General features: G+C 46.6%; 1 protein-coding gene and 1 long non-coding RNA gene across 2 annotated transcripts; both read left to right on the forward strand.

Moving 5' to 3' along the window:
• The first annotated feature begins 13191 nt into the window (after positions 1–13191).
• LOC117195327 lies at positions 13192–28963 on the forward strand. The gene is made up of 3 exons (XR_004475047.1): positions 13192–13260; positions 28847–28868; positions 28926–28963. It is a non-coding gene; the product is annotated as an uncharacterized LOC117195327 (long non-coding RNA).
• Positions 28964–63285: 34322 nt separating this feature from the next.
• On the forward strand, positions 63286–63705 carry LOC117195324 (inner centromere protein-like). The gene is made up of 2 exons (XM_033399914.1): positions 63286–63396; positions 63460–63705. The coding sequence occupies exons 1-2, from the start codon at positions 63318–63320 to the stop codon at positions 63651–63653; spliced, it is 273 nt and encodes a 90-aa protein (XP_033255805.1). The 5' UTR covers positions 63286–63317; the 3' UTR covers positions 63654–63705.
• The last annotated feature ends 8384 nt before the right edge of the window (positions 63706–72089 follow it).

A 72089-nucleotide genomic window follows, 5' to 3' on the forward strand; every position in this document is an offset into this window, starting at 1 on the left:
AATCCTAAGTGCTTCCTGTGATTTTATGTAAATTTGTACACGGGGAACAGAGGACTCCAAAGAGACCTCTCGAGCAGCAATTCAATGTACAAATGACAGGTTGGCTGTGACACAAAACAGCTTAAGGAAGATGTAAAGCCAAGCAAAAATATACCCCCCCCCTTCCCCACTCTCCTTAACCCTTAACCCTTAACCCTTAACTCCTTAATCCCAGAATGGTAGCCAACATTTCGGCCACACCAAGGAGTATGGTGGCATGGTATTTATCGCAAGTCCTATCCCAAACCAACAAAGCCGATCAACTATTGCAAGTCGCAGCTCTGCCCAGGGAAAGTACGTCACCTGACCTGTGATTCGAAACACAACATCGAAGTGGGCCCTGAACTATCACTTGGAGCCGTTCAGAACTGGCTCTGGAAATCATTCAGTACGAATATCTGGAGAGAGCGGCACAACACAGAGAACGGCAGCAAATATCGAAAAGCACAGGGAACATAAAGTAAATAAAAATACAAATACAAAACAAAGCCCATGAACGAATATTTCCTCACAGGTGCTGGAATAAGATGAATCCAACTATTAACAATCCACGTTCCCCATTCACCCGCTCGCGGGTATTTTCGGATCCATGGGATCCTTCGTCTTTACCGACCAGCAGCAGCAGCAGCCGGGGCTGCAGGTCCCCCCGAAGGTTCCGCCGACAAGAATGGACTCAATGCGATGCCCTTCCTAGGCCAAATCCACACCAGTCCTCTGCTGTCCCGCCCAATGGGTCCAATAGGTCACGCTCACCCCCCACCTTCCCTCGATGGGGGATTCAGATGGGTGAGCGGCAGCAGCCCAGACTCCCCTTCCCCCCAGGACATAACTTACCCCGGCTCCCCTGCAGATTCAATGCTGTGCCACAGATGGCTTCGATGGGACCACCGCCCGTGTTGAGCTCCCTCTGGACAGGCGGCGCTTCTCCAGACAGCCGCGGAGACTACTACGACGACCCCACGAAGAGTACTCCGACTGCCGCTACGAGGGCGACTACGAGGGCGACTACTCGATGCCCACCGAGGAGGACCAAGAGGAGGAGTCGTGCTCCTGTCAGAGCCAGACCTGTCAGAGCCAGAGCGAGTTCAGCTCGATAGAGCGCACCGAGTCGGACTCGGAGTGGGAGGAGCTCTCCGACGGCCCTTCCCCAGGGTCTCCCCGCTGGAGTCCCTCGGCGCAGTCGTGCTCTCCACAATGCAGCCGGAGCACCGTCAGCGCATGTTGGCCTTGTACCACCTCGTCTTGGAGACCGCTGTGGTCAAGGTCGTGCTGCTGGTGCTGCAACTGCTGTGCTGCGCGGTGTTCTGGCTGGTCGAGAAGACCGTGGGCTTCAACGAAACCGTCGGCTCGAAGCGCCACCGATTGTGGAACAGCAAGTTCAAGCTGCGCACCATCCAGCGCCAGTTGCTGTGGCGCATGGCCAATGCCGGCGACGAGACGCTCGTCTCTTGCCGTGCTCATGACCACGCCCTGGCTGTTCTCCTCAGCCTCCTGGGATTCATCCTGTCCCTGGCGGCGCTCCTGAAGAAGACCGTCGAGCAGCTGGTGTTCCAGATACGCCTGCACCTCGTGCTCTAGGGGCAGCCATCGAGCAGAAAGCAGCAAGCAGTATCCAATCACACACTGACAGAAGACACACGGCCACACGCCCGACACTCCACCCCTCCCTTCAGAGATGTTTGCACTTCCATTTGGGCATCTATTTTCGTTGATGCTGGCATCGCAATACACGGAATCGTCTCTCCGTTTTTGGCCGCAATGAAAATAGATACCGAAATATTCGAAATTCAAAGTCCATTCTCACGAGAGAGCGAGACAGGCCTTCTTCTTTTGGTTTACGGCCTTTCTTTCTTCTGCCTTTGGCATCGCCCACTCCACTCTCTTTATTTTTCTTGCATTAAATTGGCAATAATATGAACTCGCCTTCTCTTTCTGCTTAGTAGTATACCCCTGTCGCCGATAGCCCGCATCCTCTGCGTTCCAGAATCTGCGGAAGTTTCCAGCGGGGGCTACTGGCGTGCATCAGCCGTCGAGTAGATTGAATGGGAACGCTGCCAGCATATATGTACTATGTGTGTGTGTGCCCAACTAACGCAGACAACTGCGTTCTAGAATGAAATATTAATTCATTGGATACGCACACACAGATCCCCTTCATCGCTCTCTGTTTCCCTCGGAGGGTGGCAGGGTACTGGGTGTCTACGCTGCTCGGCGCTGGCCTGTATCTAATCGCGCCTGCCTTGCTGTGTACCCACTGTAGATGCATATGTACATACAGTTGTTAATCAATGTCCGTTGATTGTCGCATCGTTGCTTGGAAGCGGAATCCCCCTTATATTAAAGCTGGGATCCTATGCCAGAGCAGAACGCAATACTTTTCATATCCCACCTTGGGTTTCCTTAACCAATCCCATAACTTTCGACATTGACAATGAGGCTTCATCAGCATTCGTTCGCTCACAGTCATTATCATAATGATGATGATAATGATAATTACGTGCATGTGTGTGGTGTGTGACTCTCGTTTAGGACCTGAGCTCAAAAGTGCAATGCACGGCAGAAAAATCACCACGAGCTGATTCAAGGGGTAAAGATATGTATCTTTGGCACACCGAAGTGCCGACACTCTTTCAATTAAAGCTTGTTCACAGCCCAGCGATTCGCAAATGCGGCCAATGAGTATGTGTTGTGAGTATATAACAGCCCATCCGATCCGATCAGGCGATTCATCAGTGAAGATTTTCTCTCCTTTCGCTTTTCTGCCTAGTGGGGTCCCAAGTGTGGGAAAAGCCGCGAGGGCGTGAAACTCAAGAAAAGCATGAAGAAAATTACGATTGAGCCGGTTACTAGCTCATGGTCTTTCTCGAGCGAACCGACTGCCTTTGTTCAACTGGGACGATGAGGTCTGAGCGTGTCCATCTCGGCCAGTGAGAACTTGCTCGTAGCGGGTCAGCAGATTGGTTCGGACAATGGCGCCGTTCAGTTCCGCCTGGGCCTTGATGGCCTGTGGGAAAAGAGAGGGAGAAAACAGTTGGATAAAGCCGAGGAAGAAAAGGAAATATAAACCCACCTGAGTATCGCTGACAGCCAGACCATTCAGGAGATTGAACAGCACAATGGTCATGAAGAACACAAAGAGCAGGAAGATCAGGTAAGTGTAGACGCTGTCAAACTTTATGTCACCGGCATCAAATTCTCCCGTGAGCATCACAATCGTCTTGATGAGCGCCTCGATGGGCACGGAGAATGTGTTGAAGTGACTCTCATCTTCTCCCTCCTTTGCTGGCTCTGGCGTGCTGTTCTTCGGAGAGGAGGAATCCACCTGGGGCTTGCCAAACAGTATGTAGAAGCACAGACTAAACGTAAGCACAAAGATCGAGTAGAGAGCAAAGCTCTTGATGAAGCTGCTGGAGACGGCGCGCAGCATGAGCATGTGCGTCGAAATTGAGAGTACTGGCAGGGAGCCAACCAGCAGGCAGAACTCCACGGACACCAGCAGAATGGTGAAGACGGCCAGTATGCGCTGCGTCTCCTTGTCGTAGCTGGCTTCCATGCAGGTTAGGATCGACAAGACAATGAGAGCCACCTCCATCAGGTTCGTGATGGACCTGAAGTACAGCAGCGGCGACATGGCAAGCTGTACGACCTCTCGGATCATGAGATACACAATCCCTATCCAAGAGAACAGGCCGAAGAGGGCAGTCAGGCCCGTGTGGTCGCTTTCGTGGAACTTAAGGAGCGTATGCGTGATAATGGAGGCAGTGAAGAGAGAGTAAAGTAGAAAGTTCAGATAGAAGATCACCGAGAGGCGGTGCCACTTAAGGAACAGGAAACTCGGATTAGCGGGTGCTGCAGCAGGTAACGCAGCTCCTTGGAATCGGCGATGTATGCGATTGGAGTCATCTCGTCCTCCAATTGGTGAGGATGGCCAATGCTCCGCTTGTCCGACCGCCCGGGCTCTCGCTGGCGTCTCATCAGATTCTTGTAGTTTATGATGATCTCGAAACTCTGGTCACCGGGCTTCTCCCCGTTGGTGGTGATGCAGGAATCGAAGTGCTCCTCCAGCACTTTCGGGTCCATCTTCTGTATGGGAAGATCTCCGAACGCGCTTCTCGCCCCGATGTACGCTCCCTGCCGTAGAAGCTCCTGTGCCACCTTTGTGTTGCGATACTTGACCGCATAGGAGAGTGGCACAGGCCAGCCTTGTCCGCCTCATTGATGTCCACACGATCGCTCTCGAGCAGCAGCTGGAAGCAGCGCTGGTGGTCACAGAAGTCGTCCAGCGGCTGCTCACCCAGGCGACTGATAACCGCGTTCAGCAGCTTGGAATGCGATGTCAGCCTCAGCTGCGGATGCTTCAACAGCTTCTCTAGCGCCCTGTGGTTGCCCAGATTACGGCCAACTCCACGGGGCTGATGTCGCTCAATTTTGAAGGATTAATGTTGATGCCCGTCTCGAGGATGGCCTCAAAGGCTCGCTGCTTGCCCCGCTTGATACTCTCCGCCAGCAGGGACTGATACTCTCCTGGTTGGCATTGCATTGGTTGTCTGCGTTTCCGCTGACGTTCTGGTGGTACTCCGCGAACTGTTTGCTCGAACTGGTTTCGTCTCCGTCCCGCAGCGTGCGGAGGAGTCGCTCGCCGTCGATCTCTGCTCCGGCCTCGCGCGCATCTGGCGTACCTGCCCGTTCCGATAGCTGTCAATGTCCAACTGTGGTTGTTTCAGGAAAAAGTCGGATCAGCTCCAGCTTAGTGCCTGCCTCAATCTTTCTATTCTTCAGAACATGGTGGAGGGCGTGAACTCGCACTGATCCACCAAATTCGGAGAGGCTCCGTACTCGAGCAGCAGCTGAATGCAGGAGCCCACTTGAGAGGCACTCGATCGTCCTGGGCGATTGGCCTGGGAACCGCTGTCCAGGGCAGTGTGGAATTCCCGTATGTCCCGATTAGCGAGGCTGCGCTCAACTGGCCCTGCGGATCGATGAAACCGCAGTTGTTAGAGCTCATTCAGCTGTCTGCAAAGAGTCAAGTGAGAATGGGGGAGGATGAGCTATGTCTATGTGGGCTTTCGTTAATCTTATCCAACCCACGCTGCGTATGAGTAACTTCTAATGCCGTTTCTGAGAAAATTATGCCAGAACCCGCATTGTTAGAGCTCTGCTCTGGTCAATGGAGGGAGGTCTGACCCAACAGACGGTTTCTGTACAGACCTTTGAAATGGCCGAAACAAAAGCATGAGAGTGACCGACCCCGCAACAAACCGGTATTTGACAACGCTTCCTGCTACGATGATTTTCATACAAATGACTGTCTGTCCATGGAGCTGGCAGCAGCTGGAGGCAGAGCCACAGTCAGAGCCACAGTCACAGCCTAATCCGCAGCCGAAATCTACCCACAGGTTTCTCGAAAAATAAAAACCAAATCTTCGTTTTGGGGGCAATTAAAGAAAGCGTCTTTAAGTGGTTTTTGTGGTACCCGAACTACAGACTTAATTGCCCTCCCGTGTAGTTATTAAATTATAACAATCCAACTGAGACAAGGTAAGACAAGGCCTGAGAAGTACTCAGGGAGTGGCTTGATTGTTCAAAAAGATCTACAAATTTGAATCAAGTTTGGTGTTCGATCTCGCTCGCCTTTTGGTATATCAAAATTTAACGATCATAAGGAATAATCATAAAATAATCGACACATCAATATCAATTAGCAATCAATTGGTTAGGCTGTTCCGAATGGAGCTTTAGATAAAGCCCTGGGCAGTGCTGAAATCTTGCGATTTATAAGCGGCTCTTTTCGTAAATTTCAAGGCGGCTTCTTCTGTGGGATCTGATCCCTCAAGCCGTCAGCTCAACGTCTTCTCCGCTCTGTTGTGTTTTGTTCTGTTCTGTTCCGTTCTGTCTGCTGTCTGCTTTGATGCTTGAAATGTGTGAGAAATCGGCTAATCACACATGAGACCTGGCTAATTTGAATATTCCCCAACTGATTGTTTATCAATAGCCCACGAATTGGAATCAGGAAACATCGTCTTCTCTTTTGTAGGTAGCTCTTCGGCTAATGTTGCTTTAGTATGCAAACAAATTGAGGATTGTAAATGACGCCCCTGGGATCAAAATTTGTCGTTGATAAGATAACAGAATCGCACAATCACCTTCCTTAATTGGCCCTTTATTTGATATTTTCTTGTATCCGTCTTAACCTCTTCCCCATTCTGGTATTTGTTTTTCCACCTGAGTACGAGTATTTGCCCAAGCAATTGACACACAACTTCATTGTTTGTCCAAGCTGAAGCTCGACCCAAAGTCTTACTAAGACAGACAACTTAACAGCAAATGATTTCAAAAGTGAGCAACTCCTCTCTCAGTCGCATCTGACCCTAGCAATTAAGAGCACTACTTTCAGAAATATTGATGTAGTCAAGGTAATCTATACTTATTGCGAAAAGCTTCGGAAAATACAAATTGCCCTTAAACTCTTAAACATTTGCTTCATCTACGAAAACCAGTCGAAATCACAGAGTATACGGAGTCTGGAGTGGAATTTTATTCCCCTTCTCGTATCACTCTGGAATTTGAGAATAAAGTGTGTCACAAAGGAAAGGAAGTCCAACGACATTATTACTAGATTTAAAAGAAAAATAATAATGAGATTATCTTCATTCGCGATTCGAAAACTGTTTCGACTTCTCATTTTTTCTTTGAGTGAATTTATATTTATAAACCTTTCAGCCCTGTTCTTCTTTCTGTCTGTGGGAACATCTGGAATTTGGAGACTGATAGAGCTGGAGCCTAGGAATTGCCCAACAAAAATTGGCTCTGAGCTGCACACCGAATCCTCTACTAAAGTTCTTTGTGTTGGTGCAGCTGCAAAAGTGAAATCAGCAAATGACAACACTTCGGAAAGAGTAAGTAGAAGGGGGACAGACGTGATTAATGTAAAGTTTTTAACGCGATAAACTGAATATGTATATGTCCAGCTGCACAGGATCAGCCGCGTTTCTCCGATCGTCTGTCAATAATTTATACTATATACGTACTGTCTTACACTGCTATAACATTCTCACATGATATTTTACCATACCCTTCCCGAACACGTGATGTGATCAGATCGAGAGACCCTCTAGCTGCGTGGAGGAGGAGAGCAGAGAAACACTAAACTAAATTGCTTGTCATAAAGGTCTGTTTTTGGCAAGCTGTGCTTGATTGTTTATCCAAATTTATGAATTATTATACCCGATACTCAAAATGAGTATTGGGTATATTAGATTTGTGGTAAAAGTGGATGTGATGTAACGTCCAGAAGGAATCGTTTCCGACCCCATAAAGTATAAATATTCTTGATCAGCATCAATAGCCGAGTCGATTGAGCCATGTCGTCTGTCCGTTGTCCGTCCGTCCGTCTGTCCGTCTGTCCGTCCCTTAAGCGCCTAGTGCTCAAAGACTATAAGAGCTATAGCAACGATGTTTGGATCCAGACTTCTGTGATATGTCACTGCTACAAGAAAATTTCAAAACTTTGCCCCGCCCCTTCCGCTCCCACAAAGGGCGAAAATCTTGCATCCACAATTTGGACGATACGAGAAAACCAAAAACGCAGAATCGTAGAAGGTGACTATATCTTCTAGAGGGCAAATTCTGAACCAGATCGTATAATTATTATAGCCAGAATCAAAAGAAAACAAATTTCATTCTTTCTCGCTCTGTCTCTCTCTAACACACAGGTTTCATGTCGGTTTTGCCAATTGCAAAATATGAGTTCAAGGATCTCAGAACCCATAAGAGCTAGAGCAACCAAATTTGGTATCCACACTCCTGTGATATCGGACCTTGACCGTTTTGTGTCAAAATTTCGCCACACCCCCTTCCGCCCCGCAAAGGAACGAAAATCTGGGGCATCCACAAATCTCAGAGACTATTAACGCTAGAGTAACCAAATTTGGTATCCGCACTCTGTTAGAATCTCACTATAAAACACATATCTCAAAATTCGTCCCCACCTCTTCCGCTACACAAAGGACGAAAAATCTGTTGCATCCACAATATTGCAGATTCGAGAAAACTAAAAACGCAAAATCATAGATAATGACCATATCTATCAGATTGCTGAATCTGAATCAGATCGGATAATTTTTGTAGCCAAAAGCAAGAAATCAATTTGCCAGTATCGGGTATAAATGTAGAGTTGCGGTCTCCGCAGCAACTCACAACGTTCCCCTCGTTTTTTTATGCATTCTCAGCGTTTTGCTGCACTTAATGAACAACAGGCGATGGTCTGCCCGAGACGCTTTGTTTACACTTGGCATTAAAACTGGAAAACAAAGGGAAATAACCAAAAATTCTAGTATGAAGAAAAAAGTACTCGGCTGTGGCAGAAAAAAAACTACAATCTTGATCTACAAATTAAGTTTTTTTACAGTGAAATATATACTTGACTTGTGGTGAAACGCAGGCCCGAAATTGTCATCATAAAAACTTCGTAATTAAGATGAATGCGTGAGGAGATAAGGCTGGAGCTGAGACCAAGCATGACTTCATGCTGAACCGCCTCCGAGTGCATCCGCAGATAAAAAGCAACAAAATATAGTTTTATACAAGAAATGTTTAGCTGGCACCGAAATACGGACAGCTCACAAACACATGACACATGCTTAACTTAACTAAAGTGGATACACACACATGCATCGCATATACATGCTCTATATTGGTATATACATATGTACTTACTCGTACTCGCTGTGCACTTCATAAACAATTGGCTGGCCTACATCATGTACTCGTACAACACACAACAAAAGATTTGAGGGGTGTGTGTGGAGTGGGAGAATTGGGGGATGTCAGTCAGTGCCCCGCACGTTTCGATAATTTCGAATAATTTAATTAAGCCCAGACGAGCGCAGTACTGGGACTTTTACGATTCTCCCCGGAACTTCCAAAAGCCCTGAAAATGGCAAGATTTTCAAAAAAAAAATTAATTAAAGATCACTTTGATTTAGCACCCCTTTTGGACTACGCCCTGTGTCCCGCTAGATCAGATAATTTTTATAGCCAAAAGGAACAAATCAATTTGCAGTGGCTACGCAGCGCCCGACGTCACGCTCAGACTGATTTTCTGTAGAGGCGTCTGCGGAGGAGAGCCATACTCACAACGTTCCCCCTCGTCTATGATTCTGCGTTTTTAGTTTAGTTTTTTTTTTAGTTTTGCCGCATGTTTGCATAAATTTCCATTTGGATTTCCATTGCCATTGCCATTGACTGCCTCGTTAGCTATCCCTTAGACCCATCAACTTTTGATTGATTTGATCCGATACGAACGCTCCTCAGCTTAGCTAAAGATTAATTTATAAAACAAAAGATATAAAAAAAGGGTAATAAAAGAGTAACGAACATGATTAAGAACCATTAACCATAATATGTGCGTAAACAACACACACATTTTAAACCGAATCATATCAAATGCAAAAAAAAAACAAAACGAAAACAGAAAACAGAAAACCAATTAAAGATAATAAAACTATTATAACGAAAAGAAAAAGAAATGAAAATCAAGAATGCATAAATCTAACATTTGCAATTACAAAATATTTACTCTGGTACAAAATGTACATACAGTAAAGATATTCGTTTATACAATATTTACTGTCTATATTAACCATTATATACTACTTACTTACTGACAACAAATTATTAAGGGTTTTGTTTAATTTCATTATTCGTATGTTAATAAAAAACAATTTCAGACTAACTTAAACTTACAGTCTGCTCTGAATACGGTTAAATGCTAGTGCTGTGCTAGTTGATTATTACTCGTACAATAAAATACTATAGCTAAGAGCCATCCTGCGTCCCTGGTCACCGGTGGATCAAGCCTTCAGAACAACAAAATCAATCAAACAACAACAATCAATTCAAAAATCAATCAAAACAACAAACAAAAATTGAACACTACAGCTAAAAATCTTGTACAGGCTTCTACAGCTGAAAATCTTGTACAGGCTGAAATATTCTACATTCTACAGCTGAAAATCTTGTACAGCTTCTACAGCTGAAAATCTCTGTACAGGCTGAAATATTCTACATTCTACAGCTGAAAATCTTGTACAGGCTGAAAATATTCTACATTCTACAGCTGAAAATCTTGTACAGGCTTCTACAGCTGAAAATCTTGTACAGGCTGAAATATTCTACATTCTACAGCTGACAATCTTGTACAGGCTGAAAATATTCTACATTCTACAGCTGAAAATCTTGTACAGGCTTCTACAGCGAAAATCTTGTACAGGCTGAAATATTCTACATTCTACAGCTGAAAATCTTGTACAGGCTGAAAATATTCTACATTCTACAGCTGAAAATCTTTGTACAGGCTTCTACAGCTGAAAATCTTTACAGCTGAAATATCTACATTCTACAGCTGAAAATCTTGTACAGGCTGAAAATATTCTACATTCTACAGCTGAAAATCTTTGTACAGGCTTCTACAGCTGAAAATCTTGTACAGGCTGAAATATTCTACATCTTACAGCTGAAAATCTTGTACAGGCTGAAAATATTCTACATTCTACAGCTGAAAATCTGTACAGGCTTCTACAGCTGAAAATCTTGTACAGGCTGAAATATTCTACATTCTACAGCTGAAAATCTTGTACAGGCTGAAAATATTCTACATTCTACAGCTGAAAATACATTAATTATGTATATACATGTATAATACATACTACATAAAATAAAAAACAAATTATTATTATTATTATTATTGTTATTATTATTAAAATTAATATAATTATACTACATACTAAAAAATATTTTCTAACGTCTTATTTAATAATTTAATTTTTTGGTCCATTATTTGGAGAGCCATGAACACTACAGTTGTAGCATAATATACTGGGTTTCTGTTGAAATCTTCTTTAAGCGATACTTTCATTATGTTTATAAAAATTGTTGATAAATGCTTGCCACGTTCCTCGAAGGTATTGCTGTTCATGTTGTTAAAACATATTGGTTCGTTTCTAAATTCGAAATGTTTTTCAACAGCGCGTAATAAGTTCATTATTTCATTTTTAATGATTTCTTTAACTTTATCAGACATTAGGTAGTCGGGCAAGTTGTCTACCGACTTCGTAGCCTCAAAGATACTCTTGTAATTTTTCTTTCCTGTATTCCTTGACATACATATTTGACAACAACACATCCTCATGTATATCATTTTTTAGGAAAACCTTTTTGAAGTGGGGCAGATCCCACAATATGGGGAATTTCCCCTTACACTTTTGCACGGCATGAATTTGCCAAGCAGTGGTCGATCCATCTGCCAACAGTGACTTGACAAGCCCCACTCTCAACCTCCCTCAATACTAAATCGAGTCCTTCCTTGACCGCATTCCTGCCTAGTGCAGATGTTTTGGAATCGGGACAAATGTGGAAATACAAATAATGAATTTCATTCCCGTTAATTGGGATTGCAGCGACTGCAAGAATTTTCCATTTATGTACCGGTCCTTTTTTTTTGCATATTGGTACCACGGCATGTGATACTCATCCATGTAAATGGAAAATTCTGAGTCGCTTAGTTTCTGTAAATTTACAGTCATGTTAATGCGTCCATTCATTATGTTTCCTTGCATTTCCAGTTCTTCCAATGCGTCCGTTACCAGATTTTCGGGGGCCTGTACCTTTGTGCCATTCATTGCTCGCTTGAAGGCGACCAATATCGTTGACCAGATCATCGTTACGACGATACCTGGAGGAAGAAAAAGTCTGATTCACCTGCTCCAATGTAATTGCCACAATCTACTCACCTTCAGTGTCGTCGTCGTCAACATCCATACTTCTTACTAACACAGCCGGTCCAGCGGTCCACACGGCAGATGTTCCTCTGCCTCTTTGTCCTGATACGTTCGAACAGATTGAGTTCATTTATGTCCTCATCGAAACACGACAATTGCGACGGCTCCAACATATTGAGTTCATTTATGTCCATCGAAACACGACAATTGCGACGCTCGAACATATCTTCCTCTATGTCCTGATACGGCTCGAACAGATTGAGTTCCTTTATGTCCTCATCGAAACACGACAATTTATGCATTTCTGAATCTATCTTTTTATCCATCTTGGCGCTGTTCTTGGTTACTCTTATTAACTTATTTCACTCTTTTCTCTATTTTTGTCGATCGTCGAATAACTCGCAGTATAATATCGCATAAAAACCTATCGCAGTATCATATCGCAGTATAATATCGCATAAAAACTAATTGCAGTATAATATCTCGATCGGTTAGGTTAATATATGTTGCCTTACAATTATTTTTATTTTTATTTGTATACATGTTGAAATCAGGAAACTAGACGCGGAATTATGTGATATTTATCGGTCCGTATCGTATAGCGACAAAATATCTGTAAACGTTCTTACTTCTTGATCGTCGTATTCGAATAAATGTGTGTTGGCATATCGAGTACATTGGTATTTCTTATAATACTATCGATGAGTAAATACCAAAACCATACATGCCCCGTTATTTAAAACATAAATAAAGAACACAAAATAAGACAAAGATGTACATTAATTTGGGAGGTGTAAGAATTGACGGGTGGACAGTGCCCTTGTTAATGTATTATGCAGGATATACTGGGACCATCTGCAAGGCCGGAAAGTGCAAAGCCCGAAAGCACAGGAAATTGCCAACATGACGTTGTCGTTCGTGGAGCCCAAGTTTGCGACATAAGTGCAGCAGGAGTGATTAATTTGTACTTTTTTTTCTGGACCATCAACGTAAAGTAAGTAAATTAGTTAAATTTATATTATATTCTTCTAATAATGTATTCCATTCAGCGGGGAAGACGCACGCGAAGTATGCTGAGCCTGTTACTCCGGTGCAGAATATTTCTGTTCTGATGATATCTCATGATATTGAGGACATATTGATATTGACAACGGTGATACGGAGGAGTCGGCCACAACTCACGATATTGAGGATATTGACAATATGCACGGTGATACGGAGGAGTCGGCCACAACTCAGGATATTGAGGATATGGACAACAATATGCACGGTCATACGGAGGAGTCGGCCACAACTCACGATATTGAGGAGAATATTGACAACATATCTGACAATATCACAATATTTCTGATTATACAGTCAATGATATGAGTGTACTATTTCTGATGAAATATATGATTCGTCTGAGCCAGTGCACCACGTGGAGGAGAAGCAGGAGCAGGAGGTTCGGAGGATCCGGACTTAGGTAAATAAGTAAAGTTTTAAAAAAAATACATATAATAACTTCTTAATTCTCCAGACATGTTTACTGAAGACATTCTAGTACTGAAAGTGGAAAGGACAATTTGAAAACACCGATTTCCCCTAAGGCTTCGCCCCCCGTGCATGGCTGCAAGTGCAAACTATGCGGCAAAATGATTGGAAGGTTGAGCACCTTGGGAAACCACGTAATGAACCAACATTACACAGCAATAAGAGGTATGGTTTCAAGGAATTCGAAGACAATGCAAAAAATTGCTGCCGTTTTTAAGGAAAAAAAAGTGACCATGTTAAGACTATCAGAGGAAACTGGGGTGCCGGCCGAGTATTTGAGGGCGATAGTCATGTGCAGCGATGACTATAAAAAAATTGGGTGCCGCTTGTGGGCCGCCAAGACGGATGCAGAGAAGCTGAAGACATCAACCAATAACTGTTTCGTTTCTTAATTTTAATATTTGATTTGGCTTGAGTAGACTGATCCAGAGAAGCTGAAGGACATCAACCAATAACTGTTTCGTTTTTTTAATTTTAATATTTGATTTGAGTAGAAAAACTCGCCTGTTATTCGTAAATGTAACGACTGAAAATAAACTTATTGACAAAAAAGGGAGGAGTATTTATATTGTGTGGGCGCCTTTGGGCCAAGAAATCATCAAAGTTATTCACGTCGCACAGTTTGGGAAAAAACTGGACTGGAGGACTGCAATGACACTTGCCGGCTGGCGGCCTCTTGGAAATTTAAAGCCTCGTTAAGCTTCTGGTCAACCGCCTGGCTGGTCTGCTTGAGCGCTCCATCGAATGGATTAACCTTCGCTCTGGATATACTGGATGCCCTTTTGGATTACAGGACTACCCTCTTTAGCGCCTTTGAATGGATAAACAAAGTGCATGTCCTACATGGATTACAGCCGTATAGCGCATCATAAAAGGTAAGAAATCAAGCCACAAATTGAATGCCGAACACAGAAAATGCTTAACCCATGATACCACCAAAACGGGGAGAGGAGTAGAGGGGGATGAGTGCCCCCTATTAATCCTAAGTGCTTCCTGTGATTTTATGTAAATTTGTACACGGGGAACAGAGGACTCCAAAGAGACCTCTCGAGCAGCAATTCAATGTACAAATGACAGGTTGGCTGTGACACAAAACAGCAGCTTAAGGAAGATGTAAAGCCAAGCAAAAATATACCCCCCCCCCCCCCTCCCCCACTCTCCTTAACCCTTAACCCTTAGCTCCTTAATCCCAGAATGGTAGCCAACATTTCGGCCACAACAAGGAGTATGGTGGCATGGTATTTATCGCAAGTCCTATCCCAAACCAACAAAGCCGATCAACTATTGCAAGTCGCAGCTCTGCCCAGGGAAAGTACGTTCACCTGACCTGTGATTCGAAACACAACATCGAAGTGGGCCCTGAACTATCACTTGGAGCCGTTCAGAACTGGCTCTGGAAATCATTCAGTACGAATATCTGGAGAGAGCGGCACAACACAGAGAACGGCAGCAAATATCGAAAGCACAGGGAACATAAAGTAAATAAAAATACAAATACAAAACAAAGCCCATGAACGAATATTTCCTCACAGGTGCTGGAATAAGATGAATCCAACTATTAACAATCCACGTTCCCCATTCACCCGCTCGCGGGGTATTTTCGGATCCATGGGATCCTTCGTCTTTACCGACCAGCAGCAGCAGCAGCAGCCGGGGCTGCAGGTCCCCCCCGAAGGTTCCGCCGACAAGAATGGACTCAATGCGATGCCCTTCCTAGGCCAAATCCACACCAGTCCTCTGCTGTCCCGCCCAATGGGTCCAATAGGTCACGCTCACCCCCCCACCATCCCTCCGATGGGGGATTCAGATGGGTGAGCGGCAGCAGCCCAGACTCCCCTTCCCCCCAGGACATAACTTACCCCCGGCTCCCTTGCAGATTCAATGCTGTGCCACAGATGTGGTCAAGGTCGTGCTGCTGGTGCTGCAACTGCTGTGCTGCGCGGTGCTCTGGCTGGTCGAGAAGACCGTGGGCTTCAACGAAACCGTCGGCTCGAAGCGCCACCGATTGTGGAACAGCAAGTTCAAGCTGCGCACCATCCAGCGCCAGTTGCTGTGGCGCATGGCCAATGCCAGCTCGTCTTCTTTGCCGTGCTCATGACCACGCCCTGGCTGTTCTCCCTCAGCCTCCTGGGATTCATCCTGTCCCTGGCGGCGCTCCTGAAGAAGACCGTCGAGCAGCTGGTGTTCCAGATACGCCTGCACCTCGTGCTCTAGGGGCAGCCATCGAGCAGAAAGCAGCAAGCAGTATCCAATCACACACTGACAGAAGACACACGGCCACACGCCCGACACTCCACCCCTCCCTTCAGAGATGTTTGCACTTCCATTTGGGCATCTATTTTCGTTGATGCTGGCATCGCAATACACGGAATCGTCTCTCCGTTTTTGGCCGCAATGAAAATAAGATACCGAAATATTCGAAATTCAAAGTCAATTCCCACGAGAGAGAGCGAGATAGGCCTTCTTTTGGTTTACGGCCTTTCTTTCTTCTGCCTTTGGCATCGCCCACTCCACTCTCTTTATTTTTCTTGCATTAAATTTGCAATAATATGAACTCGCCTTCTCTTTCTGCTTAGTAGTATTCCCCTGTCGCCGATAGCCCGCATCCTCTGCGTTCCAGAATCTGCGGAAGTTTCCAGCGGGGGCTACTGGCGTGCATCAGCCGTCGAGTAGATTGAATGGGAACGCTGCCAGCATATATGTACTATGTGTGTGTGTGCCCAACTAACGCAGACAACTGCGTTCTAGAATGAAATATTAATTCATTGGATACGCACACACAGATCCCCCTTCATCGCTCTCTGTTTCCCTCGGAGGGTGGCAGGGTACTGGGTTTCTACGCTGCTCGGCGCTGGCCTGTATCTAATCGCGCCTGCCTTGCTGTGTACCCACTATAGATGCATATGTACATACAGTTGTTAATCAATGTCCGTTGATTGTCGCATCGTTGCTTGGAAGGGGAATCCCCCTTATATTAAAGCTGGGATCCTATGCCAGAGCAGAACGCAATACTTTTCATATCCCACCTTGGGTTTCCTTAACCAATCCCATAACTTTCGACATTGACAATGAGGCTTCATCAGCATTCGTTCGCTCACAGTCATTATCATAATGATGATGATAATGATAATAACGTGCATGTGTGTGGTGTGACTCTCGTTTAGGACCTGAGCTCAAAAGTGCAATGCACGGCAGAAAAATCAACACGAGCTGATTCAAGGGTAAAGATATGTATCTTTGGCACACCGAAGTGCCGACACTCTTTCAATTAAAGCTTGTTCACAGCCAGCGATTCGCAAATGCGGCCAATGAGTATGTGTTGTGAGTATATAACAGCCCATCCGATCCGATCAGGCGATTCATCAGTGAAGATTTTCTCTTGCTTTTCTGCCTAGTGGGGTCCCAAGTGTGGGAAATGCCACGAGGGCGTGAAACTCAAGAAAAGCATGAAGAAAATTACGATTGAACCGGTGACTAGCTCATGGTCTTCCTCGAGCGAACCGACTGCCTTTGTTCAACTGGGACGATGAGGTCTGAGCGTGTCCATCTCGGCCAGTGAGAACTTGCTCGTAGCGGGTCAGCAGATTGGTGCGGACAATGGCGCCGTTCAGTTCCGCCTGGCCTTGATGGCCTGTGGAAAAGAGAGGGGAGAAAAACAGTTGGATAAAGCCGAGGAAGAAAAGGAAATATAAACCCACCTGAGTATCGCTGACAGCCAGACCATTCAGGAGATGGAACAGCACAATGGTCATGAAGAATACAAAGAGCAGGAAGATCAGGTAAGTGTAGACGCTGTCAAAACTTTACGTCACCGGCATCAAATTCTCCCGTGAGCATCACAATCGTCTTGATAAGCGCCTCGATGGGCACGGAGAATGTGTTGAAGTGACCATCATCTTCTCCCTCCTTTGCTGGCTCTGGCGTGCTGTCCTTCGGAGAGGAGGAATCCACCTGGGCTTGCCAAACAGTATATAGAAGCACAGACTAAACGTAAGCACAAAGATCGAGTAGAGAGCAAAGCTCTTGATGAAGCTGCTGGAGACGGCGCGCAGCATGAGCATGTGCGTCGAAATTGAGAGTACTGGCAGGGAGCCAACCAGCAGGCAGAACTCCACGGACACCAGCAGAATGGTGAAGACGGCCAGTATGCGCTGCGTCTCCTTGTCGTAGCTGGCTTCCATGCAGGTTAGGATCGACAAGACAATGAGAGCCACCTCCATCAGGTTCGTGATGGACCTGAAGTACAGCAGCGGCGACATGGTAAGCTGTATGACCTCTCGGATCATGAGATACACAATCCCTATCCAAGAGAACAGGCCGAAGAGGGCAGTCAGGCCCGAGTGGTCGCTTTCGTGGAACTTAAGGAGCGTATGCGTGATAATGGAGGCAGTGAAGAGAGAGTAAAGTAGAAAGTTCAGATAGAAGATCACCGAGAGGCGGTGCCACTTGAGGAAGAGGAAACTCGAGATTAGCGGGTGCTGCAGCAGGTAAAGCAACTCCTTGGAATCGGCGATGTATGCGATTGGAGTCATCTCGTCCTCCAATTGGTGAGGATGGCCAATGCTCCGCTTGTCCGACTGCCCGGGCTCTCGCTGGCGTCTCATCAGATTCTTGTAGTTGATGATGATCTCGAAACTCTGGTCACCGGGCTTCTCCCCGTTGGTGGTGATGCAGGAATCGAAGTGCTCCTCCAGCACTTTCGGGTCCATCTTCTGTATGGGAAGATCTCCGAACGCGCTTCTCGCCCCGATGTACGCTCCCTGCCGTAGAAGCTCCTGTGCCACCTTTGTTGTGCGATACTTGACCGCATAGGAGAGTGGCACCAGGCCAGCCGTGTCCGCCTCATTGATGTCCACACGATCGCTCTCGAGCAGCAGCTGGAAGCAGCGCTGGTGGTCACAGAAGTCGTCCAGCGGCTGCTCACCCAGGCGACTGATAACCGCGTTCAGCAGCTTGGAATGCGATGTCAGCCTCAGCTGCGGATGCTTCAACAGCTTCTCTAGCGCCCTGTGGTTGCCCCAGATTACGGCCAACTCCACGGGCTGATGTCGCTCAATTTTGAAGGATTAATGTGATGCCCGTCTCGAGGATGGCCTCAAAGGCTCGCTGCTTGCCCCGCTTGATACTCTCCGCCAGCAGGGACTGATACTCCTCCTGGTTGGCATTGCATTGGTTGTCTGCGTTTCCGCTGACGTTCTGGTGGTACTCCGCGAACTGTTGCTCGAACTGGTTCTCGTCTCCGTCCCGCAGCGTGCGGAGGAGTCGCTCGCCGTCGATCTCTGCTCCGGCCTCGCGCAGCATCTGGCGTACCTGCCCGTTCCGATAGCTGTCAATGTCCAACTGTGGTTGTTTCAGGAAAAGTCGGATCAGCTCCAGCTTAGAGCCTGCCTCAATCTTTCTATTCTTCAGAACATGGTGGACGGGCGTGAACTCGCACTGATCCACCAAATTCGGAGAGGCTCCGTACTCGAGCAGCAGCTGAATGCAGGAGCCCACCTGAGAGGCACTCGATCGTCCTGGCGATTGGCCTGGGAACCGCTGTCCAGGCAGTGTGGAATTCCCGTATGTCCCGATTAGCGAGGGCTGCGCTCAACTGGCCCTGCGGATCGATGAAACCGCAGTTGTTAGAGCTCATCCTGCTGTCTGCAAAGAGTCAAGTGAGAATGGGGAGGATGAGCTATGTCTATGTGGGCTTTCGTTAATCTTATCCAACCCACGCTGCGTATGAGTAACTTCTAATGCCGTTTCTGAGAAAATTATGCCAGAACCCGCATTGTTAGAGCTCTGCTCTGGTCAATGGAGGGAGGTCTGACCCAACAGACGGTTTCTGTACAGACCTTGAAATGGCCGAAACAAAAGCATGAGAGTGGACCGACCCCCGCAACAAACGGTATTTGACAACGCTTCCTGCTACGATGATTTTCATACAAATGACTGTCTGTCCATGGAGCTGGCCAGCAGCTGGAGGCAGAGCCACAGTCAGAGCCACAGTCACAGCCTAATCCGCAGCCGAAAGCTACCCCACAGGTTTCTCGAAAAATAAAAACCAAATCTTCGTTTTGTGGGCAATTAAAGAAAGCGTCTTTAAGTGGTTTTTGTAGTACCCGAACTACAGACTTAATTTGCCCTCCCGTGTAGTTATTAAATTTATAACAATCCAACTGAAGACAAGGTAAGACAAGGCCTGAGAAGTACTCAGGGAGTGCTTGATTGTTCAAAGTGATCTACAAATTTGAATCAAGTTTGGTGTTCGATCTCGCTCGCCTTTTGGTATATCAAAATTTAACGATCATAAAGAATAATCATAAAATAATCGACACATCAATATCAATTAGCAATCAATTGGTTAGGCTGTTCCGAATGGAGCTTTAGATAAAGCCCTGGGCAGTGCTGAAATCTTGCGATTTATAGGCGGCTCTTTTCGTAAATTTCAAGGCGGCTTCTTCTGTGGGATCTGATCCCTCCAGCCGTCAGCTCAACGTCTTCTCCGCTCTGTTGTGTTTTGTTCTGTTCTGTTCCGTTTCTGTCTGCTGTCTGCTTTGATGCTTGAAATGTGTGAGAAATCGGCTAATCACACATGAGACCTGGCTAATTTGAATATTCCCCAACTGATTGTTTATCAATAGCCCACGAATTGGGAATCAGGAAACATCGTCTTCTCTTTTGTAGGTAGCTCTTCGGCTAATGTTGCTTTAGTATGCAAACAAATTGAGGATTGTAAATGACGCCCCTGGGATCAAAATTTGTCGTTGATAAGATAAACAGAATCGCACAATCACCTTCCTTAATTGGCCCTTTATTTTATATTTTCTTGTCTCCCGTCTTAACCTCTTCCCCATTCTGGTATTTGTTTTTCCACCTGAGTACGAGTATTTGCCCAAGCAATTGACACACAACTTCATTGTTTCTCCAAGCTGAAGCTCGACCCAAAGTCTTACTAAGACAGACAACTTAACAGCAAATGATTTCAAAAGTGAGCAACTCCTCTCTCAGTCGCATCTGACCCTAGCAATTAAGAGCACTACTTTCAGAAATATTGATGTAGTCAAGGTAATCTATACTTATTGCGAAAAGCTTCGGAAAATACAAATTGCCCTTAAACTCTTAAACATTTGCTTCATCTACGGAAACCAGTCGAAATCACAGAGTATACGGAGTCTGGAGTGGTCTGGCCCGAGACGCTTTGTTTACACTTGGCATTTAAAACTGGAAAAACAAAGGGAAATAACCAAAAATTCTAGTATGAAGAAAAAAGTACTCGGGTGTGGCAGAAAAAAACTACAATCTTGATCTACAAATGAAGTTTTTTTACAGTGAAATATATACTTGACTTGTAGTGAAACGCAGGACCGAAATTGTCATCATAAAAACTTCGTAATTAAGATGAATGCGTGAGGAGATAAGGCTGGAGCTGAGACCAAGCATGACTTCATGCTGAACCGCCTCCGAGTGGCATCCGCAGATAAAAAGCCAACAAAATATAGTTGTATACAAGAAATGTTTAGCTGGCACCGAAATACGGACAGCTCACAAACACATGGACACATGCTTAACTTAACTAAAGTGGATACACACACATGCATCGCATATACATGCTCTATATTGGGTATATACATATGTACTACTCGTACTCGCTGTGCACTTCATAAACAATTGCCTGGCCTACATCATGTACTCGTACAACACACAACAAAAGATTTGAGGGGGTGTGTGTGGAGTGGAGAATTGGGGGGATGTCAGTCAGTGCCCCGCACGTTTCGATAATTTCGAATAATTTAATTAAGCCCAGACGAGGCGGCAGTACTGGGACTTTCACGATTCTCCCGGAACTTCCAAAAGCCATGAAAATGGCAAGATTTTCAAAAAAAAAAATGAATTAAAGATCACTTTGATTTAGCACCCCTTTTGGGACTACGCCCTTGTGTCCCGCTAGATCAGATAATTTTTATAGCCAAAAGAACAAATCAATTTGCAGTGGCTACGCAGCGCCCGACGTCACGCTCAGACTGATTTTCTGTAGAGGCGTCTGCCGGAGGAGAGCCATACTCACAACGTTCCCCCTCGTCTATGATTCTGCGTTTTTAGTTTAGTTTTTTTTTTTAGTTTTGCCGCATGGTTTGCATAAATTTCCATTTGGATTTCCATTGCCATTGCCATTGACTGCCTCGTTAGCTATCCCTTAGACCCATCAACTTTTGATTGATTTGATCCGATACGCACGCTCCTCAGCTTAGCTAAAGATTAATTTATAAAACAAAAGATATAAAAAAAGGGTAATAAAAGAGTAACGAACATGATTAAGAACCATTAACCATAATATGTGCGTACACAACACACACATTTTAAACCGAATCATATCAAATGCAAAAAAAAACAAAACGAAAACAAAAAACAGAAAACCAATTAAAGATAATAAAACTATTATAACGAAAAGAAAAAGAAATGAAAATTCAAGAATGCATAAATCTAACATTTGCAATTACAAAATATTTACTCTGGTACAAAATGGTACATACAGTAAAGATATTCGTTTATACAATATTTAGTGTCTATATAACCATTATATACTACTTACTTACTGACAGCAGAACCCAGCCGATTAGCTGCTTGCCAAATAGCACCTAATTCTTGGCCCTCAGCCGCTTATTTTGTTTGTTACTTATGTGTATGTCACTCATTTGTTTGTTAAAGCTTTGCGCTTGCTTGCCCTGCTAAACGCTCTCTGCCAGCTCGCTCTTCGCTATCTCCGCTTTGCGTCTGCCTACCGACGTCGGCCGAGCGAAGCTGCGCTTAGCGATCGGAGCGGCAATGTAAAGGGCAGGCAAGCCACACTTGCAATTTGGATGTCACGCATTAAAGAACATATCGTAATTTTATTTCTGCGCCGAGTTTTTATTTAATTCGAAATAATTAGTCGGCCGATTGGGGATAAAAAACATTATCTCCACATACAATTTGGTGACCCCGACGTGATCTCTGAGTTGCAGTGTCAATTAATAATCATTCGCGATCGACATTTGTTAGCCCTAGCAAATTTTCGGCGGTTAAGCACAATTCGGTGCTAAAACACACTTACATACACCTACATACACGCATTGCTGGCTATTAATTTCTTCTGTCGCGACAATTCGGTCAGTGCAGTGCGGTAGGCAGTGCAGCGAACTCACTAATACACACAAGCGGAGTACAAAGCGGAATCGGACAGCTCGCACAGCAGCACAGCTAAAGGCATTACCTGTAATCCCTTTGCTTTCGGTTCCCACGTTTATACGTATACAGGGTGTCTTTTTCGGTCGTGCTGAGTGACTCTTTTAAAACCTCAACATGGCAGCACCTGAGCCTACCAATGTCGCGAACGCAGCAATGCCGAGTGATGTAGATTTCTACAAGCACAAGGCCGAGTCCATCGCGCGCCAACTAAAGGCCATGGATCGCTTTCTCACCAAGGAAGAGCTTGCCGAGTTAGATGAGGCAGAACTTCAAGCTCGCTTAGAGCAAATCGAGCGAATGAATGCGGATTTCGATGCCGCTCAAACGAGCCTTGAAAGGCTGGATTTCCTGCAGTTAGCCCATGATGCCCGACTGGACTTTTCGAATGTTTATGTGAAGGTTAGGTCCAGGCTGTCGCGGGAGTTGATGGCTGCTCGCACGGTAAATGTTGCCAATTCAACGGCTCGGCATACTCTCGAGGGGAATTCGTCGTTGCTCGCCTATAATAGTATAGGCCGTTATCGAATGCCCGAGTTGCAGCTTCCGCGATTCGGGGGAACTACATGGATTGGCCAGAATTCCACTCGATGTTCTCGACAATGGTGCACAAAGACCATCGTATACCAATCATCGAAAAATTCCAACTTGGAACTTTCTGAGGAGAATTACGACAAGGCGTTGAATTTGCTAATGTTGCGATTCGATAATAAACTGTTACATTTTCAGGCACACGTCAAGGCTATTTTCGGGCTGCAAGGGTGGAGAAGGGCTCAGCTATCGGCTTGCGCGCGCTCAGCGACAAAATCAATTCGCACTTGCGTGCACTTCAGACCTTGGCGACCCCGCAGGAGATTTCGGATGGGTTGCTGATCTTCATCATAGGCACGAAACTCTACCACAAAACAAAGGAGAAATGGGAAGAGAACTTGCCGACGTCAGGATTGCCTCGGTGGTCAAGCATGGCCTCATTTTTGGAAGCGAGATGTCGGATGCTGGAGAATCTGGGATCAGCCATGGCAACAAGTCCTAGTCAACAGGTGGGAGAAGACAAACCTGTCACCCTTATCACCTCCAGTAACGACCATCCTAACCCCATATGTAACCATTGCAATTCCTCCGAGCATTACATATCTAGATGTCAGGCATTCCTGAATCTCTCTGCGTTTGAACGATACAAAGAAGCAAAGAAGAGCCGCTTGTGTTTGAACTGCCTCAACAAAGGCCATGAATTGCAGAGGTGCAGGTCAGGACTTTGCAGGCATTGCCAGGCCAAACATCACACGCTACTCCACATTCCATCGGGAACTGGTGCTTCATCTTCCTCTTCACCGGCCGAGGAATCGATCTAGCAAGAGGCCGCGACTGTGCTTCTAGCAAGCGGGTGTTCTAGCCCTCCCCCTCGATCCAGAAATCTCAGCCTAGCCAGAACGTGTTGCTACCTACTGCCCTCGTCCATGTTACAGATCGTTATGGAGCACTTATCCCATGTCGTGCCATTTTGGATTCTGCATCACAGGCAAACTTTGTAACATCTAGACTTGCTGATCAGTTGCAGTTGGATCATCGCTCGTCTTATGTTCACATCTCTGGAATCGGAGATTCCATTCTACCTTCGAGCAAGTCTGTACATATAGTTGTACAATCCCAGACGCAAGCTATCGAGCTTCCTTCGCTGCAATTGTCACCAACTCAATTACGGAAATGCAGCCTAACTTCGGCGTAGACGCAAAGGATTGGCCAATGCCGAATAATCTAAAACTAGCTGATCCTAATTTCTCCAAGCCCCAACGTATCGATCTGTTGATAGGTTCTGGTTTGTTCTTCGATTTAATGTGCGTCGGACAGATTCGACTATCAGCCCAATTGCCAACATTGCAGGAGACAAAACTTGTTGGATAGTATCAGGAAGCATTGATAGCTCGGAGAATAAGCGTGCAGCTTTAACCGCTTTTGAAAATTCCTCGTGCATCTCTATTGACGATTTTCGACCCACAACGCTGGAGTACCAAAACTTAGAGCAGCAATGCAGGAAGCAGCTGCTCGAGTGCCAGGTGCAAGTGGAAAAACTGCGATCGGAGAATCAGGAACTGCAGCGCGAACTTTTCCATATATTAAAAACCTACATATCCACGCCAAATGAAATTCAACTTTCAACAGTTTCTACATTGCCAAATTTCCTGCCATTCTATGCAATTACAGAGGTTCCCGATGATCAAGACGTAATCACGACAAGCCACCTTCGTAAAGAAGCGCCGATTGCTGCGTTCGACGATCATCCCAGCGTAGCCGCCAGCTGCGCCCAAGCAAGCATCTTCAAGAGGGCCGTTGGAAAAATAGCGGTTCTGCCCCTTCAGGATGGATCTGTTGAAAGCCTTTGCCTTCCAACGGGGGTGAATGTTCGGAGCAGAATCCAGCCGATTAGCTGCTTGCCAATAGCACCTAATTCTTGGCCCTCAGCCGCTTATTTTGTTTGTTACTTATGTCTATGTCACTCATTTGTTTGTTAAAGCTTTGCGCTTGCTTGCCCTGCTAAACGCTCTCTGCCAGCTCGCTCTTCGCTATCTCCGCTTTGCGTCTGCCTACCGACGTTGGCCGAGCGAAGCTGCGCTTAGCGATCGGAGCGGCAATGTAAAGGGCAGGCAAGCCACACTTGCAATTTGGATGTCACGCATTAAAGAACATAATCGTAATTTTATTCTGCGCCGAGTTTTATTTAATTCGAAATAATTAGTCGGCCGATTGGGATAAAAAACATTATCTCCACAAAGGGTTTTGTTCAATTTCATTATTCGTATGTTAATAAAAACAATTTCAGACTAACTTAAACTTACAGTCTGCTCTGAATACGGGTTAAATGCTAGTGCTGGTGCTAGTTGATTATTACTCGTACAATAAATACTATAGCTTAGAGCCATCCTGCGTCCTGGTCACCGGTGGATCAAGCCTTCAGAACAACAAAATCAATCAAACAACAACAATCAATTCAAAAATCAATCAAACAACAAACAAAAATTGAACACTACAGCTAAAAATCTTGTACAGGCTTCTACAGCTGAAAATCTTGTACAGGCTGAAATATTCTACATTCTACAGCTGAAAATCTTGTACAGGCTGAAAATATTCTACATTCTACAGCTGAAAATCTTGTACAGGCTTCTACAGCTGAAAATCTTGTACAGACTGAAATATTCTACATTCTACAGCTGAAAATCTTGTACAGGCTTAAAATATTCTACATTCTGCAGCTGAAAATCTTGTACAGGCATCTACAGCTGAAAATCTTGTACAGGCTGAAATATTCTACATTCTACAGCTGAAAATCTTGTACAGGCTGAAAATATTCTAGATTCTACAGCTGAAAATACATTAATTATGTATAGTACATGTATAATACATACTACATAAAATAAATAAAATAAAAAACAAATTTTTATTATTATTATTATTGTTATTATTATTAAAATTAATATAATTATACTACATACTACAAAATATTTTCTAACGTCTTATTTAATAATTTAATTTTTGGTCCATTATTTGGAGAGCCATGAACACTACAGTTGTAGCATAATATACTGGGTTTCTGTTGAAATCTTCTTTAAACGATACTTTCATTATGTTTATAAAAATTGTTGATAAATGCTTGCCACGTTCTCAAAGGTATTGCTGTTCATGTTGTGTAATTCGAAATGTTTTTCAACAGCGCGTAATGAGTTCATTATTTCATTTTTAATGATTTCTTTAACCTTATCAGACATTAGGTAGTCGGGCAAGTTATCTACCGACTTCGTAGCCTCAAAGATACTCTTGTAATTTTCTTTCCTGTATTCCTTGACATACATATTTGACAACAACACATCCTCATGTATATCATTTTTTAGGATAACCTTTTTGAGGTGGGGCAGATCCCACAATATGGGGAATTTTCCCCTTACACTTTTGCACGGCATGAAATTTGCCAAGCAGTGGTCGGATCCAACTGCCAACAGTTGACTTGACAAGCCCCCACTCTCAACCTCCCTCAATACTAAATCGAGTCCTTCCTGACCGCATTCCTGCCTAGTGCAGATGTTTGGAAACGGGACAAATGTGGAAATACAAATAATGAATTTCATTCCCGTTAATTGGATTGCAGCGACTGCAAGAATTTTCCAGTTATGTACCGGTCCTTTTTTTGCATATTGGTACCACGCATGTGATACTCATCCATGTAAATGGAAAAATTCTGAGTCGCTTAGTTTCTGTAAACTTACAGTCATGTTAATGCGTCCATTCATTATGTTTCCTTGCATTTCCAGTTCTTCCAATGCGTCCGTTACCAGATTTTCGGGGCCTGTACCTTTGTGCCATTCATTGCTCGCTTGAAGGCGACCAATATCGTTGACCAGATCATCGTTACCGACGATACCTGGAGGAAGAAAAAGTCTGATTCACCTGCTCCAATGTAATTGCCACAATCTACTCACCTTCAGTGTCGTCGTCGTCAACATCCATAGGCAATGTACTAACCAGCCGGTCCAGCGGTCCACACGGCAGATGTTCCTCTGCCTCTTTGTCCTGATACGGCTCGAACAGATTGAGTACATTTATGTCCTCATCGAAACACGACAATTGCGACGGCTCCAACATATTGAGTTCATTTATGTCCTCATCGAAACACGACAATTGCGACGGCTCGAACATATCTTCGTCTATGTCCTGATACGGCTCGAACAGATTGAGTTCCTTTATGTCCTCATCGAAACACGACAATTTATGCATTTCTGAATCTATCTTTTTATCCATCTTGGCGCTGTTTTTGGGTTACTCTTATTAACTTTGTTCGGAGCAGAACCCAGCCGATTAGCTGCTTGCCAAATAGCACCTAATTCTTGCCCTCAGCCGCTTATTTGTTTGTTACTTATGTCTATGTCACTCATTTGTTTGTTAAAGCTTTGCGCTTGCTTGCCCTGCTAAACGCTCTCTGCCAGCTCGCTCTTCGCTATCTCCGCTTTGCGTCTGCCTACCGACGTCGGCCGAGCGAAGCTGCGCTTAGCGATCGGAGCGGCAATGTAAAGGCAGGCAAGCCACACTTGCAATTTGGATGTCACGCATTAAAGAACATATCGTAATTTTATTTCTGCGCCGAGTTTTGTTTAATTCGAAATAATAAGTCGCCGATTGGGGATAAAAAACATTATCTCCACAAACTTATTTCACTCTTTTCTCTATTTTTGTCGATCGTCGAATAACTCGCCTCAGACTTATCGCAGTATAATATCGCATAAAACCTATCGCAGTATCATATCGCAGTATAATATCGCATAAAACTAATTGCAGTATAATATCTCGATCGGTTAGGGTTAATATATGTTGCCTTACAATTATTTTATTTTTATTTGTATACATGTTGAAATCAGGAAACTAGACGCGGAATTATGTGATATTTATCGGTCCGTATCGTATAGCAACAAAATATCTGTAAACGTTCTTACTTCTTGATCGTCGTATTCGAATAAATGTGTGTTGCATATCGAGTACATTGGTATTTCTTATAATACTATCGATGAGTAAATACCAAAACCATACATGACCCGTTATTTAAAACATAAATAAAGAACACAAAATAAGACAAAGATGTACATTAATTTGGAAGGTGTAAGAATTGACGGGTGGACAGTGCCCTTGTTAATGTATTATGCAGGATATACTGGGACCATCTGCAAGGCCGGAAAGTGCAAAGCCGAAAGCACAGGAAATTGCCAACATGACGTTGTCGTTCGGTGGAGCCCAAGTTTGCGACATAAGTGCAGCAGGAGTGATTAATTTGTACTTTTTTTTTCTGGACCATCAACGTAAAGGTAAGTAAATTAGTTAAATTTATATATATTCTTCTAATAATGTATTCCATTCAGCGGGGACGACGCACGCGAAGTATGCTGAGCCTGTTACTCCGGTGCAGAATATTTCTTTCTGATGATATCTCATGATATTGAGGACATATTGATATTGACAACGGTGATACGGAGGAGTCGGCACAACTCACGATATTGAGGATATTGACAATATGCACGGTGATACGGAGGAGTCGGCCACAACTCAGGATATTGAGGATATTGACAACAATATGCACGGTCATACGGAGAGTCGGCCACAACTCACGATATTGAGGAGAATATTGACAACATATCTGACAATATTCACAATATTCTGATTATACAGTCAAATGATATGGAGTGTACTATTTCTGATGAAATATATGATTCGTCTGAGCCAGTGCACCACGTGGAGGAGAAGCAGGAGCAGAGGTTCGGGAGGATCCGGACTTAAGTAAGTAAATAAGTAAATTTTATAAAAAATACATATAATAACTTCTTAATTCTCCAGACATGTTTACTGAAGACATTCTTAGTACTGAAAGTGGAAAGGACAATTTGAAAACACCGATTTCCCCTAAGGCTTCGCCCCCCGTGCATGGCTGCAAGTGCAAACTATGCGGCAAAATGATTGGAAGGTTGAGCACCTTGGGAAACCACGTAATGAACCAACATTACACAGCAATAAGAGGTATGGTTTCAAGGAATTCGAAGACAATGCAAAAATTGCTGCCGTTTTAAGGAAAAAAAAGTGACCATGTTAAGACTATCAGAGGAAACTGGGGTGCCGGCCGAGTATTTGAGGGCGATAGTCATGTGCAGCGATGACTATAAAAAAATTGGGTGCCGCTTGTGGCCGCCAAGACGGATGCAGAGAAGCTGAAGGACATCAACCAATAACTGTTTCGTTTTTTAATTTTAATATTTGATTTGCTTGAGTAGACTGATCCAGAGAAGCTGAAGGACATCAACCAATAACTGTTTCGTTTTTTTTAATTTTAATATTTGATTTGAGTAGAAAAACTCGCCTGTTATTCGTAAATGTAACGACTGAAAATAAACTTATTGACAAAAAAGGAAGGAGTATTTATATTGTGTGGGCGCCTTTGGGCCAAGAAATCATCAAAGTTATTCACGTCGCACAGTTTGGGAAAAAACTGGACTGGAGGGACTGCAATGACACTTGCCGGCTGGCGGCCTCTTGGAAATTTAAAGCCTCGTTAAGCTTCTGGTCAACCGCCTGGCTGGTCTGCTTGAGCGCTCCATCGAATGGATTAACCTTCGCTCTGGATATACTGGATGCCCTTTTGGATTACAGGACTACCCTCTTTAGCGCCTTTGATTGGATAAACAAAGTGCATGTCCTACATGGATTACAGCCGTATAGCGCATCAATAAAAGGTAAGAAATCAAGCCACAAATTGAATGCCGAACACAGAAAATGCTTAACCCATGACACCACCAAAAGGGGGAGAGGAGTAGAGGGGATGAGTGCCCCCTATTAATCCTAAGTGCTTTCCTGTGATTTTATGTAAATTTGTACACGGGGAACAGAGGACTCCAAAGAGACCTCTCGAGCAGCAATTCAATGTACAAATGACAGGTTGGCTGTGACACAAAACAGCAGCTTAAGGAAGATGTAAAGCCAAGCAAAAATATACCCCCCCCCCCTCCCCCACTCTCCTTAACCCTTAACCCTTAGCTCCTTAATCCCAGAATGGTAGCCAACATTTCGGCCACAACAAGGAGTATGGTGGCATGGTATTTATCGCAAGTCCTATCCCAAACCAACAAAGCCGATCAACTATTGCAGAGTCGCAGCTCTGCCCAGGGAAAGTACGTCACCTGACCTGTGATTCGAAACACAACATCGAAGTGGGCCCTGAACTATCACTTGGAGCCGTTCAGAACTGGCTCTGGAAATCATTCAGTACGAATATCTGGAGAGAGCGGAACAACACAGAGAACGGCAGCAAATATCGAAAGCACAGGGAACATAAAGTAAATAAAAATACAAATACAAAACAAAGCCCATGAACGAATATTTCCTCACAGGTGCTGGAATAAGATGAATCCAACTATTAACAATTCACGTTCCCCATTCACCCGCTCGCGGGGTATTTTCGGATCCATGGGATCCTTCGTCTTTACCGACCAGCAGCAGCAGCAGCAGCCGGGGCTGCAGGTCCCCCCCGAAGGTTCCGCCGACATGAATGGACTCAATGCGATGCCCTTTCTAGGCCAAATCCACACCAGTCCTCTGCTGTCCCGCCCAATGGGTCCAATAGGTCACGCTCACCCCCCACCTTCCTCCGATGGGGGATTTCAGATGGTGAGCGGCAGCCGAGGCCCTTCCCCCAGAGTCTCCCCCGGCGCAGTCGTGCTCTCCACAATGCAGCCGGAGCACCGTCAGCGCATGGTGGCCTTGTACCACCTCTCTTGGAGACCGCTGTGGTCAAGGTCGTGCTGCTGGTGCTGCAACTGCTGTGCTGCGCGGTGTTCTGGCTGGTCGAGAAGACCGTGGGCTTCAACGAAACCGTCGGCTCGAAGCGCCACCGATTGTGGAACAGCAAGTTCAAGCTGCGCACCATCCAGCGCCAGTTGCTGTGGCGCATGGCCAATGCCCGGGGCGACGAGACGCTCGTCTTTTTTGCCGTGCTCATGACCACGCCCTGGCTGTTCTCCCTCAGCCTCCTGGGATTCATCCTGTCCCTGGCGGCGCTCCTGAAAAAGACCGTCGAGCAGCTGGTGTTCCAGATACGCCTGCACCTCGTGCTCTAGGGGCAGCCATCGAGGCAGAAAGCAGCAAGCAGTATCCAATCACACACTGACAGAAGACACACTGCCACACGCCCGACACTCCACCCCTCCCCTCAGAGATGTTTGCACTTCCATTTGGGCATCTATTTTCGTTGATGCTGGCATCGCAATACACGGAATCGTCTCTCCGTTTGTGGCCGCAATGAAAATAGATACCGAAATATTCGAAATTCAAAGTCAATTCCCACGAGAGAGAGCGAGACAGGCCTTCTTCTTTTGGTTTACGGCCTTTCTTTCTTCTGCCTTTGGCATCGCCCACCCCACTCTCTTTATTTTTCTTGCATTAAATTGGCAATAATATGAACTCGCCTTCTCTTTCTGCTTAGTAGTATTCCCCTGTCGCCGATAGCCCGCATCCTCTGCGTTCCAGAATCTGCGGAAGTTTCCAGCGGGGGCTACTGGCGTGCATCAGCCGTCGAGTAGATTGAATGGGAACGCTGCCAGCATATATGTACTATGTGTGTGTGTGCCCAACTAACGCAGACAACTGCGTTCTAGAATGAAATATTAATTCATTGGATACGCACACACAGATCCCCCTTCATCGCTCTCTGTTTCCCTCGGAGGGTGGCAGGGTACTGGGTGTCTACGCTGCTCGGCGCTGGCCTGAATCTAAGCCTGCCTTGCTGTGTACCCACTGTAGATGCATATGTACATACAGTTGTTAATCAATGTCCGTTGATTGTCGCATCGTTGCTTGGAAGGGGAATCCCCCTAATATTTGTAGCGCTTGTAGCAGGGAATGCTGAGTTTTTTGTGGCGCCATCTAGTGCTCAGAGTGGCAGGCGAACGACAGGTCAAGGGAAAACCAAAAAGACGGTAACAGGTCAAAACGTCAGGCTATCTCTGTTGAAAATGCATCCATGGACCTGTTAGAGGATTTGCCGCCAGAACGTTGGCGTCCCTATCGGCTATTCCCTCGTGAAAGTCAATTGAGTCGGTTGCGTATCGGTCCGACGGAAAGGAAAAACCAAGAATTTAGTGAAGAGAAAAACTCTAGGGAATCTAAATATCTAAATCCAAGATTCGACTGCGAGATTATTGGTTGAAGGCGAGTGGGCTATTCAGTCGTCAGAAGCCGTATAGCGCTGAGTCCGGTAGGGGTGAGTGCTGCGGGAAGAGAAGAGAAGGGCTAAAGGAGAATAAAGAGTTGTCCCATTTGTAGTCTTGGCGCTTAGTATATCGAGTTAATCAGGGCGGATTCGATCGTCCAAGGAAGCCAGCCAGCAAACAACAGCAGCCGCAAGCCTAACAAAGTGGCGTTTAAACCTTTGGGATTGTCAGGAAAGCGCTGAGCCATCGGAGAAGCGAGCGTGGAAGCAGAGGGAGAAGACATTTGAGGAGCGCTCGGTCCCCCCAAGCGGCTAGCTTCCCGAGGCGTTGGCGTCGGCACTTTAGTAGTCGAGCGCGACGCGGCAGATAAGGAGGGCCCGTCCCTTGGTCGCGAGCAGATCGGCGGAGAGAAAGTGTCGATCTAGCACCGTCGGAGATTGGCCGTTTGGCATTTTCTTTGCTTTCGCGTACCTTTCACCTGCAGAAGCAGGGGAAAGAATTTGTGCTGTTCCCTTTCCCCAGGAGGTGGAAAGGAAACATAGATAACAGTCGGGAGAAAGAGAATAGAAAATAAAGAGGAAGCAACGGATTGACGGAGTAATTGTATTCGTGTTTGTATATGTGTAATTAATTATGATTTCTGTGCGGAGTTAATTAGGAGAGAATTAGATTTGATTCCGGTAGTGGCTTCTCGTGACTCTCGCCGATCTGCAAATATGATTTCCCCCAACCTTGTGCCCATTTAAGTGTTCTTCGACCACAGCAGCTTTAGGTATTCATCGAGGAAAGCGCTTTCGCCGATGGAGCCATAAACTGGAGAAAAGGTATGAGTGGACTTAAATTCTGTTATTGATAAATTACAACTTGAAACAAGGGAACTAGGGCCGGTCGGTGAGTGAGAGGGAGAAGTGACCACTTGAATTGGTTACGTTACATTACGGAGTCAGCAAGCAAGTTAGTTTGTTCATTTCGGACTTGTTTAGTGTATCGTTTGTATGACACATAGCCAAGTATTTGTAGGAATTTTATACATATATTTCATTTAGCTACTCTTTTAATGTGGGTGATTATATTATGGTATTTGCGGGTAATGTTATTGTTTTAGCCAGTAAGTGAATAAACCTTATAATGTATTAATCTACCGCTTTGCTTTCGCTGGCAAATTCCCCATGTAGGAGGCCCCGGACAAAGGGGCCATTCCGTCAATAAATCGAACGGTTTGGAATGGCCATGGTAGGGTGGGCGACACGACCTCGACAACACCAGAGGCGGAGTTGAGATACCTTTCCAGCACACATCCACAATTCAATTATGGGATAAACAGTGTCTCCCGGTTAAGCATTTTCGTCGTGACACGCTACTTCATTCGCGGTATAATGCGGAGCAGAGGCCGGAAACCCAAAGCGTGTGCTTCACTTCGCTGAATAACAGCTAGCCTGGCAGGATTTATATACACAGACGTGCGTAGGTGACACGTTACATTTATGAATCATAGATATAGTATTATAACTAAAAATTGGCGCCCAACGTGGGGCCACACCTATTCAGGTGTGACACCATCAACACTGTGACATCCTTTTTTTTTGTCTTTAAAACTTCCCGATTCAGCATAGACGGCATTGACCAAAATTGTTTCTCTGGAAGTGGTCATTGCTCAAGAATATCTTCTTGTCTCAACACCAAGTAGAGGGCTCGTCAGACGATTCGGAAAACGGAAGCAGAAGTTTTGACTTTTCATCCGGCCACGTCTGAGGAGCGTTTCGAAAAGTGCATCGATCTTAATAATACCCTACTTTTTCTGAGGCAGGAGTCTTAAACATGGTCTTTCGGGCGCATAGCACTGCAGAGGGAATCTCGTTTACTTACGGAACCCTGCCCACGGCTGAAGGACTGTGCGGAAGGCTTAGCCATTGCTGCTGATGAGCTTTAGCGCGTTGGACATACTCGGATTAATCTTGATTATAGAATTCCGTTGGCCACGAGTGAAATCAGAAGCAGCATGCTCATTTCAAGTGTAGAGTGCCGAGCCATCACGAACCTGATGGAGGTGGCTCTCATTGTCTTGTCGATCCTAACCTGCATGGAAGCCAGCTACGACAAGGAGACGCAGCGCATACTGGCCATCTTCACCATTCTGCTGGTGTCCGTGGAGTTCTGCCTGCTGGTTGGCTCCCTGCCAGTACTCTCAATTTCGACGCACATGCTCATGCTGCGCGCCGTCTCCAGCAGCTTCATCAAGAGCTTTGCTCTCTACTCGATCTTTGTGCTTACGTTTAGTCTGTGCTTCTACATACTGTTTGGCAAGCCCCAGGTGGATTCCTCCTCTCCGAAGGACAGCACGCCAGAGCCAGCAAAGGAGGGAGAAGATGATGGTCCCTTCAACACATTCTCCGTGCCCATCGAGGCGCTCATCAAGACGATTGTGATGCTCACGGGAGAATTTGATGACGGTGACATAAAGTTTGACAGCGTCTACACTTACCTCATCTTCCTGCTCTTTGTGTTCTTCATGACCATTGTGCTGTTCAATCTCCTGAATGGTCTGGCTGTCAGCGATACTCAGGTGGGTTTATATTTCCTTTTCTTCCTCGGCTTTATCCAACTGTTTTCTCCCCTCTCTTTTCCCACAGGCCTTCAAGGCCCAGGCGGAACTGAACGGCAAATTGTCCGCATCAATCTGCTGAGCAAGTTCTCAATGGCCGAGATGGACACGCTCAGACCTCATCGTCCCTCATAGGCATCCTTAAGATCCATGCTCGAAATAAACAACGCCTTAGGAAGACGTCCTAGAATCCCATCAATTTGTGGTAACGGATACGCGTCTTTTTTGGTCACCGCGTTAACTTTCCTACTATCTAAACATAGCCTCACCTTTCCTGGCTTCTGCACCAATACTACCGGTGATGACCACGCACTATCGGATTCCTCTATCACCCCTAAGCTGAGCATCCGATCTATCTCCGCATATAACAATTTCTCTACCGCAGGAGATACAGGGAAGTGTCTCTGCTTCACGGCTTTTGCATCACCTACATCAATTGAATGCGAAAGCAGAGCCGTCTTTCCTAGACCGGAAACGGAAAACGAAGGAAATAAATTGATGGTCGCTTGCAACTGGTCCATTTCCCCTCGGCTGAGGTTCTGCGGTTCATGAACTATCTCTGCCAGCGACATGCTGGGTGGTAATAAATCGAAACTTGACCAAAAATCGATCCCTAAATACAAGTCCTGGCTGAGCGATGGAATAATGTGCAGCTCAAGGTCCTTCACTGCACCCTTATACTGCACCGGTGTCCGCAGTCGTCCCACTACCTCTTGCCTCCGTCCATCCGCAGTGGAAGCATTTACAACTCCTCTCTTAAAAGGAATTCGGCTTTGGATTACGCGTTCTGCCAACTTTCCGCCTATAACACTTATAGCTGCTCCGGTGTCCAATAGACCAAGGACCGTTTGATCCAACAGGCGAACTTCCGCATATGGACGCTTGTCCTCCTGCTTGTAACGAATGCAATTTATCGCTTTCGCCGCCTGCCGGAACGCTCTCATCCTTCTTGCACTCCTTGTGAGGGACTTATTACTGGGTTGGTCGTTGGTGAAAAGCGAATGGGATCTGGCATGGACTAGTTGTGGCCAGACTAAAGCTTGGTGTATGTCGGATTCTGATTTCTCAGACGGAAGCTGGGCGGTAGTTTTAAGTATCCCTACTGGGATTTCGCCTCTGCACTCGACTGCTTGCGCTGAACACTGACCGGCTGGCGAGGCTGGGTGTTCACTTTGCCGTTTTTTTGGCATTTGCTACACGACGGCTTATATTTATTAGGTGCTCCGCACCCAAAGCAAAAAATTTTCCTTTTGCTATCGCAATCGTGGTAGCGATGCCCCTCCTTTCTGCAGTTCCAGCAAATCAGTGCCATGGCTGCCACCTCGTCCTCTTCTTCTACATCCGAGAATTCGGAGGCGTCCTCTAATTGGGCTTCCTCTACCAATTCCGCAACCTGTTTCCGGAAAGGAATCAATTTCTGGTACCCATGACTCCGCCTAACGTCGTCGAGAAAACCCTCCCTTCTACGACAGACTTCTCTCAAACGTTCTACGGAGTCGATTTGGACATTCAGGAGCTCATGTCTAATTTCAGGTCGCAAATTGCGCCGTAAAGTTTCCACAATCGCTTTCTCTGACATGGGAGTTTCCAAATCATCCATCAGCTGTATCAGGGCGTCGTGGAAGGAATCGAAATTTTCTTTTTCTTTTTGCTTCCTATCCCTTATTGCTTCTCTGATATCCACATCGGTTCGAGAATCCCTAAACTGCTTTCTTAGGGCTTGGCATAACCGGTCCCATCTTATCGATCCGGAAGTCTTGTGTTAACGCCAATAAAAATCTCTGGCCTTTCCGTCAAAAAGCAGACTGGCGTTACTGCACAGAACTGGAAAATTTTCCTCGAGAGTCTGATGCGTCAAAGCCTCTACCCTATAGAGAAAATTATCAATGCTCAATCCCTCTTGGGTCCCATTAAAACGTAATTTCCAACTATTGAGGATATGGGCGACTTTGTCCGGTCGCTGACTCAGATCTGAGACTGCACTGCTTGGACGGTCGTAGCTCGGAAAATGTGCTGAATACTGACTATTCAGTCCCTGTCGGAATGTTTCCTCTACTTCTCTGTCCCTATTTTGTTGGACCGGATTATCCGCTTCCCCTCGTCTATTCCCTTGAGGAATGCTATTGCCAGTCTCTTGGAAATGTGCTGCTATGCTGGACTGAATGATTTGAGCCATTTTGTCCGTGAGCTGGGCTTCCACCTCGTTTTGCATCGTGCTGATGGCCTGTGTAACCATGCTACTAACTCTTTCAGCGGTTATGGCTGCTGCATCGTTTTGCTTGGCCTGGGACCTGGTATTATGAGGAGTACTTCTATCGACGCATAGCGTCTTGCATGTGGGACAGGTAGTATGGGTCTTGACATGTGACTCAATACAAGTTTTGTGAAAATCGTGGCTGCACTTTGTTTTCAATGTAGGAGCCGAAGCCAAAGTTTTCCCACACAACTGGCATTTTGGCGCCGGAGCCGGTTCAGGCTCGTTATCGGGGTTCTCCATTGTAAAAAAAATAAATCAAACTTAATTCCTAACTGTCCTGACAAAAATATGTCCCACAAAAACTACACGACAAAACCTAAACACTTACTTATCAAACGCAGACAAAACCAAAGTTAAAAATGTGTTAATAGTAAAACTAAATTAAGTATTCTAGTTAAAAGTCAGATAACTTATGCTAGCAAACCTAAGATGACCTAAAAATTCAAAAATAATAAGTAATTGTACGTGAACTCAAATTGCAAAGAGAACTGATTCCTCGTGTTATAATTCATAGCTTCCTACGTTGCCAACTTAGGGTCAATGGCCCAGCAAACGCCAACAACAACTGCATGCGCGAGCCGTGGCCAGCTGCTGCTTTGATTCGCGCCGCTGTCGTCCAAACATCTCGGCTCGGCACTCTACACTTGAAATGAGCATGCTGCTTCTGATTTCACTCGTGGCCAACGGAATTCTATAATCAAGATTAATCCGAGTATGTCCAACGCGCTAAAGCTCATCAGCAGCAATGGCTAAGCCTTCCGCACAGTCCTTCAGCCGTGGGCAGGGTTCCGTAAGTAAACGAGATTCCCTCTGCAGTCCTATGCGCCCGAAAGACCATGTTTAAGACTCCTGCCTCAGAAAAAGTAGGGTATTATTAAGATCGATGCACTTTTCGAAACGCTCCTCAGACGTGGCCGGATGAAAAGTCAAAACTTCTGCTTCCGTTTTCCGAATCGTCTGACGAGCCCTCTACTTGGTGTTGAGAAAAGAAGATATTCTTGAGCAATGACCACTTCCAGAGAAACAATTTTGGTCAATGCCGTCTATGCTGAATCGGGAAGTTTTAAAAACAACAAAAAGGATGAAACAGTGTTGATGGTGTCACACCTGAATAGGTGTGGTCCCACGTTGGGCGCCAATTTTTAGTTATAATACTATATCTATGATTCATAAATGTAACGTGTCACCTACGCGCGTCTGTGTATATAAATCCTGCCAGGCTAGCTGTTATTCAGCGAAGGGAAGCACACGCTTTGGGTTTCCGGCCTCTGCTCGTCGGCTATTGGAGTGATGTTCTTGCCCCCCTCCTGCTGGTGGCCTATACGCATTATACCGCGAATGAAGTAGCGTGTCACGACGAAAATGCTTAACCGGGAGACACTGTTTATCCCTGAATAGAATGGTGGATGTGTGCTGGAAAGGTATCTCAACTCCGCCTCTGGTGTTGTCGAGGTCGTGTCGCCCACCCTACCATGGCCATTCCAAACCGTTCGATTTAATGACGGAATGGCCCTTTGTCCGGGGCGTCCTACATGGGGAATTTGCCAGCGAAAGCAAAGAGGTAGATTAATACATAATAAAGTTTATTCACTTACTGGCTAAAACAATAACATTACCCGCAAATACCATAATATAATCACCCACATCACCCCATCCTACAAATACTTGGCTATGTGCCATACAAATGATACACTAAACAAGTCCGAAATGGACAAACTAACTTGCTTGCTGACTCCGTAATGTTACGAAACCAATTCGAGTGTGCACTTCTCCCTCTCACTCACCGACCGGCCCTAGTTCCCTTGTTTCAAGTTGTAATTTATTAATAACAGAATTTAAGTCCACTCATACCTTTTCTCCAGTTTATGGCTCCATCGGCGAAAGCGCTTTCCTCGATGAATACCTAAAGCTGCTGTGGTGGAAGAACACTTAAATGGGCACAAGGTTGGGCGAGAGTCACGAGAAGCCACTACCGGAATCAAATCTAATTCTCTCCTAATAACTCCGCACAGAAATTATAATTAATTACACATTTACAAACACGAATACAATTACTCCGTCAATCTGTTGCTTCCTCTTTTTTTTCTATTCTCTTTTTTTCCCGACTGTTATCTATGTTTCCTTTCCACCTCCTGGGCGAAAGGGAACAGCACAAATTCTTTTCCCCTGCTTCTGCAGGTGAAAGGTACGCGAAAGCAAAGAAAAGGCCAAACGGCCAATCTCCGACGGTGCTAGATCGACACTTTCTCTCCGCCGATCTGCTCGCGACCAAGGGACGGGCCCTCCTTATCTGCCGCGTCGCGCTCGACTACTAAAGTGCCGACGCCAACGCCTCGGGAAGCTAGCCGCTTGGGGGGACCTCAAATGTCTTCTCCCTCTGCTTCCACGCTCGCTTCTCCGATGGCTGAGCGCTTTCCTGACAATCCCAAAGGTTTAAACGCCACTTTGTTAGGCTTGCGGCTGCTGTTGTTTGCTGGCTGGCTTCCTTGGACGATCGAATCTGCCCTGATTAACACGATATACTAAGCGCCAAGACTACAAATGGGACAACTCTTTATTCTCCTTTAGCCCTTCTCTTCTCTTCCCGCAGCACTCACCCCAACCGGACTCAGCGCTATACGGCTTCTGACGACTGAATAGCCCACTCGCCTTCAACCAAGAATCTCGCAGTCGAATCTTGGATTTAGATATTTAGATTCCCTAGAGTTTTTCTCTTCACTAAATTCTTGGTTTTTCCTTTCCGTCGGACCGATACGCAACCGACTCAATGGACTTTCACGAGGGAATAGCCGATAGGGACGCCAACGTTCTGGCGGCAAATCCTCTAACAGGTCCATGGATGCATTTTCAACAGAGATAGCCTGACGTTTTGACCTGTTACCGTCTTTTTGGTTTTCCCTTGACCTGTCGTTCGCCTGCCACTCTGAGCACTAGATGGCACAACACAAAAACACAGCATTCCCTGCTACAAGCGCAACACCCCGTAGATGTTGTGCCGCTGCTGGCGAGGCTGTGCCGCAATCTGCTGCTGGCGGCGATTGCGTCCTCCACTGCTGCGGTGGCCAAACTCCCTATCATCGTAGCCGCCGCCGACGCCCCGCCCCATGATGCGCAGCTCCGGATCGGTATGGGCATGCCCCATGGAGGGACCGAACCCGGAGTCATTGCCCGATCGCTTCGTCATCTTCATGGATCGCCGGAACGAGGGTGGCGGCTGGGAGTGGGCATACCGCTGTCCCCTCACCGACCGCTGCCTGGAGCGGGCATTCCTCGGCCGCTTGGCCGTCTGCGTGCACACATAGCAGCAGATGCGCCAGTAGAGAAAACTATGGAAGAGAGAAGTGGTGTGGAGTGGAGTCATTAGCGGCGGAGTCACGCAGCTGTGGAGATGTCAGCGCGCAGAGGCTCACCGGAATGACGTGGCCATCATATCCCCAATGTTGGACAGGCAGATGAGCATCAGCGGGATGCCGACGATGGCATAGAAATCGTTGTCACCTTGCCCCAGTCGGATTTTAAGGTCTTTTAAGGCTTTATTTAGCTGTCACAAAGTTGAAAAAAGTAAACGTGTACATTTCCAAGTGCTGGAAACAAAAGTTTCACACCATATTTTGGGTAGCATCATTTTTACGCGCTAAAAAGTGAATTTTGAGTTTTGTGCTGTAAAATGGACACATCGAACAACGTACGCCTGCAACTTCAGCAGCAGCAGGCACGCAAATCGAATCAAAACATTCAGGTCTATGTGCGCGTTAGGTGAGTGCCCCATCTACGGGTAGTAGATCGCCCAATAAGTACGATTTCCATCCCTGCAGGCCGCTGAATGCACGCGAGCGATGCATACGCTCCGCAGAGGTTGTGGATGTGCTCAATCCACGCGAGATCCTCACACGCCACACCCTCGACTCTAAGTTGACGAAGAAATTTACGTTTGATCGGAGCTTCGGCCCCGAGTCCAAGCAATGCGATGTCTATGCGGTGGTGGTGTCTCCCCTGATCGAAGAGGTGCTAAGCGGCTACAATTGCACGGTGTTCGCGTACGGACAGACGGGTACTGAACAGAACAGAACAGAACAGAACAGAAATAAGGTGAAAACTGGCACAGGGAGAGCTTTTTGTCGTGGCTCACCCAATTCCTGGCTCAGATGCTGCTTGGAGGCCGCCTGCTGCTCCAAATAGAGACTCAGGCTGCCGCCAATCACCTCCAGATTGTCCTGCATGCGATCCTCGAACTGATCGCAGGCACTGCGTATCTTTTCATCGGTGTCCCTTCGCCGTTCGAAGGTGCCATGAAGCTGCTCCGTTTCATTGGGGGCCAGATCTGCCACGGTCAGGATTTTGTGCGCCTGCGTCGTGAGCGTCTCCTCCGTTTTCATGTGCGAGGCCACCAGCTGTTTCTTCTCCTTGTAGCGACGCTTGGTCTTCGTGAGGACCTTCTTTGTCAGCAGTAGACTCCCCTTGGTGTCGGTTAGGTGCTGCTCCGTTTTCTTCAGCTCCTGGGTCTTCTCCACGAAGAATATCCACTTGCAATTTGGATGTCACGCATTAAAGAACATATCGTAATTTTATTTCTGCGCCGAGTTTTATTTAATTCGAAATAATTAGTCGGCCGATTGGGGATAAAAAACGATGGTGCCATGAAGCTGCTCCGTTTCATTGGGGGCCAGATCTGCCACGGTCAGGATTTTGTGCGCCTGCGTCGTGAGCGTCTCCTCCGTTTTCATGTGCGAGGCCACCAGCTGTTTCTTCTCCTTGTAGCGACGCTTGGTCTTCGTGAGGACCTTCTTTGTCCCCTTTCTTTGGTGACCCCGACGTGATCTCTGAGTTGCAGTGTCAATTAATAATCATTCGCGATCGACATTCGTTAGCCCTAGCAAATTTTCGGCGGTTAAGCACAATTCGGTGCTAAAACACACTTACATACACCTACATACACGCATTGCTGGCTATTAATTTCTCTGTCGCGACAATTCGGTCAGTGCAGTGCGGTAGGCAGTGCAGCGAACTCACTAATACACACAAGCGGAGTACAAAGCGGAATCGGACAGCTCGCACAGCCGCACAGCTAAAGGCATTAGCTGTAATCCCTTTGCTTTCGGTTCCCACGTTTATACGTATACAGGGTGTCTTTTTCGGTCGTGCTGAGTGACTCTTTTAAAACCTCAACATGGCAGCACCTGAGCCTACCAATGTCGCGAACGCAGCAATGCCGAGTGATGTAGATTTCTACAAGCACAAGGCCGAGTCCATCGCGCGCCAACTAAAGGCCATGGATCGCTTTCTCACCAAGGGAGAGCTTGCCGAGTTAGATGAGGCAGAACTTCAAGCTCGCTTAGAGCAGATCGAGCGAATGAATGCGGATTTCGATGCCGCTCAAACGAGCCTTGAAAGGCTGGATTTCCTGCAGTTAGCCCATGATGCCCGGCTGGACTTTTCGAATGTTTATGTCAAGGTTAGGTCCAGGCTGTCGCGGGAGTTGATGGCTGCTCGCACGGTAAATGTTGCCAATTCAACGGCTCGGCATACTCTCGAGGGGAATTCGTCGTTGTTCGCCTATAATAGTATAGGCCGTTCTCGAATGCCCGAGTTGCAGCTTCCGCGATTCGGTGGGAGCTACATGGATTGGCCAGAATTCCACGCGATGTTTTCGACAATGGTGCACAAAGACCATCGTATACCAATCATCGAAAAATTCCAATATCTTCGTGGATGTCTAGATGGTGCTGCGCTGGATACGATTCGTTCCTTGGAACTTTCTGAGGAGAATTACGACAAGGCGTTGAATTTACTAATGTTGCGATTCGATAATAAACTGTTACATTTTCAGGCACACGTCAAGGCTATTTTCGGGCTGCAAGGGGTGGAGAAGGGCTCGGCTATCGGCTTGCGCGCGCTCAGCGATAAAATCAATTCGCACTTGCGTGCACTTCAGACCTTGGCGACCACGCAGGAGATTTCCGATGGGTTGCTGATCTTCATCATAGGCACGAAATTGGACCACAAGACCAAGGAGAAATGGGAAGAGAACTTGCCGACGTCAGGATTGCCTCGGTGGTCAAGCATGGCCTCATTCTTGGAAGCAAGATGTCGGATGCTGGAAAATTTGGGATCGGCTATGGTAACAATTCCTAGCCAGCAGGTGGGAGAAAGTAAACCTAGCACCCTAATCACCCCCATTAACGATCATAATAGCTCAACATGCAAGTATTGCAAATCCTCCGATCACTACATATCCCGATGCCAGGCATTTATAGATCTCCCTGTTTTTTCTCGATACAAGGAGGTGAAGAAGCGCCATTTATGTCTAAACTGCCTCAACAAAGGCCATTCATTGCAACGCTGCAAGTCAGGGGCATGTAGAAATTGCCAAGCCAAGCATCACACACTGCTCCACATGCAGTCGGGCGCTGACGCTGAGTTGCCGTCGCCGAGCACGGAATCGACCCAGCATGATCCTGCAAGTGCCCTAGTAGCAAGCAAATATATTAGCCCTCCCCCCTCGAGTCAAAAATCTCTGCCTAGCCAAAACGTGCTGCTAGCTACTGCAATCGTATATGTCAGGGGCCGTTTTGGATCGCTTATTCCATGTCGTGCCATTTTAGATTCCGCTTCTCAGGTTAACTTTATAACATCGAGACTCGCCAATCAGCTGCAGTTAGATCCTCACCCGTCTCACGTTAAAATCGCCGGTATTGGAGAGTCAATTCTACCATCCAGCAAGGCTGTGGACATCGTCCTGCAATCTCAAGACGAAAGCTATCGCGGTTTCCTCTCTGCAATTATCACTGCCTCAATCACAGGAATGCAGCCTAACTTCGGCCTAGACGCAAAGGATTGGCCAATGCCAAATAATCTAAAACTGGCTGATCCTAATTTCGCCAAGCCCCAGCGTGTCGATCTGTTGATAGGTGCTGGTTTGTTTTTCGAATTAATGTGCGTTGGACAGATTCGACTGTCAGACCAATTGCCAACATTGCAGAAGACGAAACTTGGCTGGATAGTGTCAGGAAGTATTAAAAACTATGAGAAAGCCCGTGCGGCGCTAGCAGCCGTTGAAGATCCCCCTGTCATCTCCGCTTGCGAGACTAATTTGTGCGATATTGTAAGGCGGAGGAAGATGTTCATTGCGAACAGCATTTCGTCACAAACTGCATTCGCCTAGAGTCCGGAGCTTACTCCGTGCGTTTGCCAACCAAATTCAGTCTAGAGGAATTAGGAGAATCGTATCAGCAGGCGCTACGTAGATTTCTCAATTTGGAGAGGAAGCTAGCAAAAAATGCACAGCTTAAGGCAAAATATATGGAGTTTCTCCAGTAGTATCGTGATTTAGGACACATGTCGCCAGCTTCGCGGCAGTCAGACCTCCCGCAGTACTTCTTGCCTCACCATTGCGTCCACAAGCAGGATAGTACAACCACCAAATTACGCGTAGTGTTCGATGGATCTGCCAAAACAGCGTCTGGAGTATCACTGAATGATGCGCTTATGGCTGGACCCACCATCCAACCTAAAATTCTGATAACTCTGCTTCGTTTCCGCTTTTTTAAAGTCGCCTTGTGTGGCGATATCTGCAAAATGTACCGCTGTGTACGCGTTTCCCATCCCGATACGCACGTGCAGTGCATCCTATGGCGCAATGACCCGAAGGAGGAGATTCAGGTGTTCAAGTTGACAAAAGCTAAAATATTTATGCAGTCGCTATGGAACGAAAGCCTAAAGTTGAATTGGGACGAAAGCCTGCCCCAGGATCTACATACGACTTGGATTGAGCTGACTTCGCAGTTGTCGATGGTTAAAAACTTTAAGTTTCCACGTTACGTGCTTCGGCAGCAAGCCAGATTAGAAATGCACGCGTTTTGTGATGCGAGCCAAGCAGCATATGGCGCCTGTGTATACATGCGTTTGGAAGCTCTTGGCATTGTGCAAAGTCATCTCTTATGCTCTAAATCCAGAGTCGCGCCCTTGAAAAGTATGACTATCCCCAAGCTTGAGCTGTCCGCTGCCCTCGTATTAGCCGAACTAGTGTCCACCATAGTTAAGGGATTATCAGCTCCATGCCAAATACATTGCTGGTCGGATTCGTCCATAGCCCTTGCCTGGATTCGAGAATCACCATTGAATTTTAATATATTTGTTTCTAATCGAGTTCAGCGGATTCAGGAGCTCACCGCTGGAATGACTTGGCATCACGTGCCCACAAAGTTGAATCCTGCCGACATCATATCACGTGGAGCCACGCCCGCTGAACTAATGGATAGCAGCCTTTGGATCTCTGGACCACCATTCTTGCGTCTTGAGAGCTCAGAGTGGCCTGCAGGCTTGCAATTGCCGACCGATGTACCAGAACGTCGTCATGCAGCATTGGTTGTTTCAAACGAAAGGGATGTATCGTACGATTGCAAATTTCAAAACTCATTCGGATCCATGCAGCGCGTCTTTGCTTACATATATCGATTCTACATTCTGAAGGCATAGCGCGGTCGAAGGGTCAACTTACCGTAATCGACATCAAAAATGGTACGTATTTGCTCATAAGGGCAATACAGCAGCAACAATTTTCGGAAGAGATAAGGGCCCTCGCAAGCAAACAGGCCCTACCCCCAAAAAGCACGATGGCCTCACTGAATCCATTTCTGGATAGCTTTGGATTGCTGCGTGTTGGAGGCCGCCTCCAAAATGCCGAATTGGACTACGACGCGAAGCACCCGGTCCTGCTTCCTAAGGGACATCCTGTCACTGTCTCTATTATTATCTTCTTTTACGAAAGGTTTCTCCACGCAGGAGCTCAAGGATTGCTCGGACTGCTTCGGCAAGAATTCTGGCCTATTGGTGGACGCAAATATGTTGCGGGAATCATTCGCAAATGTGTTAGATGCTTTCGTTTGAAGCCAGTGCTGAGGGAACATATCATGGGAAACTTGCCTGCGGATCGCGTAAGGACTAATCCAGCATTCCACACAACGGGCGTTGATTTTTGCGGACCCTTTTATCACAAGTCGGAAGTCAGAAGCAGGCCTCCTATCAAATGTTACATCGCTGTCTTCGTATGCTTTAGCACCAAAGCAACTCATTTGGAAGTCGTTCGGGATCTATCTACAGAATCCTTTCTGGCAGCATTAAGGCGTTTTATAAGTCTACGTCCCAAACCTCGAATCATCTGGTCAGACAACGCTACAAATTTTGTAGGAGCAAAAAATGAGCTTTTGGAGCTTCGGCAAATGTTCCTCAGCGATCCTCATACGTCGGCTGTGTCACATCTCTGCGTTTCTAGTGGAATCGACTGGAAATTCATCCCCCCTCGCTCACCTCATTTTGGGGGTTTGTGGGAGGCGGCTGTTAAAGCAGCTAAATATCATTTTCATCGCATCGTCGGGACCTACATTTTTACTCTTGATGAAATTCAGACCTTGGCTTGTGAAATCTCTGCTTTGTTAAATTCCCGTCCGCTTTATGCAATTACAGAAAGTCCCGATGATCTAGATGTGCTCACGCCAAACCACTTTCTCAATGGAGCCCCGAAAGCTGCATTCGACGAGCCAGATGTGGCGCATCTCCGGGTCAACCTACTTAGTCGATGGCAGCGGCTGTGTCAAATGAAGCAGGCGTTTTGGAGAAAATGGAGCACGGCGTATCTTTCGATTCTTCAGGAGCGGAGCAAGTGGCGGTCATCGTCTCCAAACATCAAGCTAGGAGCGCTCGTCATGATCAAGGAGGAAACGCTGCCACCATTAAGGTGGCCGCTTGGCCGCATTGAGAGCGTCATCCCAGGAAAAGATGGAACCATCAGAGTAGCCGTCATCCGCACTCAAAAAGGCCTTTTCAAGAGGGCCGTTGGAAAAATAGCGGTTCTGCCCCTTCAGGATGGATCTGTTGAAAGCCTTTGCCTTCCAACGGGGGTGAATGTTCGGAGCAGAACCCAGCCGATTAGCTGCTTGCCAAATAGCACCTAATTCTTGGCCCTCAGCCGCTTATTTTGTTTGTTACTTATGTCTATGTCACTCATTTGTTTGTTAAAGCTTTGCGCTTGCTTGCCCTGCTAAACGCTCTCTGCCAGCTCGCTCTTCGCTATCTCCGCTTTGCGTCTGCCTACCGACGTCGGCCGAGCGAAGCTGCGGTTAGCGATCGGAGCGGCAATGTAAAGGGCAGGCAAGCCACACTTGCAATTTGGATGTCACGCATTGAAGAACATATCGTAATTTTATTTCTGCGCCGAGTTTTATTTAATTCGAAATAATTAGTCGGCCGATTGGGGATAAAAAACATTATCTCCACATAAAATTTGGTTACAGCACGATGCAAAACGAGGTGGAAGCCCAGCTCACGGACAAAATGGCTCAAATCATTCAGACTTAAAAGACCTTAAAATCCGACTGGGGCAAGGTGACACCGATTTCTTTGCCATCGTCGGCATCCCGCTGATGCTCATCTGCCTGTCCAACATTGGGGATGTGATGGCCACGTCATTCCGGTGAGCCTCTGCGCGCAGACATCTCCACAGCTGCGTGACTCCGCCGCTAATGACTCCACTCCACACCACTTCTCTCTTTCATAGTTTTCTCTACTGGCGCATCTGCTGCTGTCAGGAAAGCGCTCAGCCATCGGAGAAGCGAGCGTGGAAGCAGAGGGAGAAGACAGCTAGCTTCCCGAGGCGTTGGCGTCGGCACTTTAGTAGTCGAGCGCGACGCGGCAGATAAGGAGGGCCCGTCCCTTGGTCGCGAGCAGATCGGCGGAGAGAAAGTGTCGATCTAGCACCGTCGGAGATTGGCCGTTTGGCCTTTTCTTTGCTTTCGCGTACCTTTCACCTGCAGAAGCAGGGGAAAAGAATTTGTGCTGTTCCCTTTCGCCCAGGAGGTGGAAAGGAAACATAGATAACAGTCGGGAAAAAAAGAGAATAGAAAAAAAAGAGGAAGCAACAGATTGACGGAGTAATTGTATTCGTGTTTGTAAATGTGTAATTAATTATAATTTCTGTGCGGAGTTATTAGGAGAGAATTAGATTTGATTCCGGTAGTGGCTTCTCGTGACTCTCGCCGATCTGCAAATATGATTTCCCCCAACCTTGTGCCCATTTAAGTGTTCTTCGACCACAGCAGCTTTAGGTATTCATCGAGGAAAGCGCTTTCGCCGATGGAGCCATAAACTGGAGAAAAGGTATGAGTGGACTTAAATTCTGTTATTAATAAATTACAACTTGAAACAAGGGAACTAGGGCCGGTCGGTGAGTGAGAGGGAGAAGTGCACACTCGAATTGGTTTCGTAACATTACGGAGTCAGCAAGCAAGTTAGTTTGTCCATTTCGGACTTGTTTTGTATATCATTTGTATGGCACATAGCCAAGTATTTGTAGGAATTTTATACATATATTTCATTTAGCTATTCTTTTAATGTGGGTGATTATATTATGGTATTTGCGGGTAATGTTATTGTTTTAGCCAGTAAGTGAATAAACTTTATTATGTATTAATCTACCTCTTTGCTTTCGCTGGCAAATTCCCCATGTAGGACGCCCCGGACAAAGGGCCATTCCGTCATTAAATCGAACGGTTTGGAATGGCCATGGTAGGGTGGGCGACACGACCTCGACAACACCAGAGGCGGAGTTGAGATACCTTTCCAGCACACATCCACCATTCTATTCAGGGATAAACAGTGTCTCCCGGTTAAGCATTTTCGTCGTGACACGCTACTTCATTCGCGGTATAATGCGTATAGGCCACCAGCAGGAGGGGGGCAAGAACATCACTCCAATAGCCGACGAGCAGAGGCCGGAAACCCAAAGCGTGTGCTTCCCTTCGCTGAATAACAGCTAGCCTGGCAGGATTTATATACACAGACGCGCGTAGGTGACACGTTACATTTATGAATCATAGATATAGTATTATAACTAAAAATTGGCGCCCAACGTGGGACCACACCTATTCAGGTGTGACACCATCAACACTGTTTCATCCTTTTTGTTGTTTTTAAAACTTCCCGATTCAGCATAGACGGCATTGACCAAAATTGTTTCTCTGGAAGTGGTCATTGCTCAAGAATATCTTCTTTTCTCAACACCAAGTAGAGGGCTCGTCAGACGATTCGGAAAACGGAAGCAGAAGTTTTGACTTTTCATCCGGCCACGTCTGAGGAGCGTTTCGAAAAGTGCATCGATCTTAATAATACCCTACTTTTTCTGAGGCAGGAGTCTTAAACATGGTCTTTCGGGCGCATAGGACTGCAGAGGGAATCTCGTTTACTTACGGAACCCTGCCCACGGCTGAAGGACTGTGCGGAAGGCTTAGCCATTGCTGCTGATGAGCTTTAGCGCGTTGGACATACTCGGATTAATCTTGATTATAGAATTCCGTTGGCCACGAGTGAAATCAGAAGCAGCATGCTCATTTCAAGTGTAGAGTGCCGAGCCGAGATGTTTGGACGACAGCGGCGCGAATCAAAGCAGCAGCTGGCCACGGCTCGCGCATGCAGTTGTTGTTGGCGTTTGCTGGGCCATTGACCCTAAGTTGGCAACGTAGGAAGCTATGAATTATAACACGAGGAATCAGTTCTCTTTGCAATTTGAGTTCACGTACAATTACTTATTATTTTTGAATTTTTAGGTCATCTTAGGTTTGCTAGCATAAGTTATCTGACTTTTAACTAGAATACTTAATTTAGTTTTACTATTAACACATTTTTAACTTTGGTTTTGTCTGCGTTTGATAAGTAAGTGTTTAGGTTTTGTCGTGTAGTTTTTGTGGGACATATTTTTGTCAGGACAGTTAGCAATTAAGTTTGATTTATTTTTTTTACAATGGAGAACCCCGATAACGAGCCTGAACCGGCTCCGGCGCCAAAATGCCAGTTGTGTGGGAAAACTTTGGCTTCGGCTCCTACATTGAAAACAAAGTGCAGCCACGAGTTTCACAAAACTTGTATTGAGTCACATGTCAAGACCCATACTACCTGTCCCACATGCAAGACGCTATGCGTCGATAGAAGTACTCCTCATAATACCAGGTCCCAGGCCAAGCAAAACGATGCAGCAGCCATAACCGCTGAAAGAGTTAGTAGCATGGTTACACAGGCCATCAGCACGATGCAAAACGAGGTGGAAGCCCAGCTCACGGACAAAATGGCTCAAATCATTCAGTCCAGCATAGCAGCACATTTCCAAGAGACTGGCAATAGCATTCCTCAAGGGAATAGACGAGGGGAAGCAGATAATCCGGTCTAACAAAATAGGGACAGAGAAGTAGAGGAAACATTCCGACAGGGACTGAATAGTCAGTATTCAGCACATTTTCCGAGCTACGACCGTCCAAGCAGTGCAGTCTCAGATCTGAGTCAGCGACCGGACAAAGTCGCCCATATCCTCAATAGTTGGAAATTACGTTTTAATGGGACCCAAGAAGGATTGAGCATTGATAATTTTCTCTATAGGGTAGAGGCTTTGACGCATCAGACTCTCGAGGAAAATTTTCCAGTTCTGTGCAGTAACGCCAGTCTGCTTTTTGACGGAAAGGCCAGAGATTTTTATTGGCGTTAACACAAGACTTCCGGATCGATAAGATGGGACCGGTTATGCCAAGCCCTAAGAAAGCAGTTTAGGGATTCTCGAACCGATGTGGATATCAGAGAAGCAATAAGGGACAGGAAGCAAAAAGAAAAAGAAAATTTCGATTCCTTCCACGACGCCCTGATACAGCTGATGGATGATTTGGAAACTCCCATGTCAGAGAAAGCGATTGTGGAAACTTTACGGCGCAATTTGCGACCTGAAATTAGACATGAGCTCCTGAATGTCCAAATCGACTCCGTAGAACGTTTGAGAGAAGTCTGTCGTAGAAGGGAGGGTTTTCTCGACGACGTTAGGCGGAGTCATGGGTACCAGAAATTGATTCCTTTCCGGAAACAGGTTGCGGAATTGGTAGAGGAAGCCCAATTAGAGGAGGCCTCCGAATTCTCGGATGTAGAAGAAGAGGACGAGGTGGCAGCCATGGCACTGATTTGCTGGAACTGCCGAAAGGAGGGGCATCGCTACCACGATTGCGATAGCAAAAGGAAAATTTTTTGCTTTGCAAACGGCAAAGTGAACACCCAGCCTCGCCAGCCGGTCAGTGTTCAGCGCAAGCAGTCGAGTGCAGAGGCGAAATCCCAGTAGGGATACTTAAAACTACCGCCCAGCTTCCGTCTGAGAAATCAGAATCCGACATACACCAAGCTTTCGGAGCAGCTATAAGTGTTATAGGCGGAAAGTTGGCAGAACGCGTAATCCAAAGCCGAATTCCTTTTAAGAGAGGAGTTGTAAATGCTTCCACTGCGGATGGACGGAGGCAAGAGGTAGTGGGACGACTGCGGACACCGGTGCAGTATAAGGGTGCAGTGAAGGACCTTGAGCTGCACATTATTCCATCGCTCAGCCAGGACTTGTATTTAGGGATCGATTTTTGGTCAAGTTTCGATTTATTACCACCCAGCATGTCGCTGGCAGAGATAGTTCATGAACCGCAGAACCTCAGCCGAGGGGAAATGGACCAGTTGCAAGCGACCATCAATTTATTTCCTTCGTTTTCCGTTTCCGGTCTAGGAAAGACGGCTCTGCTTTCGCATTCAATTGATGTAGGTGATGCAAAAGCCGTGAAGCAGAGACACTTCCCTGTATCTCCTGCGGTAGAGAAATTGTTATATGCGGAGATAGATCGGATGCTCAGCTTAGGGGTGATAGAGGAATCCGATAGTGCGTGTCATCACCGGTAGTATTGGTGCAGAAGCCAGGAAAGGTGAGGCTATGTTTAGATAGTAGGAAAGTTAACGCGGTGACCAAAAAAGACGCGTATCCGTTACCACAAATTGATGGGATTCTAGGACGTCTTCCTAAGGCGTTGTTTATTTCGAGCCTGGATCTTAAGGATGCCTATTGGCAAGTTCCCTTAGAGCCGAGCTCACGCGATAAAACAGCGTTCACGGTTCCGGGGAAACCTCTCTACCAGTATAAGGTAATGCCTTTTGGTCTCACTAATGCTTCGCAGACCATGACAAGGCTGATGGACAAGGTAATTCCGGCCAGTTTAAGAAATGAAGTTTTTGTGTACCTGGACGACCTTTTGATTGTTTCGGACAGTTTTGAGTCACATCGGAGGGTGTTGAGTGAAGTGGCAAGTTACATAAAAGCGGCAGGGTTAACGCTGAATGTGGAGAAAAGCAAGTTTTGCATGAAGTCAGTGCGGTATTTGGGGCATATAGTAGGCGAAGGGTGATTCGTACAGATCCGGATAAGATTTCGGCTATGTCCGATTTTCCTTTGCCAAAGTCCTTAAAGTCTCTGCGTCGCTTCCTAGGTATGGTAGGCTGGTACAGGAAGTTTATTAGCAACTTCGCATCGGTAGCCGCGCCTCTCACGGACTTGCTCAAACCCAGACAGAAATTTTCAATGACTCCAGAGGGTCAGGAGGCTTTTGAAAAGTTGAAGGAGATGCTTTGCTCAGCGCCAGTTTTGCGTAGTCCGATTTTAGCAAACCATTCTATGTTCACTGTGACGCTAGCAAGACAGGCGTTGGGGGAGTGCTGGTGCAGGGACGCCGGAGGGGACGAATATCCGATTGCGTTTGTATCGAAAAAACTCAACAAAGCCCAAAAGAATTATTCGGTCACCGAACAAGAATGTCTGGCCGCAATAGTTTGCATAAATAGGTTCAGAGCTTACATCGAGGGGCATGAATTTACTGTAATCACTGATCACGCCTCTTTAAAGTGGCTCATGTCACAAACTTACTTACACTCACGTCTAGCCCGATGGGCATTAAAGCTGCAGAGTTTCTCGTTTAAAATCGAGCATCGTAGCGGCAGGCTTAATGTGGTTCCGGATGCTCTTTCTCGCGTAAATGAGGAGGAAGTGGCGACTCTAGACGCGAGCAATGGGTAGTTGGTGGATTTGGAATCGCCAGAATTCAAGGCAGAAGATTACGTGGAGATCGTAGAAAGGGTTAGGGCCAATATTGATAAGTTGCCAGATCTCAAAATTGTAGATAACTTTCTGTATCGTAGGTCAGATCACGCAACAGGAGAGGTGCTACATGATGTGTTCATTTGGAAACTCTGGATTCCTCAAGGTTAGTGGTTGACGTTTTGCGTAACGCGCACGACAATCCACTGGCTTCCCATGGAGGCATTCACAAAAGCCTAGAAAGGATACGGCGGTATTATTACTGGCCTGGTTTGGTTGCCGATGTGAAGAAGTATATCCAGGCTTGTGATGTCTGCAAGACTACCAAGGCCCCCAATACAATCCAGAGACCGAAGATTGGAATTGCGCCCGAGTCACAACGTTTCTTCCAGAAATTATATGTAGATTTCCTGGGGCCATATCCCCGTTCAAGAAGTGGACATATAGGCATCTTTATCGTCCTCGATCACTATTCTAAATATGTGTTTAAATAGCGGCGTCTGCCAGAGGAGCGCCATACTGACTTAAGAAGCTGGTACAGTTGACCGGGCCAAGAAGAAGATTCTGCCACCGCCGCCGAAGACAAAATACACATGGGACATGCTGCACGAGCCACCGATGACGAGGGCAAGGTCACCCACAAGCGTTTTCTTTAGCCAGTGTCTGATCTAATCCAAAATTTTGTGACCCGTTTTCAGGCCATGTACGCGGCGAAGCGATTGCCATGCAGAGCCACTGTCCCACCGATGTCATCGACAGCTTCTTCTCGGTGGCCCCCACCACTCCGGACCTGAAACTGATTTTCCCCAACATCGATCCCAGCCAGCTGAAGCGCAACTCCAGCGTGCTCTGGTCCACGCCCCACGCTACTCGGAGCTCCCAAAATACTAGTTATACACAAACACATATGTATATAAAAAAATAATCCCCTGTTTTTATACCCGATACTCAAAATGAGTATTGGGGTATATTAGATTTGTGGTAAAAGTGGATGTGTGTAACGTCCAAAAGGAATCGTTTCCGACCCCATAAAGTATATATATTCTTGATCAGCATCAATAGCCGAGTCGATTGAGCCATGTCTGTCTGTCCGTCTGTCCGTCCGTCGTCTGTCCGTCTGTCCGTCCCGTTCAGCGCCTAGTGCTCAAAGACTATAGGAGCGAGAGCAACGATGTTTTGGATCCAGACTTCTGTGATATGTCACTGCTACAAGAATATTTTCAAACTTTGACCCGCCCACTTCCGCCCCCACAAAGGGCGAAAATCTGTGCATCCACAATTTCGACGATACGAGAAAACTAAAAACGCAGAATCATAGATAATGATCATATATATCAGATTGCTGAATCTAAATCAGATCAGATCATTTTAATAGCCAAAAGGAACAAATCAATTTGCACTGGCTACGCAGCACCCGACGTCACGCTCAGACTGATTTTCTGTCTCTCTCGCACGCACTCCTTGTAGTGTCGTTTAATATTAGCGCGTCTGCCGGAGGAGAGCCATACTGACTTAGTATCGGGTATAACTGTAGAGTTGCGGTCTCCACAGCAACTCACAACGTTCCCCCTCGTTCTTTCTGTTTTGTTCTATGGAAATATAAATGAAGTTTAAATTAAATAAATGTATTTGCGAAAAGTAATGCAAGATACCGCACGATACCACTTCCATTCCATTTGATTCCCTCTGACACTAATACCCAACTGCTTAAGAACTATTAAAGCCGCCGGCGTGCTCAATTCAATTTGGGTTCGTTGGTATGGTCCGGCGATCCGCAATCGTCGGCTATGATACCTAGTAATGTACATTTGCCGAACGAGATTCTTTTCCTAGATGACTGTTTTAGTATGGCTTATCCCAAGTAAATAATGTTTTTAATAGGCTAAATAAGATCTTAGACTTAATTTTTGTTAGTTCGGATATAGATTGCCATGTTACATGTTGCGAGCTCCCCATCGCGGAATGTGACATGCATCATATGCCGTTGGAATTCTTAGTCAATTTCCATTTTATTCGCCCTGGGCGGAACCATATTATGAATGCTTCTTTTCTAGTGTAAGCCTGAATGCTTGTGTGGTTCGGTTGTCCTTCTTGAAGATAATTTAATTTTTATTGGGCCAACATCGAAAATAAATGAAACAGAGATAAACAGATAAAGGTACATAAAATAAAATCAAACATAAAAATTCCAAATTCCAAAAATATAGGTACATTTTAGTAGTAATTTCGATAGATAATCTCATCGTGGATTCGGCCAAATGCGACTTTCACGTGGCGACGGAGCTTCAATTGATTGCCAAATCGAGGCCTCTCCTCCTGATTGACCGCCTGCTTTGACGGTGTGTTGGCGGCCGACGCCACCGAATTGTGGTTTACGAGGACATGGCGAATTCGTGGCACAGCCACGCGATTGCGCTGATGCTGAGCCCCGCCGACGGGCAGCACTGAGGAGCGACTCGTGGGCACAAATTCGTCATAGGAGATCCCGGCTTCGCGGTCATTTTCAGTGGTCTCATCGGTCATATACTCGGAATCGCTGGGCGATCTTGTATCCGGCACCGCTGATTTTGTGAGTGGCTTCTTTTTCGAGCGTGTGCCAAGGCTGCGTCTGCCCAATCCCCGCTGCGACGCAATGTGTTGTCCAGGACGCGGACCCGCTTAGTGGCGACTTGGACGCCTTCAGCTGGCTGTTGGCCAGCCGATACCCCGAAGAGCTGGCGGCTGCTGATGGATTTAGTCGCTTGTGCAGATTCCCAGTGCTCTTGGTCATATTGGGAGTGATCAGCTGGATTGTTGGGGTCTTGCGCAACGACATTGTCGAGGTCGACATTGAGGACATGTTCTTCAAAGTTCGGGGCGTGCGAGGGCCGTTGAACCGGCAGTCGGCGGTGGCATCATCAATTTGCTGCTGCTGCCCGTCCTCGTGGTGGGCGGGGCCTTCTTGCGGGCCGAGCTCTGCTTGGCCTGCCGATAGTTCTCCCATTCGCCAGCCATCAGCTCCAGTATGTTCTCGCCATAAACCAGAAAGGGGCCATGCGATTGCACCTCATAGGCGTGCACCAGTTCAGTGATCTGCTGCTCAATCTTGGGCAGCTTCGAGATGGCCTTGCGTTCGTTTTCCTCTTTAAGGAGCTGGCCGCCACGATTTTGGAAACGATTCGGCTCGTTGGCCTTTGCCTCTAGAGCCTGCATGCGGGACCAAAGTTCTGCACGGCTCTCGTACAGATCGAAAATCTCCTTGTTGCACGTGTAGAAGCTCTTCAGATCATCCAGCTCCAGCTCGTGCAGCTCCAACAGGTCTTCGTTGTAATACTTATTGTAGTAGTTGGAGAAACGCTTGCGCTCCTGCTGGCTCTTGAGCGTTAGATCCCACCACTTGCTTATCTCGACGCGCAGCTGCTCGCTCGATGAACGTCCTTGGAGGTTCTAGTGCGCTGCGCTAGTGCCTGGCACGCGCTGCAGCTCTCCGAATGGAGGATGTCATAGGATGTCATATTGGAGCGCAGCTCCTGGATCTGCTCGGCATAACTGTGTTGCGCAGATCGTTCAGTAGGCGATCCTCTGCATCGGTCTGGGACATCAGCTCGAGCATCTTCATGTCATGCTTGATGGCCTTGCGCAGCTGGTCCAGCTCCGTCTGGCGCACTGCGCGCTGAGAGCGCAGGTTGTCGAGATGGTCGCGAAAGCCGTCCATCTCATCGGGCAGGGGCAGCGGGTCCGCCAGTAGAGGGAGCGGCAGTGCGCCCAGCTCTTCGCAGAGCTGCTCCTGCTGGAGCAGCAGCTCCCCGATCTCCGCCCGACGTTTCGAGAGCTCCTCGCGCAGATGCTCAATGCTTTTGTCCAGCTTCAGCTGCCATATGATCAGTGGCACATCGTCGGGCCTCTGACCAATGTCCACCGTCTCATGGAGGAGTCGGGTGAGGTCGCTGGAGTGCGGCTATGTCATCCAGGATGGCCGCCTGCTTCTCCCGCGACTCGGTCAGCAGATCCGTATAGAAATTATCCGCGTGCGCCTTGAGTTTGTGCAGAAAGTCCTCGCATGTCTTCGGCTCGAACATGAGGGACCACATTGAATGGAGCTGCTCCACATGCTCGCCAGTCATCTCAAGGATCTCTCCCTTGATGGAGGTTGGGTCAACCATAGCCAATAGGAATGGGTCTTGTATTCGCGAATGGAAGGAATTTATGTGATGTGTGCAGGATTTCGATTGCACAATGTGTTGCTCAAGGAAAATGCCTCCGCACAGATAAGTGACGCCTCTCGTGTTGGCACAAATTGCACAATGAAAATTTTGTGTGCTTGATTTGACTCATGCCTCAAAGCACAAAACAAGTTGATTCTGATTGATGTGCGGCCAAAAAAACACCTACTTTATATTGCAAATAAGTTCCTTCAAGGTTTTCCAGTTGTAAAGATAATTTAGGATGAGAAATGTGTTTACTAAAGCAGAATGCCACCGCACAGACTCGAATGACGCCAGACAAAATTTCGGTAAATTCAAAATGATGCTATTAGGGATAATATGTTAAATGTTAATTGGGCTTCTGTTCTCTCGCATCCTAGTGTAGACACGTCCTATAATGTTTTCCTGCATACGGTCCGTCGTATTATTGGTAACAATGCTTCCAAAAGGGTGCATGGCTCCTATAGACTGCCGTGGTATACGAAGGGTCTTATGAAATATAAGAATCTTCGTAATAAGTACTTTAAACGATTTAGTAAGACCCGGGACCCTGTAGATTGGGCAAGGTAAGTGCAACATAAGAGGGAGTTTGCTTTTTTAGGCAAATTTTTGTATAACCAATATATTGCCGACGTTGAGAGGGAACTTTAAGTCAATCCCAGGTCTTTTTGGCATTTTATAAAGTCCAAAAGGTCAACGAGCTCTCTTCCTTCCGTTATGAACCTGGGCAGCTTGAGCGCTAATACGGATAATGGTATAGCAAACCTTTTTTCTTCTTTCTTTAGCTCAAATTTTGAGCCATACGCAGCTTGGCACAGTTTCGATGTCTTAAACTCTATACCCTCGGTGGTCAATATTGGAACACTCGATGTATCGGAGGAGGACATTTTGGTGGCAATTGATGAATTCGATAATTCTAATAAACCCGACTGTGATGGCATTTCTGTTCCTGCTTTCGCAACTGTGTTGTAGCGTTCTGTGAACCTCTCAAAATTCTATTCACAAATTCGCTGTTAACGGGTCAGTTTATTGGTAAGTGGAAAGCTGCCACGATTACGCCAATTTTTAAGAGAGGTACCAAAAATCTCATTTCCAATTATAGACCAATTGCCAAACTCAGCAATGTTTCAAAACTTCTAGAGCGAATCATTGCCAGAAAATCACCTTCCTCATGAAATCCTACATTAGCCCAAATCAGCATGGTTTTATGCCGGGTAGATCAACAACACTAATCTCATTGCTTTCAGTAATTTCTGCACTCGTGTCTTTGAAATGCACTCTCAAGTCGACGTTGTGTATACTGACTTTGCTAAAGCCTTTGACAAAGTCTCCACTGGCTTTAATAGCCAAGCTGCATCGGTTGGGATTCATTCTGCTGCTCAGTTGGTTTAGGTCGTATCTTGAGCGGCGAGAGTATGTCGTATTGATAAATGAAAGCCTTCGGCCCCATTCTTGGCTACTTCCGGCCTTCCACAGGGAAGTGCACTTGGTCCACTTCTGTCTTAATTTTTATTAACGACATATGTCTCAGCATTCAAGCTTCTGAGCATCTGCTTTATGCTGATGATCTTAAAATCTTCCGATCTGTCAAAACTAGGCGATAGTATCCTTCTGCAGCGCGACCTGGATAGAGTTGCTCGTTGGTGCAGACTTAATTCGCTCCCACTCAACATTAGTAAATGTTACTTTGTTTCTTTAGCAAGCGTGTCTTTAATGTGCTGGCCTCATATTCAATAGATGGCCATCCTCTCTTAAAGCAGACGGAGATACTTGACCTCGGGGTCTTATTTGACTCTAGATTTCTGTTTGCAGGGCATATGAATTTATATTGCCAAAAGCCTAGGCAATGTTCGGCTTTGTTAAGCGCAATTCATCCCAATTCAAGGACCCATATACAAGGCTCAGTCTGTACGCATTCCTTGTGCGCTCGCTCCTTGAGTACGCTTCCATGGTCTGGAATCCCACGGGGTCGTCCAAATTTCGCGCATCGAACGACTCCAAAGAAAGTTTCTGAAATTTGCACTCCAGCTCTGCATTTTCCATTCCGATGCCGTCCTATGAGTGCAGATGTCGCCTCGTGCATCTCTCCTCTCTCGAGGATCGTAGGACCATTGCGGCTCAAATATTTATTTTTGACCTTTTAGTGGGTAATATCGATTGCCTGACCTACTTAGTAGGATTAGCTTCACTACGCCCGCCAGGAGCCTCAGGACCCATGCACCCTTTGCAGTTGATCTCCACCGGACCAATTATGGCTTTCATGAGCCCATCAGTAGGGCGCTTCGCAGCACAATGCGCTGCCAGCTGGAAGCGGTTGGACGGTCAGACGGTTGCTTGTGGATTTCTTCCTGCTACATAATTAATTTACTAATGTTATTTTTATACCCGATACTCAAAATGAGTATTGGGGTATATTAGATTTGTGGTAAAAGTGGATGTGTGTAACGTCCAGAAGGAATCGTTTCCGACCCATAAAGATATATATTCTTGATCAGCATCAATAGCCGAGTCGATTGAGCCATGTCTGTCTGTCCGTCTGTCCGTCCCCTTCAGCGCCTAGTGCTCAAAGACTATTAAGAGCTAGAGCAACGATGTTTTGGATCCAAACTTCTGTGATATGTCACTGCTACAAAATATTTCAAAACTTCGCCCCGCCCACTTCCGCCCCACAAAGGACGAAAATCTGTGGCATCCACAATTTTAAAGATATGAGAAAAACAAAAACGTAGAATTGTAGAGAATGACCATATCTTTTAAGACTGCGGAATCTGAATTGGATCGTATTATTATTATAGCCAGCATCAAGAAAACAATTTCATTTTTTCTCGCCTGTCTCTCTGTAACACACACGTAGCATAGGCGGCTTTGCTTCAGAGTAAAACATTAGCGCCTAGATCTCAGAGACTACAAAAGCTAGAGCAACAAATTTGTATCCACACTTCTAATATATCGGACCGAGACGAGTTTGTTTCAAAATTTCGCCACACCCCTTCCGCCCCCGCAAAGGACGAAAATCTGGGGATATTCAAAAATCTCAGAGACTATTAAGGCTAGAGTAAACCAAATTTAGTATTCGCACTCCTGTTAGAACTTACTATAAAACGTGTATCTCAAATTTCGCCCACCCCTTTCGCCACAAAGGACGAAAATCTGTTGCATCCACAATATTGCACATTCGAGAAACTAAACTCAGAATCATAGATAATGACATATCTATCAGATTGCTGAATCTGGATCAGATCAGATCATTTTTATAGCCAATAGGAACAAATCAATTTGCAGTGGCTACGCAGCGCCCGACGTCACGCTCTTGACTGATTTTCTGTCTCTCTCGCACGCACTCTTTGTCGTGTCGTTTAATATTAGCAGCGTCTGCCAAAGGAGAGCCATACTGACTTAGTATCGGGTATAACCGTAGAGTTGCGGTGTCCGCAGCAACTCACAACGTTCCCCCTCGTTTTTTCTTATCCGCGCCGCAAGACGGCCACTCGTGGGCCACCTCTCCTTGGGCTCTCCAGGAAAAGAGATCAAGTACTCCCTCATGCCTCCTGCAATCTGTGAACGGGAGATCGAATTCCAATGTGTTGTAATAAGTTCGTACTCCGTCGCAGATCAGCCTTTTGTGTGGCTCTCTCACGGCATTCGAGTCTTGCTAAATTGTTTGCACACACGTTTGGTCCGGGGGAAGACAGCAATATTTTCAGCAGGGGGAAGCCCTGCCGTGTGCCGTTCGAGTCGTGCCCCAGTTTTTGGAGAGGCGACGTCGGTGCTACCGTGAGTGCCTGCTGGTCTTGCAGTTGCAATTGCTGGGGCGTCTGCTGTTGGTTCCTGCTTCTGCTTCCTCCAGAGCGTCTCCCAGGATATCGTTGATGGAATGCTTTGTGTTCATCTGCTGCTGCTGGTGGTGGCTCCCACATGGGATGTGTGGTGGCAGACCAGGCCACCAGGGCACTCCATCGACGGGATAGAGGGGATGCTGGCCAGGGACCTGCGGCCAGGTAAGGGCTGTCCAGGAGTGAAGGGGCGGCGGCGTCCAGGTGTTGGAGCTGCTGCGGCAGACCGGAAGTCAACAAGTTCAACACAGACTAAAGAAGATTCTCGAACAAAAGGTTCGTTTCTTTTATTAACTTTAACTTTATGCGAATGAGCCGTTCGTTTTAATCCTCGACGAGCTGCATGTTTGTTAGGAAAGGGAATGCTGCCAATGCCCTGTGCTGTGGGACAGCATTGACCCGCGCAAAAATTTGGCGAAGGAGTACACTGAAACTTAGGATGGATTTGGGGCCACTGCTGATCTATGGCAACAACAGAGATTTAAACATAAGCTTGATTCATATTTATTTCGAAGGATGATATGATGCGATGCGAGTGCAGAAAGTCCACGCCGGTTAGGAGCTCACGCGAGAGACGCTACCATGATCGGGATCCCACACAATAGCTAGATAATGCTCATGGCAGGAAGTGGGACATGTGGACGCGGTAAGGGAACCGTTTTCCCAGATTCGTAGATCTGGTAGATACGGTTATTCTCAATAATTCTGCGCTTTTAGTTTTCTCCGTATCATTTAACTAGATACTGGATACAAAATTAAGTTTCTCTAGCCTTTAAAGTCTCTGGGATCTAGGCGCTCATCGGTTCGCACAGACGGACATACATACATGGCTAAATCCATTCGGCTATTGATGCTGATCAAGAAATCTAAATACTTTATGAGGTCGGAAAAAATTAAAATTATCTAGCCTTGAAGGAAAGTGATTCATCAATCGGATAAAATTATGAGTTCGGAACTGAGGGTTATTCTTCATCGGCTTAACTCAGGCTGTTGAGCTGTTTCAATTGAGGGTTTTATTGGTAGATTAAGTGGGTTCAGGTGAAGAGGCGACTCTGAGTAAATGCTTAAAGTACGCTTGTAAACATCAAATAAAACTTCCCATTACATTTTTATACCGATACACAAAATGAGTATTGGGGTATATTAGATTTGTGGTAAAAGTGGATGTGTGTAACGTCCAGAAGGAATCGTTTCCGACCCATAAAGTATATAAATTCTTGATCAGCATCAATAGCCGAGTCGATTGAGCCATGTCTGTCTGTCCGTCTGTCCGTCCGTCCGTCTGTCCGTCTGTCCGTCCCTTCAGCGCCTAGTGCTCAAAGACTATAAGAGCGAGAGCAACGATGTTTGGGATCCAGACTTCTGTGATATGTCACTGCTACAAGAATATTTCAAAACTTTGCCCCGCCCCCTTCCGCCCCCACGAAGGGCGAAAATCTGTGGCATCCACAAATTCAAAACAGCCAAAACAGAAAACGCAGAATCGTAGGAGATGTCCATATCTTCTAGAGAGCAAAATCTGAACCAGATCGTACTATTATTATAGCCAGAATCAAGAAAACAATTTCATTCTTTCTCGCTCTGTCTCTCTCTAACACACAGGTTTCATGGTCGGTTTTGCCAATTGCAAAATATGAGTTCAGGGATCTCAGAACCTATAAAAGCCAGAGCAACCAAATTAGGTATCCACACTCCTGTGATATCGGACCTTGACCGTTTCGTTCAAAATTTCGCCTTACCCCCTTCCGCCCCCACAAAGGACGAAAATCTGTGGCATCCACAAATCTCAGAGACTATTAAGGCTAGAGTAACCAAATTTGGTACACACACTCCTTTAAGATGTCACTATAAAACGTATATCTCAAAATTTCGCCCCACCCCCTTCCGCCCACACAAAGGACGAAAATCTGTTGCATCCACAATATTGCAGATTCGAGAAAAACTAAAAACGCAGAATCATAGATAATCATAGATCATAGATCTATCAGATTGCTGAATCTGGATCAGATCAGATCATTATTATAGCCAAAAGGAACAAATCAATTTGCAGTGGCTAAGCAGCGCAAGACGTCACGCTAAGACTGATTTTCTGTCTCTCTCGCACGCACTCTTTGTCGTGTCGTTCAATATTAGCGGCGTCTGCCAGAGGAGAGCCATACTGACTAAGAAGCTGGTACAGTTGACCGGGGCCAAGAAGAAGATCCTGCCACCGCCGCCGAAGACAAAATACACATGGGACATGCTGCACGAGCCACCGATGACGAGGGCAAGGTCACCCACAAGCGTCCGCCAGCACCCACCTGGAGTCGCAGTAAGTTAGCGTTTTCTTTAGCCAGTGTCTGATCTAATCTAAAATTTTGTGACCCATTTTCAGGCCATGTACGCGGCGAAGCGATTGCCATGCAGAGCCACTGTCCCACCGATGTCATCGACAGCATCTTCTCGGTGGCCCCCACCACTCCGGACCTGAAACTGATTTTCCCCAACATCGATCCCAGCCAGCTGAAGCGCAACTCCAGCGTGCTCTGGTCCACGCCCCCACGCTACTCGGAGCTCCCAAAATACTAGTTATACACAAACACGTATGTATATAAAATAATCCCCTGTTTTTATACCCGATACTCAAAATGAGTATTGGGGTATATTAGATTTGTGGTAAAAGTGGATGTGTGTAACGTCCAAAAGGAATCGTTTCCGACCCCATAAAGTATATATATTCTTGATCAGCATCAATAGCCGAGTCGATTGAGCCATGTCTGTCTGTCCGTCTGTCCGTCTGTCCGTCCGTCCGTCTGTCCGTCCCTATCAGCGCCTAGTGCTCAAAGACTATAAAAGCTAGAGCAACGACTTTTTGGATCCAGACTTCTGTGATATGTCACTGCTACAAGAATATTTCAAAACTTTGCCCGCCCACTTCCGCCCCACGAAGGGCGAAAATCTGTGGCATCCACAAATTCAAAGATACGAGAAAACAGAAAACGCAGAATCGTAGAAGATAACTATATCTTCTAAAGTGCAAAATCTGAACCAGATCGTATAATTATTATAGCCAGAATCAAGAAAACAATTTAATTTTTTCTCGCCCTGTCTCTCTCTAACACACACGTAGCATAGGCGGCTTTGCTTAGAGTAAAACATTAGCGCCTAGATCTCAGAGACTATAAAAGCTAGAGCAACCAAATTTGGTATCCACACTCCTAATATATCGGACCGAGACGAGTTTGTTTCAGAATTTCGCCACACCCCCTTCCGCCCCCGCAAAGGATGAAAATCTGGAGATATTCACAAATCTCAAAGACTATTAAGGCTAGAGTAACCAAATTTGGTACACACACTCCTTTAAGATGTCACTATAAAACGTATATCTCAAAATTTCGCCCCACCCCCTTCCGCCCACACAAAGGACGAAAATCTGTTGCATCCACAATATTGCAGATTCGAGAAAACTAAAAACGCAGAATCATAGATAATCATAGATCATAGATCTATCAGATTGCTGAATCTGGATCAGATCAGATCATTTTTATAGCCAAAAGGAACAAATCAATTTGCACTGGCTACGCAGCACCCGACGTCACGCTCAGACTGATTTTCTGTCTCTCTCGCACGCACTCCTTGTCGTGTCGTTTAATATTAGCGGCGTCTGCCGGAGGAGAGCCATACTGACTTAGTATCGGGTATAACTGTAGAGTTGCGGTCTCGGCAGCAACTCACAACGTTCCCCCTCGTTCTTTCTGTTTTGTTCTATGGAAATATAAATGAAGTTTAAATTAAATAAATGTATTTGCGAAAAGTAATGCAAGATACCGCACGATACCACTTCCATTCCACTTGATTCCCTCTGACACTAATACCCAACTGCTTAAGAACTATTAAAGCCGCCGGCGTGCTCAATTCAATTTGGGTTCGTTGGTATGGTCCAGCGATCCGCAATCGTCGGCTATGATACCTAGTAATGTACATTTGCCGAACGAGATTCTTTTCCTAGATGACTGTTTTAGTATGGGCTTATCCCAAGTAAATAATGTTTTTAATAGGCTAAATAAGATTTTAGACTTAATTTTTGTTAGTTCGGATATAGATTGCCATGTTACATGTTGCGAACTCCCCATCGCGGAATGTGACATGCATCATATGCCGTTGGAATTCTTAGTCAATTTCCATTTTTATTCGCCCTGGGCGGAACCATATTATGAATGCTTCTTTTCTAGTGTAAGCCTGAATGCTTGTGTGGTTCGGTTGTCCATCTTGAAGATAATTTAATTTTTATTGGGCCAACATCAAAAATAAATGAAACAGAGATAAACAGATAAAGGTACATAAAATAAAATCAAACATAAAACGCAAATAAAAATTCCAAATTCCAAAAATATAGGTACATTTTAGTAGTAATTTCGATAGATAATCTCATCTGGATTCGGCCACATGCGACTTTCACGTGGCGACGGGAGCTTCAATTGATTGCCAAATCGAGGCCTCTCCTCCTGATTGACCGCCTGCTTTGACGGTGTGTTGGCGGCCGACGCCACCGAATTGTGGTTTACGAGGACATGGCGAATTCGTGCACAGCCACGCGATTGCGCTGATGCTGAGCCCCGCGACGGGCAGCACTGAGGAGCGACTCGTGGGCACAAATTCGTCATAGGAGATCCCGGCTTCGCGGTCATTTTCAGTGGTCTCATCGGTCATATACTCGGAATCGCTGGCGATCTTGTATCCGGCACCGCTGATTTTATGCGTGGCTTCTTTTTCGAGCGTGTGCCAAGGCTGCGTCTGCCCAATCCCCCGCTGCGACGCAATGTGTTGTCCAGGACGCGGACCCGCTTTAGTGGCGACTTGGACGCCTTCAGCTGGCTGTTGGCCAGCCGATACCCCGAAGAGCTGGCGGCTGCTGATGGATTTAGTCGCTTGTGCAGATTCCCAGTGCTCTTGGTCATATTGGGAGTGATCAGCTGGATTGTTGGGGTCTTGCGCAACGACATTGTCGAGGTCGACATTGAGGACATGTTCTTCAAAGTTCGGGGCGTGCGAGGGGCCGTTGAACCGGCAGTCGGCGGTGGCATCATCAATTTGCTGCTGCTGCCCGTCCTCGTGGTGGGCGGGGCCTTCTTGCGGCCGAGCTCTGCTTGGCCTGCCGATAGCTCTCCCATTCGCCAGCCATCAGCTCCAGTATGTTCTCGCCATAAACCAGAAACGGGCCATGCGATTGCACCTCATAGGCGTGCACCAGTTCAGTGATCTGCTGCTCAATCTTGGGCAGCTTCGAGATGGCCTTGCGTTCCTTTTTCCTCTTTAAGGAGCTGGCCGCCACGATTTTTGAAACGATTCGGCTCGTTGGCCTTTGCCTCTAGAGTCTGCATGCGGGACCAAAGTTCTGCACGGCTCTCGTACAGATCGAAAATCTCCTTGTTGCACGTGTAGAAGCTCTTCAGATCATCCAGCTCCAGCTCGTGCAGCTCCAACAGGTCTTCGTTGTAATACTTATTGTAGTAGTTGGAGAAACGCTTGCGCTCCTGCTGGCTCTTGAGCGTTAGATCCCACCACTTGCTTATCTCGACGCGCAGCTGCTCGATGAACGTCTTGGGTTCTGGCTGCGCAGTGCCTGGCAGCGCTGCAGCTCCGAATGGAGGATGTCATAGGTGCGCTGCGTATTCTCGGTGCACTCGCGCACTCGTCGCATGGCGCTCTCGTCCGTCTCCTGGAGGCGATCCCACAGCACGTAGATCTTCTCGCGCATGTCATGGATTTTGGAGCGCAGCTCCTGGATCTGCTCGGCATAACTGTTGCGCAGATCGTTCAGTAGAGCGATCCTCTGCATCGGTCTGGGACATCAGCTCGAGCATCTTCATGTCATGCTTGATGGCCTTGCGCAGCTGGTCCAGCTCCGTCTGGCGCACTGCGCGCTGAGAGCGCAGGTTGTCGAGATGGTCGCGAAAGCCGTCCATCTCATCGGGCAGGGGCAGCGGGTCCGCCAGTAGAGGGAGCGGCAGTGCGCCCAGCTCTTCGCAGAGCTGCTCCTGCTGGAGCAGCAGCTCCCCGATCTCCGCCCGACGTTTCGAGAGCTCCTCGCGCAGATGCTCAATGCTTTTGTCCAGCTTCAGCTGCCATATGATCAGTGGCACATCGTCGGGCCTCTGACCAATGTCCACCGTCTCATGGAGGAGTCGGGTGAGGTCGCTGCCTCGGCTCGGAGTGCGGCTATGTCATCCAAGGATGGCCGCCTGCTTCTCCCGCGACTCGGTCAGCAGATCCGTATAGAAATTATCCGCGTGCGCCTTGAGTTTGTGCAGAAAGTCCTCGCATGTCTTCGGCTCGAACATGAGGGACCACATTGAATGGAGCTGCTCCACATGCTCGCCAGTCATCTCAAGGATCTCTCCCTTGATGGAGGTTGGGTCAACCATAGCCAATAGGAATGGGTCTTGTATTCGCGAATGGAAGGAATTTATGTGATGTGTGCAGGATTTCGATTGCACAATGTGTTGCTCAAGGAAAATGCCTCCGCACAGATAAGTGACGCCTCTCGTGTTGGCACAAATTGCACAATGAAAATTTTGTGTGCTTGATTTGACTCATGCCTCAAAGCACAAAACAAGTTGATTCTGATTGATGTGCGGCCAAAAAAACACCTACTTTATATTGCAAATAAGTTCCTTCAAGGTTTTCCAGTTGTAAAGATAATTTAGGATGAGAAATGTGTTTACTAAAGCAGAATGCCACCGCACAGACTCGAATGACGCCAGACAAAATTTCGGTAAATTCAAAATGATGCTATTAGCGATAATATGTAAATGTTAATTGGGCTTCTGCCATAGCATTCTCCGGAAAATTTCCGCAGACATTGTGTGAGTGCATGACAAGTACTCTCACGAAATGTCGAAATGGCAGACAAATGCGGGTTAGGCGTCAACCCGTCTAAAACGGAACTGGTGCTTTTCACTAGGAAGTACAAAGTTCCGGTACTGATTCCCCCAAGACTATGTGGGGAAACGCTAGTCTTCAGCAACAACGCCAAGTATCTTGGCTAATCCTCGATAGAAAGCTCGATTGGAAATTGAGCATAGAGGATAGAGTAAAGAAGGCCACAGTGGCCCTCTATACTTGCAGGAAAGCCATCGGACTAAAATGGGGAATGACCCCCTATATAGTTCGGTGGCTCTACACCGCCATCATACGACCAATCATGCTCTATGGAGTGGTGGTATGGTGGCCAGCCTTGACAGAAGGACATGCCTCAATAAACTCAGCAGAGTTCAACGCATGGCAGAGCTATGCATAACTGGCGGGCTACGCACTACTCCAGGGGAAGCCCTGGATACTGTGCTGGACCTCTCCCTGTGGATCTCATGGGAAAGAAGGTGCAACACTATCCGGCCTCAGAATGAGAGAAGCCAGACTGTGGAAAGCATCCGCGGTTGGCACTCGGGAATCCTGATGAGACTCCCGCAATTACCAGAGAGGACAGATTACTGTATCCCCAGTGATCACCTCTCGACGCCCTTCCAGGTATCAATCCATCTAGGGAGGACTGGGAGATGGGCGAAAGTGGACCTGCAAATGCGGTCCACTTCTACACTGATGGCTCAAAGCTAGACGGCCGCGTGGGAGGCGGAGTCTACTGCAGCGAGCTGAACATCAGTCATTGCTTCAGGCTCCCGGATCACTGTAGTGTGTTCCAAGCGAGGTTAAGCCATCAAGGAGGCCATTTCGATCGTCTCCAATTACTTCTAGATACGCACTTAGTGTGCGTCTTCTCGGACAGCCAAGCAGCTATCAAAGCTCTAGGCTCAATATCGTCGAACTCAGCGACTGTAAATGACTTGCCGCAGGTCTCTGCACGAGATCGCAGAGCAGTAGATCTCTTCCTTATATGGGTCCCCGGCACAGGACATCGAGGGGAATGACGCGCGACGAGCTAGCAGGCAGGGGTACTACGATTCCTCTCCTACCGGAGAGGAGCATATAGCGATGCCCTTGGGCTACGTGCAGGCTCCTAACGCACGAATTGTTCGAGCAAAATGCCATAGGAGATGGCAGCAAAACCGTTTCCTGTAAAGTCTCAAGATTGATATGGCCATATGGCCAGGAGTTGTCGCGACGAGGAGGAGGAGGAATCGGTCCCCACTTCTCTGCCACTGCCCAGCCCTTGGAAATCGTCGTCTTCGAATTCTCGGGGCCGCTTTCTCACGGACATTTCGGACCTGTCCGTAATCAAACAGGGACTTTGTCCAAATACATCCAAGCCACCGGATGGGACTGCCCTTAACTGCAGTAGTATGCTCTCACGGTTCGGGCAACGCGAAGGGCACATGCCCATGCTGCGGCAACACAACGGACCTTTTATAGTCAAGTGAGGCTTGGGGGCGGGAGGCTCTATCCCCCCCGCCTCCCGGCTACCGCTTTAACCTAACCTAACCTAATTGGCTTCTGTTCTCTCGCATCCTAGTGTAGACACGTCCTATAATGTTTCGGTTCCGTCGTATTATTGGTAACAATGCTTCCAAAAGGGTGCATGGCTCCTGTTTGAGATGCCAAGCTTTTTTGGCACTTAATGTGTTTCAAAAATGAAAAAGAGATTTTGGGTTAAACTTTATAATTCGTATTTAATCTTGGTGTCTTAGCGGAAGCGATTGCTTGCTATTGCCAGATAAACTTTATGCGAGATCGATATGCAATCAATGCGCAGAGGGGTTAGCATATGAACTAAACTATAGACGACGGCGTTAGCATCAAAGTGATTGCCGAAGTGGGCGGCAGCAGATTCAAAGTAGTTGCCGAAGTGGCGGCGCAGAGAGCCCCTTTAGCGGGGAGAGCGCAGCAGCTCTGCAGAACGTCAACGTTTTACAACATAGGCGGCTCTCTCTGCTCATACAATAATAATGTTAAAGTTACGGTTATTCTTCAGGGCTGGCCCGAACATACTCCCCCCGTTGGGAGCTAGTCTCTCACAGATTCCTTAAGGGGCAGCAACATAAGCCGAGTGACGGCCCTCCTGATGTTTCCTGAGGATGTCTTCAGGTCAGCGACGCGACACACTCCGTCCTTGCCCAAAACGACATCGACCACTCTAGCCAGTGGCCAACGCATTGGAGGAAGATTTTCGTCCTTCACCAAGAACGAGGTCGTTTCTTGCAGATGCGCGGGGGTACGCCACTTCGCGCGCTCTTTGCAAAAGAGTGAGATACTCTTCGCGCCAACGGCTTCAAAATATTTGCTGTAGTTGGGTGACCGCTGCCAGCCATCCAGACGATTGTAGTTCAGCTTCGTTAGGTCAGGCTCGAGGATTTGCCATGGGGGCCGCCTAAAAGCAGATGAAGCAGGAGTCAAAACGTCTAAATCATCAGGATTTTCTGAAAGCGAGAGCAAAGGCGAGAGTAACAATTGCAGTGATCTGACAGATCAGAGTGCGCAGCTCGTCGAAGCTAAGCACAGATGGTCCAACTGAGCGGTACAGTGATATTTTGCGGTCTTCACGGCCGCTTCCCACACCCGCAAAATGCGGAGAGCGAGGTGGGATGAAACGCAGTCGATCGAGTCAGCCAAGCAGGATTCGTGGACCTCCTTCATATGCGGTTCGCTCAGACAAAGCTTCTTTAGCTCCAGAAGCTCGTTCTTGGCCCCAACGAAGTTTGTCGCATTGTCCGACCAAATTTGATTTGGCTTCCTCGATGGAAGTAAAACGCTTTAGTGCGCCTAGAAACGATGCGGTGGTCAAAATCCTTTACGAGCTCCATGTGTATAGCCTTAGAAGTGAAACAGATGAATACGCTAATGTAGCACTTGATCGGAGGCCTCGTGCGGATTTCTGATCGGTAGAAAAAAGGTCCACAGTAATCTATCCAGTGACTTCAAAAGGTCGAGTCCTTCCAAACGTTCCTTAGGTAGGTCTCCATGATGTGTTCGACATGCGCGGCTAGTCCTGAAGCATCTCACACATCTGCTGACGACCCTTGACACTGCTTAACACCTCCAATGGGCCAATATTCCAGCCGAATTTTGGATAGCAAGCGCGAGGTCCGGCATGGAGGTTTCTTTCATGATAATATCTTATCAGCGCAAAGGTAATGGAATGTCCTTTGGCAGAATGAGCGGGTGCTGAGCGTCAAATCCTAGCGATGAGTTGCCAAGACGACCTCCAACTCTAAGTAGTCCAGATGATCGATGAACGGTTGAGCGAACTAATAGAACTGGATTTCATGACTTGACATTGCGCCGAATCTCCTTTATGTCATCCATAAATTTGCCAGCTGAATGTGTCGAATTAGAAGATGCGTTCTTGCCGAATATCAGAAACGGTGAGTCCTGGATGCTAAGACGATGTATAAATTTATGCATGTAGGCGAATGTGCGCTGCATGCGAAAGAATGATTCGCAAATTTGTATCCGGACGTGAGATCGGCATGTGGAGACGTGATTAGCAATCCTCTCTTGCGAAGCTCCAAAGTTGCTATGTTGTTAGATGGAGATACAGGCCACTTATCCTTGGAGCCTAGCAAAAAGGATGGGCGTGAAACCATAGCTCTGACTGGATAAGATGGTTGGAAGCGAGCCTCTCGAGAGATATCAGCAGGATTTAACGATGTGGGAACATAGCGCATTCCATGGCTGCCGTCAACTCCTGAATTGATGCCACTCGATTTGCCACGAAACTTGAAATTTAGCTGGCTCGTCCTAATCCAAGATAATGCTTGTTGACGAATCCGACAGCAATAGAACCGACTGTAAAGATTCCATGTCTTTACATTCTGCATGATTTTCGCAAGCAATGGGCTCCACTTAATTCCAGCTTAGGAATCGATATAGTCTTTAGCGGCGCCACTCGCGACTTTGAGCACAAACGTGGCTGCAAGACTGGGCTTCCTGGACACGACATAACGCAAGCGCATATGCTTTCAGCTGGCATCACAGAATCCGTGAACTTCTGTAGCCACACTAGAACGAAGAACAAGCGAGAAATGAGATCCGAGAAATGCTTGCCAAACTATTTCTCAAGTCCATCCAGTT

Source organism: Drosophila miranda, unplaced genomic scaffold (genome assembly GCF_003369915.1).
Source record: "Drosophila miranda strain MSH22 unplaced genomic scaffold, D.miranda_PacBio2.1 Contig_AX5_pilon, whole genome shotgun sequence".
In the NCBI taxonomy this organism is placed as follows: Eukaryota; Metazoa; Arthropoda; class Insecta; order Diptera; family Drosophilidae; genus Drosophila; species Drosophila miranda.

Excerpts from the sequence above, each read along its gene's own strand:
- LOC117195324 (XM_033399914.1), top strand. The coding sequence starts at position 63,318 with ATGGGACATGCTGCACGAGCCACCGATGACGAGGGCAAGGTCACCCAC. Across the intron at positions 63,397-63,459 it reads AGCACCCACCTGGAGTCGCA|GCCATGTACGCGGCGAAGCG; the intron begins GTAAGTTAGCGT and ends ACCCATTTTCAG.